Consider the following 51,073-nt stretch of genomic DNA (forward strand, 5'->3'; position numbering starts at 1 on the left):
GTCCTGTGCAATAAGTGTCACGCAACATATAGTCAAAGTCCCCACGACGGAGCTGCTGTCAGCTCCTGAACTTTTCACGGCGGAATACAAAGTGAGGCAGTTGCTCAAAATAAATGTTTTGAAACGGTAAAAACAATTCGAGGCTGCCTTGTCACCTGATCGCCGCTTTTAAGGCTGTTCTGCAGCCCTCACCGTAGACAACAGCAGGCAACACCAGTGACATTTTTAATATTTTAACTTTTAGTATTTCTCCTGTTGTTGTTGTCGCAACATTATTTCCACACCTCCAGGGTTTAGCTGTTTTGTTGTTGTTGTTTTTTTACCCTGAGGTTATAAGTGAGCTCACCGTGAAGTGGCGCAACTAATCACGCCCCAATCTTGAGCACTTTACAGGAGTTATCTCCAGTTCCTCTTTTGTTTTCAACCTGCTCACTGTAAATCCACACGGAGACGGGCTCTAACTCTGAGAAGAACCGTTCGGCTGAAACGGCAGAAGCCCTCCGAGGCCTTGAACTGATGAACTGAGAGCCACGTGAAATTTATTAAGCAGTCAGGTTGATAATTGTCTGTAACTCCTGCTTTGCAGACGATGGATTTTGCTGACTTCTGCGTTTCAAGAGGGGAGAAATACTCCTGAGTGGGCATGCCTTTCTGGGTGACAAGTCATCTTATGCTCACCATGTTTGCAGTGCAACTTGGTTAATAAGTCAACAGGTTATAGACATACAGTAAAATCAGTGACTTTAAAACTGTGGTGCATAAAACTATATGGCAACATGAAGACACATTTGAAAAATATACTACGAGTCGTAGCTGCTTACTGATCAGGGTTTAATGGTTATACAAGGCTGCTCATGTGTCAAGTACCAATATATAAAGACTCAGTATAAAAGACTGTCTCACAATCTCACATGCCTCGTGTATACTTTCAGTGGCACAGCAGTGTGCTGATTTGTGCTGTTTCCCCGCTGCAATAAAGTTTTAGCTTTAAGCCTTGGTGATTCATTTTTATATGAGGAGTTTTCATCTTGCAGTCCTAAAAGCACCTGTAGGTGCGAATGTGAGTGAGACTTAAAAGTGTTGGTCACCGTGAGTGACTAGAACATCTCACTTGTAGAGATGTGTGTATATGTGTATGTGTGTGTGTGTGTGGGGGGGGAGAAAAAACAATAAACATGCATGCAGTAGTACTGCTGAGTGCTGAATCATTTCAACTGAATTTAATCCCCAACAGCAACTTTGAAGTCAAATTTTAAAGTCATAAAATGCAGTTCCTCAAATGTCCACTTGAGGCTGATTTCAAACGTGAGTCAGTCCCGCAGACTTCTAGTCAAATGGCCCAAGTTTACTACAAAACTAAACACATGGTTAAAAACAACATATTTTCCCTACATAACAACTGCACAGAGGCTGAATTTTTAAATACATTTGATCAGTTTACATTGTTTTGAAGCTTAAAGTTAAGTGTGTGGTTGACTCGGCTGCTAGGTGTCAGCAAGGCTCCATGAACTCCTTTTGACCTTTTGTCCATGTTTGTAGTGTTTGGAGCCTTTGGAGCATTTTTTATACATTTGTCCAGTGATAGTGTGGATTATATTAATTGTACAGCCTTTTGTATGTTATTTTTGGACTAATTAACAAGTACCTGTGTCTATGTGATTAATCCCTTACAACCTGTGGCTGCACCCATAAACATGAATGTAGCTTCTGTCTGTGACAAATAAAGTCAGTGCAGAAAGTGCCTTAAATCTGCTTTCTATCGAAAGAAACCAGGTGGTGATAGCTGTAGTTGCAAAAAGACTTCCTGTCATACACACGTTTATCAGAAAACAGCTTTCTGCTCTGACCTCTGAGTTTATAGGCTAAGTCACCCGTTTCACTTCATATTGAATAATAAATTAAGTCTATTTTGTAAACCTTGTTCATGTTTTGCAGTGGGGGATTATGCTTCATAACAAAAGCCCACGAACCAAAGTGTGATGTCACAGTGTTTGGTGCCATCTTTTATATACAGTCTGTGATTTCCCCAGATACTTTGAGTGTGTTTTAACTGTGTCCATACTTTGTTTATGAATGTTCTCAAGAGGTCTAATAAAGGTCTGGACATTACCAAACAAAAAGACTTTTGAAAAAATATTCTTTATACACAATGTGAGGAAAATCAGTTTTTCAATTTAGATTCATTTGAAGGGAATAGTTCTACTTTTTCCAGGCTTTTTTCTTTAATAGTTTCATATAAAATATCACAACTTAAACATAGAGCAGATGTGTCAAACATAAAGCCCAGGGGCCAGAATAGATCCACCAAAGACTCCAATCTGGTTCATGTTCCTATGTTTTTTCACAGTAAAAACAAACAAACAAACAAACAAATAAAGAAATAAATACAAACATAACCACATTTCTTGCGCAGCTAACAGAACCTTTTGTGTAATTTTTATTTTTTCACATATTTCTTTTATTAAAACAAAAATGGGGTTAAATGTGTGGTTAAACTTCTATAGGCTGACAGGGAGAGGAGTTTTAGATCAAAGTTAGCTGTACGTGGCCCACAATGTAAAATGAGTTTGACACCTCTGACATTGAGTAAATATATAAGAAACACACACTACAAGAACATGCACGTGTAATAAAGGCCCAGAGCAGCTGATGAAAAACAAAACAAAGATTAAAACCACGACATATAAGAATATGTGCTGTGCTGACAGATATAACATTCATGTGGTCCAAAGGGTGATTGGTACTGATTTTCCACTGAAGCTCCTGCAGCACTTGATAAATCTTGATAAAGCCGAGCAGAGGGTGCATCCCACCCAACCAACCCCAAACCCCTCCCTCCCCTCCGCTCTCCGCCTCCCTCTCTTCCTCCCCTCCCCTGCCGCACGCAGGAGATGGGTAGAGAAGTTTGCTCGCGGCGCGGTCCGGTGAACATTACTGTATTTCATTTGGGGGACAGCAACAGCAAGAGGCTCTGGAAAAATAATACTAATTAAAAAAAGACGAAAAGTCAGGCTTTCCAGAGAATGCCGAGGAATATCCAACTCAACAGCAACATCAGCCGCAGCGAATTATTGTAATTATATATATGTACATATATATATAAAAATTAATGAGGTTTATCCGTCATCATTGATGTGGCCAAATTAGTGGGAAGTTCGGGTCAGTAGGGGGACAGCGGGCTCGCGCGCGGACTGTCGGAGGGGTGCTTTGAATTTGTGGGTCCTGGAGAAGAAGCGCAGCGCGAAGCAGATTCAGAGAGAGAGAAGAGGAGGAGGGGAAACAAGGAAAGAAAAGAAGAGCCGTCCGAGTGAAAGTGAGAAAGAGTCCCGCTCAGAATGAATAACAACAAACCCGAGAAAGAAAACGAGCCGAGTGAATTCACCAACCACGAGGAGGAGGTACGTATGCGAGCCCGAGGTGCTCGAGCGTCTGTCTGTGATACTGTGGGTGGCTCCTTGACCCGTAATGACATCCTTAATAAAAACCGAGTCATGCTAACAGCGACTGCTTCTTTTCCTCCACTCCTGTATTCATTAAGGTGTAGCTCTTATGCTGGTTTGTTTGTTTTCTGTGTCGTAATCTGGTTTTACCTCATAAAAGTTTCCAGTGTTGCTGTTTACATTATTAGACCGACTGTATGGTTCGCTCATAACAGCATCTATCACCGGTTTCCTGCAGGTAATGCGCTGTTATTGCACTGAATTCTTCACCTGTCTTCACTTTTACGTCTCTCCTCTACTTTTCTTTAAATTGTTTTGTAGCCTTGTTGAAGTTAGCCGTCATTTTTTTAATTTTAAAAACAGCAGCAAGAACAGGGAAGGGCACGAAGCACTGATGAATCACTAACTAGCAAGTCTCGAATAACTTTGAAGTCAGGATTGTGTTTCTCCTGGCTGTGCTACGGCATTGCTAGCTGTGTCTTACTGTACAATAAAGCCAGACTTCACACAGCACTGGAAAGCAGTAGTAAAGGGAATTCCGAGCCAGGGCGAATTAGTTTTCACTGAAGCTGAGGGAGCAATTGAAGTTGAAACAACTGCCGCTGCAACATGTAGGTAATAGCAGTTGTAACAGAGAGCCCACTGCATTACAGTGGAGCAAGAATAGCCTCTTCTAATTACATCTAAACACAAACAGAATGGCTTTGTTTACCCCCCCCCAAAAAAAAAACACAAAAAAAACAAACAAACCAACATTTGGTGGAAATCCGTTAAACGTGCTCTCAAAGTATGTTTCCTCTCTATCGTGCAGGATAATAGCCTCATTTCTTCCCTTTCTCCTCTGTAAACATTGCACAATCCGGCCCAACAATATCTCCTCTTTGGTAAATAAGCCTGTAGCGGCTCTCCTTGCATGAGGCGATTTTCTTTGGCTCAGATGAATCTCTCTTCAAATGACAGACTTGTTATTTCAGAGCTCTGCACATCCGCAGTCGAGTGATGTAAGGAAGGTGTATCAGATTATATCAGATATTTCTCTTGGAGCAATTTGATTAGGTCTCAGCGTAGCGTTAGACACTATTAACTGAATAGTGAGATGTAGCCAGCCTGATGTAATACCATATTTGGTCCACTGTCGAGGTTGCTATGGATGCGGGGGAACTGCTGTAGCACCACACAGATGAGGTAAAGACCAAAGAGCTGATTTCTTGAGGTTAGGGAGTTTGAGTTTAAAGCTTTTGTCACCTTCTCCTTTTACCAACAACGCGTCAGTCAAGTAGAGCTCTGTAACCAGTACACGGCCTTGAGGGTATTCTTGTTATTGAATCTAATAAAAAACTACTACTCTGTGTAAAATGAACATATTCAACAAAAGAAAGATGACTACTCAGCACCAAAAGATGTCTGTGTATGACCATCTAACTGTACAAACTGCAAATATGTCGAATTAAAAGTCTCATAAGTGGCAAATACTCACATTTCAGAAGCTGACGCCAGAGAAATACTTGAGTTTTTTGTCTAAAGCACCTTCTTAAGCACCTGCCTGTTTTGAATTAAGTTGAGCACAACACAGCTATAATTAAGCCAAAATAGGGCAAAACACAAGAAAAACACTTGATCTGTTACTATCGACACAAGCTTTTTGTAGCTGAAATGTTTAGTTGCTCATTCTCATGAGCGACTGATCATATTAAAGCACGAAAGCTTTCAAAATGTGAGGATGTGCTTCTTTTCTTTTTGCTTTCGTGACACTCGGTTACAGTCACGCCGCTTACGGATCATTTTGTAAGACTGAACATTTAAATGAGGGCGTCAGATTATTCAAAGATCTCAACTGCAGGATAGGTCTACGAGGAAATAAACTGTGTTAGCTGCAGCTGTAGTTCGCCAAAGACACAAGGCTCCAAACTTTTACCCAGCTATTAAAGATTCTGTGATGTCCATAAGCTCAGAGATGAGGTGCAGGTTGTGTAAAAGGCAGGCAGAGAAAGACGTAAAAAGGAGACTAATGGCCAGAGAGATCTAATGGTTTTGGAAATGTTTGGAAGCCATCCAGACCGGCAGGGACTTACATTTACTTGGGTGAATTAACGTTAAGGTCAGACAGCACCACTTTATCTTTTGTGGAACGGTGTGTGTTGCATGCAGAGGAGCAGGGAGTGTGTCACACGCGCAGATACATATTCAAGCTTTTTGCAGGCCCGTGCAGATGTACTCAGACTAATTCACGCTTTGACTTAGTTTGACTTGTCTTGGGGGGGTTTGCATGAAAGTCTGGTCTTCACCTGATGCAGAAAGCATAAAAATGCCAGCAACAGCACCACAGAGGTAACCATAAACTATAACCTCAAGAGAGCCAAAGTTTAACAGCCTTGCTGGTATGACTCTCACATGCTGAGCAGCAGCAGCTCTCCGCCCCTCCTCTTGGGCAGTGTAGTATGTGACTCAATGGATCACTGATTTGCACCGGTAAAGCACCGCAGCGAGCTCGGCTCCTCATGCCCGCTTCATTGCTCAACCCCGCGTGCCGTCGTCTGTGTACACGAAAGCTCGATGATGCTTAATGTTTATCTTCTGCGGACCGCCGCTCACCAAACATGGTCTTGTTGCAGGCAAGGTATGCAGGTTTCGGGGGCCTGGCAGCATCTAATCTCACGAGCCGCTCTGATAAGCGACATTATCAGGTGTTCTGGATGCTTTCGCGTACTGTGGCACTTCACTTCGCCGATGCTGCCGAGGTGACACGCCGTCGCCTTATTGGTGAATGTCAAAAGATAAGAGTTTGAACAAGGTCCGGTTTCCAGACCTTGTATGGACAAGACACCTGGAGCGGGTTTTCCTAAGCTTGACTCGGAGATGCTTTTAATAGATCGGCCTAGCGTGTTTTTCCTGTAGTCTTAACCGTGGCAGCGATGTGGAGTGTACTCAGAAAACCCAGAGTTCAAGTGATTAATTCCAGATGTGTTATCAAGAAGGAGACGGTCCATGACAAAGGGGCCACACTGAAGAAACAACCCAGTTCACCTCAAATTAATCCCATCAGTTTATAAACGATTCGCTGATTTATTGATCAGTCGGATACCTGATTGCTGGGAAAATAAATAGAAGTTGGAATCCAGTGACTGTGAAATTTTCCGGAAACATTACTAAATCTTTATTAATTGCTATTTTTGAGCATTTAGACAATGCAAAAAATGTTCTTTATACTGACAAATGGCATGTTATTTACTGAAGTAGTAAGTAGAGGCAGTTATTTGTGTGCAAACCTATGTGAAAACCACATGTAAGCACAATGAGCACATTTTAGTGATTTGCAACACTGATTATCTGTTAGTAATTAAGGTTATTAACTGAATAAAGTCTTCTGGTCTTCTGTTACTGAGAAAGGACCATGTTTGGACTTATAGACAGTTTATGAGACAAAATACTCTCTTTGTTACACGTAACCTTTGGCTCTGGGACATGATGGGGATCTTTCGCCTGGATTTTCTAGCACTTGGTAGGCAGCTCACTGCAGAGAGAAAAGGTGAATGTATGACTACATGGAATGCTTTGTAGCTGACCGATTCACCCAACGAAGATTGACCTTTCACCTCTTTGATGTCAGTTGCCCTCCAGCTAAAGTGTATTTACTTAAGTTGAATCTCCCCACACCAAACTTGGAGGTCCACTAGCCAACCTCTTGCCTTTTGACAAATGGCTGAGCACAGAACATCCCTCTTTTTATTTGTTCCTCCGCAAGGTGAAACAGTCTCTTACTCGAAATCGTAGTTCACATGAAAGCAGAGCTGTCTCTCCCCCGGATGTAACAATCTAAAGGCAGCAGAAGTATGAAACTTGTCAGACATCTGTTGATTCTAGTTCCCAGCTGATCATAAACATGTAAGTGGATCTTTACAAGTGCCCGAAGAGAAACCGAATATCACTCAAGCGGAGTTCAGCAAATGTGGCGTATCTCCCTGGGGTGTAATTGGATTGTGCTTGGCCAGCTTTGGGTATCTAGCAGGTCCTCTTCAAATAGCAGGTCATGTGGCCACCGTGACCTTTTCCATGAAGAGATGTAGGTGGGGAGCTACGCTGCTGGAGAAGCACGGTGAAGCGGATGAAGGCCGGTGCCAGTCTGTAAGCGTGGTGGCGTGGGCATGTGTGTGGTCTGTACATGTGCATGTATCTATGAAAAGGGCACAAAGATATATTAACTCTCTATGACAAGAAGCATGACCAGAGGGGAGTATAGAGGGTAAAGTGGCCATGATAGGGAAAAAAACATCCAAAGGATTGTCTGTGAAGTAGCCTATGTCAGACAGATATATAGACATATACACGATAAAAAATCCCTATACAGGCTCAGGCAAGCAGTAAAACCCTGCTCTATCTACCCGTCTGATAGTTTGGCGTTTATTTATAAAAGCGCCAAGGGAATTGTCATCTTATCTTAGCCGTTTGTCAGCTGCGCGACAAGAGGTATTTGAAAAGACAACAACAAGGCTCAGCGTCAGGAGCAGCCGGCTGGCAAAAGAGCCTGAAAAACAGATGTGAGGGGAAAAGACAAAAGTCAGAGATAATAACTGTATCCAGGTGGATAATTATACATACCTCTATATGTATATTACTCCTCTTTAAAAACCTTACCTGTCACTTGCTTTGAAATAAATCACATGCTTCACAGCGGAAGGAAGCGTGCGCTTTTTTCCTAGACAGCGCCAGCCATTTTGTTCTGCTTTGTAATACTGTGTTTATGCACTTCATCTGTCACCTCTGATTAATATTGCTTACTCATGGGCTATAATTATCTGCCTTATTGTATACAGTATCCCATCTTTGTCTCTTTGCACCTGCCTTCGCTCTCCTTTTATGCTCTCCACATTGTCTCAGCTCAGGTGTTCGATAAATTAAAGGGAAACAAAGGTAATTAGGGCCGTACGATGAGGCCGTCCAGTGCTTTTTATGCAGTAGGGTGCATTTTGCTGGAATGGTTTTGATCCAGTTTAAAAGGAAGGGTCGTTCCCAATCGATGCAAAGTTGTTCTGAGTGATCACCTGGGATGAAACCTTTCTATCCTGAAGGCAGTGGTCTGTTTCCTTCACAGGCCGCGAGGGGTTTGCCGATGATGAAAATCATGTCAAGAATGGCATTTGATACCCTCACTAGAGTTCCAGAGACTGGTACAACCAATGCCAAGGCTGGCAGCACATGGTGGCCCAGCGCATTACATTTTCTTTATTTTGTGCCCAGCCACCAGCCCCCCCTCCTCCTCTCCTGCTCCCTCTCTACAGTTTTATCTCCCTTCCCCTCTGTTTCCTTCCCTTCGTCCTTTTCTATGTCCCACCCTTTTTCTTCCCTTGCTACCTCCTTATCGTACTCTTTTCATTTCCTCCCGCATTCCCTCCCTCCACCCCAGTAACTGTTTATAATTTCTCTCTTCTTCTGCACTTTCATAGCTCTCCGTTCTTTTTTACCCCCCCCTCCCGTGAACCCAATTTAGTCCCACCAGACAAACTCCTTATCCCTTCTCAGGCCCATGGACTCTTGACGCAGAGATCTCTGAACATAGGGACCATTTATGGACATGGAAGAGCCTTAAAGACACAATCTAGCCAGGGAGAAACGTGCCAGTCTGACTATGCAGCTGCATGCCAGCCGCCCTTTGGCTGACCAGCAAGAATTAGCAATCCAAGGTCAGACCTGAAAAAACTAGAGAAAATGTTACCCATAGCAAAATGTACAAGAAAACTAGCTTTTTCTCTTGCCACCCAGTGTCACAGTAAAGCTGCTGACTGTAGGACTTCAGAATTTATTATAATATAATATAATATAATATAATATAATATAATATAATATAATATAATATAATACATAATGGCTTATCTAATAATTAATCATGGTATTTTTCTGGTTCTAGATTCTAAAATGTATTATTTGTTTTGTTGTGTATGCTAGCAAACTAATTATGTTTGGGATTTTGTGTGTTTTTCCTAGATATCCCCAAGATATCAGCTAAATATCTGCATTGGCCCTGTTGATTTGACCATCTTGGAAAATAAGATGTTGTTCATGTACAAGAGCCTGACTGATTATTGGCAGGCCAATATTATTGGCTGATAGTAGTTACTTGCCAGTAATATTGGCACTGACATTTATAATAGTGATGAAAAAAGAAAAAGTAGAAACACAGTTCAACCATGTTATGAGTGTTGATGTTGCATAGTTTGTCCTTTACAGGGCACTCTGCAACTGCCCTACTTGTGAGTAATTAGTAAATAACTACACATAATATGGAAATCTGTTTGTTTAATGTACCTGAAAGAAAAAAATCATCTATTATATTATAATTTTAAATCATTGGTATCAGTCTTAGAAAGCCTATTCTCTGTTCTCTGTTGGTTGGTTAAAACCATTTACCAGTGTTAGTGGCCAATATCTGACACGTCCAAACCCTCTGTGTTGTCCAAATGCTTAAAAAATTGTAAAGAGTAGCTGAAAGATTTAAGAAAAGCTACTGTGGTTTTTATTATAGGGTAATATTCTGCAAAGCATGCCTTCCTTTTTTGACCTTTGATTCTCAAAACAATGAATTGCACCAAAAATGCTGAAGCTGTATAGATGGACGGATGGATAAAAAGCAGTCATTATTTGCAGATGAAAATATGGGATCACTTAGTGCCATCAATGACAAACCAAAAGAAACAGCTGCAACGCATAAAGGAAACGACTTGTTAGCAGCAGGCTAGGATTTCTTCATGGTGACGCCGAGGATGACTGAGTATCCCCCTGTTGTTTTTTGTTCCTCCGCTTGCGCAAGACACTTTAACCCTCTGCCCACCCAACCAACCACAACACTAAACAGTCTAAGGTATCCCTGTCGGGTAGGCGACAACAAAGGAAGTCCGGGAAAGGCTGATGCGGAGATTAGTTCACGTTAATGAGCACTTAGGAATTTAAAGTCCATTCAGCGAGTGTCATCAGATAACAAAGGGAAAGAAGAGAATGGCGTTTGTATGAAAGACTTTTGATGAACTCTTTGAATGGGTCGTTTGTTGGGTTGATGAGAAAAAAAAGACATCTGTGCATGATCAAGAGAAGAGGTTATCCTTTTCTAAGTTAGATTAAAAGCTAGTGGAAGTGTTATGGTGGGAGGAAGAAAAGAGCAAAAGAAGGAAAAACTGAAGTGGGCGCCTGCTTGTTTTTCCTAGGCCGTTTGTTTTAAATGTCTTTTAAAGGTTAACCTGTTGGAACATTTACAGACCCTTACTGAGCAGGAACTGCTCGTCCAAAGCACTTGTGGGAGTAAGAGAGAGAGACAGAGGAAAAACAAAGCCGTTAGGAGTGTGCTCAGTCTCACAGTTGACCCCAGACGTGCACAGTAACCCCGGGCTAATCTGCGACCTCCGACCCCAAATGTGAAACTTGACCCGTTGAACCCTGGCGATTAAGAGGCAAAACCGAGTCATCCATTAATGGTTGTTTGACACCTCCCGGGCCTGCGGTCGCTCACTCCTCACATTCCCTGATAGAAGATGAGAAGAGGAAAAACTTGTGAGGATGATGGAGAGTGATGTCAAGCCGGAGCAGTGACAGTTCAGGGGGTGTGGGAGTCTGTCAGTCGGGCTGGGTTTTAATCATGCCGTGCTCATCTGATGCAAGAAAGCTCAACCTGCCCTGAGCTCACGTGGGCTTACGGGTTCACTTTGATTTTTTTTTAGCTCGGTCACAGAGAACAAGGACTCGGGTGGATTTGAAAGCAAGCCGCATGGTGGACAGGCAATGAAACATTTCCTCTGAGCTTTTTTTTTTTTCTCTTCTTCTCCTTCTTCTTCTTTTATTATTTCATGTGCAGGTACTCGCCTCACTGTTGCATGCACACTTGCTATGTTATGCTATTGTACCCTCTCCTCAAGGTTAGAGCCATGTCCTGCCACTTCTGGCTCGAAGGACCTCCGTTTATTAACTTGGCTGTCGAGCGCGCACGCGCACACGCGCAGGGAGGGAGAACGAAACACATAGTAATCTTCTCACATTGCACCAAGGTCGCGTCCCTCATTTCAGCCAGAACGAGCGGTCAAAAAAGCACTCAATTAAAGTCAGGGCAAATATGTGAGAGAGCCACATAGTGCAGCCGGATATAACTAGGCATTTCAGGCAATTGCTGTAACAAATTTAACAGTCTACAACGTAAGCTGAATAGAAATGACACATTAATACGTTACGGGGTCGTCCACTTAGACAAATCGGGCCTCTTCGTAACGGTCTTCACTGGAGAAAATTTGACGTTCATTTGTACACATTTCGACTGGTGTTTCCTTCAGTCACGGTTATGGCTGTGAAACAGCTGTGGTGTCAGATGTGGCTTTGGTGATTAAATCTGCATAAAATTGTGGCTGTTTGGTGGAAGTACGTCTGAGGCCTTTTGTTGGTTCAGTCATACGAAAACATTCTTCTTATTATTACTATTGATTCAAAAAACTTGTGTGCAAAGGTTTGATTATTTTTATGATTTTCTAATATTTGAATACTCATCAAAAAGAACCTAGTTCATGTCTTAAATTGGTTTCCAACAGCAGTTTAACTATTAACTACTTAGTAGAGTAAAACTGTGTGTGAGATTAGACTAACAGTAAAAAAAATGCAAACGCTCCTAGAGTGTGTTACAGAGTTCTGCGTGGATCGCCACCAGAAAATAAACAAAAATGAAGTCCAGTGCAAGATCTGCCAACGCAAGCTAGGATGCCACAAGTCTCCAATAAATTGTTATTTCAGAGTAATTTGGGGTCGGGTGAGCATCTTTTCTTGAGATGCCCATCTTTATTTTATGGAATATGAGCAAAGTGAAAATTCTTTGAGAGTAGCAAAATATAAAGTATTTATTTGGGGCTTAACCCAATGCATGGCACTGTTAACAGAAATAATAAATCTGAATAACCTGACTCGACCATCCAGTTCTCCCAGATCCTCGTTCACTGAGCAGCAGGGACTAAATGATGCTTAGATCAGCTATCTGTAGGCACCTTATTGTCTGTTGCAGGAGTCCTAATTCTTCTTGTCCCAGAGGGCGGTGTGCTTAGGGCCACTGTCCTGCTGCGGGGTTGCATGTACAAAGACACAGATACAGTATATCTTTGTTGTTTCAATAAGGGACATGCAGATGTTGTCGTATCATCTAGGAAATCATGATTTCATTGTGTTACTGTTTTCTGACATCTTACAGAGATCCAGCTAGCCTTGATACTTGTCATAGATTGATGTTGAAATACTAGTGCCAGCTGAAAGACTTTCAAATCATAGTGAAATAATGATTGAACCCACGACAACAACAAAACAGATTTCCTCTTCAACACAGCACTTGAGTCTTATTATGAGCACAGACTCCTCCCTCCATCCATAGGATGCAACAATGGCAATGATAGCATATCAATAGGGTGATGACCTCACCTGGTGCTTGTTGAGTCAAAGATCTCTGATTAGAGGTGCACAGATCCCCTAGGACTTGCTGCAGAAGTGGCCTTAATAGGATCTGATGTTTTTGGCCTGGGGCTCTGCACTCTGCTGTGCACCGCTAAGGCGTTGCCAGGGAACTGCACTGGCACGCCGGCTGCGAAGTACTCAGCTGGCTTGTGGTAGGTAGGGACTGCTGTTTTTGATCGAAACCTGCCTGCGTGATAGTGTTTGAGCACGCCATAAATGGTCAGCGATTCAAAGGCTTAAACCAGGCCACTCAGCACTATGGAAATATAGGTATGTGACTCACGGGGAACCAATAAAAACAGACCCAATAAAACAGCGGCCGAAGGTTCGTCTTTGCTTTTTTTTTTTACAAATCTGCACAATCTGCTCAACCTCCGGCTTGACCTTTGCTTTAGTTTACTGCATCATGAAAGTTTGATGTCTCACTTTACCTGGTGGGAGCATCTTTACAGCTCCCTCCCTTTATTTATTTATTTCTTTTAAGCCAACCTGATACAGGCATAAATATAGACTGATATTATAATCAGCAGCAGATGTCTGAAGAAGAGAGCAGCTGATAGATTTACCTGTGAATCATCCTGTATCCAGCGTGTGTGCAGCCAGCTCCACGCTGGACACACACACACCGGAAAAAATGATCATATATCATAACAGCTGACGTCAGGAAGTCTCAGGAATGAGGTTCAAGACAGCCAAGAATGTCCTTTTGTTCCAAGTGTGCACAGGAGTCATTGTGTTTGTCTTACTCGTGCATCACATCCAGCTCCTAAGTGGCTATTATCATGGCTGAAGACAGGACTTAAATCACAGATAAGATCTTAGGAAGCTTGGCAAGGAAGGGTTAGACGACTAAGATTTTCTTAACGTGTGCAATTCTGACGTTCACTCTTGGCTTTTTTCCACCTAGAGTAAAATTACAACTCCTAAAAAGAGTGGCGTATAAATCTGTCGTCTTAACCGCGTCGGTGCGAAAGCCCGACGTCGTTCACTTGGGATGAATTTGGCATCTATTTTTGCGGTCGTGTGCAGAGTAATGCTCACTGTAACGGCAAAGCTGACAGAGAAAACAAACACCGTCCCTGATAGAGATTTCAAATCTGAAAGCTTTGGTGTGTTTCTTTTGACTTAAATGTCTTCATCTCAAAGAGTTTTTCTTCTTTTTTTTTAGATTTTTAGAGCTTGAGCACCATTTCTATTTTTACAGCACTTTTTTTTACTACGGCATTATTAGTTTTATCAGCCTCAACAGCTGTCAGAGACTGACCTTGCTTGTGTCTGATTGATACCATCCTTTTCTGACTCTTTGTTCCCATGTAACTCCATATAAGGAGACCTTCAATTGAGTTTACTTAAACAGAGCTGCCAGAGACAGAGCGCAGTGACGGCCCTGCAGGGTTCAGCTCAGCTCAGATAAGATAAGAGCAAAGGTGAGAAAGTCGCTGAGGTGAGATTTTTCTCTTTTTTTTTTTCTTCTTCCGGATGGATGGGTGGTTTGGCACTCGCCAGCTCTCGCTCTCCTAGTTGCTAAGCTCCTTTGTTTGTGTGTTGCTCTGCCTTTGGCTTCACTGTTGCGTATCAGGTTACATGTGGGAATGAGGTGCCGTGTGAGTTCAGCAGTTCCTTTGTCCCCTGAGTTGTGAATCCACTATCTAATGAATCTGGGAGCTTTGAATATACTCTGTGTAATTGCATAGCTACGGTTTTATTCTAAACTGGGCCCTGTACAGAATCAGATTACACTATCACGCTGTGGGATGTTGTGACGTCAGCAGGGGTGTGTGTTTGCATTGTTTGATTGTATTGTCTTCTGTGCGCTGAAGCATTTGTCTTCCTGAACCAAGATCTTTGATTCGGTGAAAGTTCCAGGTATGAGTCAGGATTGATTTGTTTTCTTAGATTGCATGCTGGCACACCAACATATATGTATATGTATATATATATAGATAGATAGATAGATAGATAGATAGATAGATAGATATTAGAAAAATAACCTATACCAATAAATTCACAACAGGCCAGTATTGGCCGATGATGTCATTCAATCAATTAAACAGTTTTAAAAGTACCCATTATTCCCTGTATGAGCCAGTTAACTTTGTAACATTTTATTAGAATAGGGAGTTCTTTCTCTTGTTTCCTTGTTGTTTTGTAAAGCTTGATGGAGGTTAAAAGCAAAAATACAGCTGTTGCATTAATAGGAGACAGATGTGTAACATCTCCTGGACTGACCCTTCATTAAGGGCAGATGTGTCTACAATTACTTGCAACAAACTGAATTTTCACTGTTTTGCTGCTTCCAGAGTGTAACGGGATCTGCATCCACGGGCTGTGGTGGGGCATCCCAGCATCTGCATCCTATAGTGTTGCTCTGCGTTTCATAAGTGTTGCGGCTGGGGCTAATGTGTGTTACAGGGCTACTGCTGTATTCATCTGTTTTTTTAGATCTGGTAGCCAGGTTGCCGATTGCATAACTGAAGGATTGGTGCTTTTACACCCCGTCTGGGTCACTAGAAATCTTATTTTGAACAATAATGTGGAACAAATGCATCTGTCACCCAACCATTCGATCAATACTGTTTCCATGTCAGGGATAATTGATATGTATAGCGAGCCTGACTAATTAACTTAAGGTAACTCGTGTTATTGTTTTGCCAAACCAGGATGGTATTAATTATTTATGAATCTTGCAGTAGAGATGTTTCTGTTGGGACACTGTTTTTAATTACTGGACTGAGGTAAAACTGAACATACATGAAGGGTTTCTGTTGATTTTGCAGAGGTCTCTGTGTGTGCATATGATAACTGAAGGGACACATTGTTTCCTGTGTTCTCTGTGTTGTTTATTGACCAATGTTCAGTTTGTCCAAACAGCAGTTTGTCCTGTGAGACTCGATTTTCAGAATGTGTGCAGAGAAAACCTGTTACATATAACTTTTATATACAAAGATGTTTTTATGAAGGAGGGCCTACGAGGCCTCTGAGAGTGAAAGACAAAGAAAGAAAATCTGTAAGAAGTATTGTTTAGTTTAATGTTCTGTCAGCGAGCAAAGGCCTGTGTGACTGAGGCCTTGGTGAGGCGCTCACCTTATCATACTAAACATTTAACTTGTGAAAGGAATGCAAGAAAATCAATATTGGACTCGTTGGTATGTTTTAGCATGCTTACAAACTGAACAAGAGTCAAGCCATGCGAAACATTTAGAAGAAACGAGATTAATATAGCGGCTTCAGAAGTATTAATAACCTAATCTTCAGACAAACACATAGTAGGTTTGTGCTCTGCGTTTCTAGTCTTAATGCTAAGCTAAGCTAACTTGCTGCTTAGGTTTGCTTTACATATATATACAGATTTGACAGCAGTACCAAACTTCTTGTGTAACACTGTTTAAACAAACCAATAAAATGAATACCCAATACATTTTAAAGTGCAGTCCTTTAGTTTCCAAATCAATTTCCAGATTTATTGCTAGTCTCTGTGCAGGTGAGTTAACCCCCACTCGAGCATGTCCGGTATCTCTTTCTCTGACGTCACCTAACTATTTTTTCTCATCTAAGGTTTGACACTTAGGGGGTTTATGCACTTTGTATCCTCTAAAAAAAACTCAAAAACACTAGAGATTCCACACTTGAAATGAAAAGCTTTAAAAAGTTTTACCTTCAGCACACCTCCAGCGATCATGCTGCGTTCATTTCCTCCTCCTCATCGCATGTAATAACATAAGAACCCCGTCCTTCCCTGAAAGCACTTTTGTAGTTATTCTTATTTTGCACCTTCTCTGACTATGGGCTGTGGACCACAACAATTACATTTCCATTTAGTCTGTTGTAGCTAACATTTACATTATAATTCCCCAGCAATGCCAGCTCAAGTTTCAAGTTGAAAAGTTCAAATGTAAAACAGAGGCTAGAGCTGCGATGGAGGGTTGCCATAAAACACTGCAGGTTGTAGATTACACAGGAGAACACAATGCTCTTACTGTAGAACGCAGTGTGTGTCTTAGTGTGTTTGCAGAGCTGAAAGACACCCATATCTGGATTTAAAAAGTTTATCTTTCAGTGTAAAGCCAGCCTCGGTAACTGTTTAACTCATGCTCATTGTCCTTTTTCCTCCTAACCTCATCTGTTATTGTCAGAAAGGCAATGTAGCTATTTATAACTGGTGGAGGTTAATGAAAAATACATGATCTTTCTCTCTCTCGTGTCTTCCTCAGGTCCGAACACTATTTGTCAGTGGGCTACCACTGGATATTAAACCGCGGGAGCTCTATCTCCTCTTCAGACCATTTAAGGTATGTTTGTATGTTTTAAATGGATGGCCTGCTGCTATTCTTAGCAGCTTACTTTCCAGCAGTCAATGGGACCTCCATTAATGGTGATGAAATAAACGGCAATGGAAACTTTCCCGCGAGGTTTAAGTGTCTGTGTTCTTAAAGCCGACGTTCAATCACATCTTGATCCATGGGAAGCTTATGTCTCATGGAAAAATGGCTCAATGCCTGCGAAACAAAAACAAAGCTGTTTGCTTCATCTCAGAAGCACCAACTTTGTTGCAAGCACACAGACCCCCAGAGTTTAGTTCAGGTGAATACATGTAGATGTTGCAAGCTTTTTGAACTATCGACCAAGACTAACGCACCTTAATGGTGCAGCAGCAGCAGCGCTGTTTAAGTGATTAATGCATCTAATCGCTCACTTAAGCAATGTCCATGGTATGTGCTCTGAGTAAATGGTTTGCATCACGAGTGTTGAAAGCAGTAAATCTTGCTTAATCAGGTAAGACACAACAATCTAGTCCATATGGTCTTCATAAGAGCGCCGTGACCTGTGAAACTGCCAAGCTTAGTCCGCCGTGACCCCAACATGCCAACATTTTTGAGTAAGGTTTTGTAAGTGTAAGCAGTCTGCGTGTTTTGCAGCTTTTTAGCCACTAAAGTTGAATTTTTGCTTTGTTATGTGTATTTCTGACATTTTGTTTTCTGTTTTTTTCAGGGCTATGAAGGCTCCTTGATAAAGCTCACTTCTAAACAGGTATGCTAACAAGTCTTGGATCTGTGTTGTGTTCAAAGAAACTCTGTTACTGTCCACATTACTTCTTGCTCTTCGACACCTTTGCATCTTTTTCTTCTCTCTTTGTGTGTTTAGCTTGTTGAGAAAGAAGGATTAGCAGGAAGTGCCTTTAATAGAAAAGAAAATAACAAATAACAAAGAGGGAGGGAGAACGATGGGAGGGGAAAAGTGTTGCACCAACTTGTCTTTGGCAGTCGGATGTAGTGCTTGTAGTTACAGCGAGTCGACTGGTGGGCTGTGTGAGGACGAGGAAGAGAGACGGGGAAAGAGTTTCGAGGTGTCAAAGTGAGCGTTTTGACAAGAGCAGCACTGATGGTTGAGTTTTGCCTCCAGGGTTGCGGGACTGAAAATGAGCCCAGCTGGCAGGTGTCCACGTCCAGAGTGGAGCAATTTAGCTTCATGTCAGCTTACTTGTTGCCACTTTACACTGTTTCTCATAAAGACATGACATGCTCATTAGAAGGGTTTAAAGCGATTTAGGTTGAACTTGCTGAGTGTAATACCTTAAAACTATTCCTGAGACCAAGTACAAAGGAAAGCTTTAGGCTCTCTCTTTTTGTTTCACTGCTATTGCGTGCATTCAGAAAAACTCATTCTAATGTATGTATCTATAATTGAAGTCTAATTTAGCATTAACGGTTCTTCACTCTAGGCCTCATTGTTCTCACTTGTTTGGTGGTTTTGTTGCCAGTTATTTTCTTACAGTCAAGCACCTACAAGGTTTATACACGTGTGGCAGAGGGCCTGAAAATGGCCAAAATCAAAGATTAAAAGGTGTGGCTCGATACTTTTGTCCATATAGTGTTGTTCACAGCATGCTGTGTTGTTTGTCAGATAGTTCCACCTAAGTTAGCCAAGCTGCAGCTACCTGTTTTGGGACACCTGCCAGTCGAAGCAGCCTCTCCCCTGAGTTTCAGCCTTACCCTATCGATCAATCAATCAATTATTAAAAACATCATGTATGATATACTTGTTATGAAGGAAGAAACTATCAACCGAGACTTGAACAGCTTGCTGTAAGATGCTATTTAATGCTGTTTAGTAGGACATTTTAACATGAGAGTCTATGGGGATTGACTCGCTTTTGTTGGCAGCCTCAAGTGGTCACTAGAGAAACTGCACTAGCTTAATTTTCAGCCCCTGGAGAATATTTGGCTTTTAGACTATGATGGACTTTACCACCTGTTTTACATTTGTGATTAAACTGTGACTCGGAGCGATGTTTCCCTAAGTGGCATCTTCAGCGAGAGAACTGCTGTGAACTGATGCTTATGTTAAGACAAAGTGCTGCCCCCCATTTCCCCAGGGTTTGTTTGGAGCAGCTCTCCTCCCTGTTAATGTCAATGACAATGACCACGCAAATCAATCGATCTCTGTCTCTCTCTTCCAGTCCAAGAACTCCCAGCCATGTCCATATATAGCAAAAGCCTGATCTCAGAGCCTTTCTATTTATATTCCTGTTATGCTTCCTCCTCCTGACGTCTTCACTTAGTCTTTCTTTTCTTTTTGTGTTACTTTTCGGGGGGTTTCTTTTCCTCCACATCCTCCTCCTCCTCCTCCACTGCACTTCTTCAGAATTCCCATAACCCTAGACTGCTTTTCCAGATCACACACAGCAGTGTGACCCCATGGGAGTAACATGTTTAGAGTTTTCTGCAATCTCTCCCCCACCACCATCACCACCCCACCTTCTCCCAACGTCCCCATCCACATACAAGACAAAAATACGTATTTTCTGTTCATATCTGCAGTCAGAAATCCTGCAGCCGCACCTACACCCCTGTGAGTGTGTGGTTTTTTTTCCTGTTTTATTTCTCCTCACCTTTACTACTGGCTTTGAAGCGATGTCGCTGGAATATAAAACAAGTGTGGGTGAAACAGATGCGAATGAGAAAATGCTGCACTGACAGGCCTGTTTGAGGAGGTCTTTAAGAAAAAAAACAACAACTTTTTCTACCCGTCGCCTCACTTGCTTTCATTTTCACCTTTAACCCTTGAAATTCCCTTTCCTTCCCCCTCCCCCCTTCCTTTCTATCTTCTTCTCCTTTTTCAGCTTTTACTCCCTTCTCTGCCTGTCTCACACTAAACTCTTACATGCTTGTTCTCACTCCTGCATTGCCCGTATTTGGGCAAAGGGGAGCCGAATGATGAACTCTACAATGAAAGTGCGTCCAGCCTCCAACCGCCCTCCGCCTCCCCCTCCCCGTTCTGTCGCAATGGTTTTATAAACAGGAGAGAGGGAGAGGGAGGCAGAGAGGTAGGGGGTGGGGTATGCTAAGATGTAAAAATATATATATATATATATAAAAACATGTCTTTGTCACTCAGACAGAAATGCCGACTCAGTTTTCTGCCTTAAACCATGTTTCTTTCTTTTGTTCTGTCTCCTTGTCTCCCCAGCCGGTGGGGTTTGTCAGTTTTGACAGTCGATCAGAGGCGGAGGCTGCTAAGAATGCCTTGAACGTAAGTGTCATGCCCTCGTTGTGCTCCAGCTCAGCTCTAGTGTTTCTCGTGAAATCTCATCTTTTTTTTTTTTACTGCCTTTAGTGCAAATGTATTTGAAAGCGGGGGGGAAAGCGTTTTCTGTCGCACGAGGAAAAAGCTGAAAAGTGAAGCAGCGAAGGCAAATATATCACAGCTGCTCTAAAATAGCGTGTGTCTGAATGTTTCTGTTTGAGTAAATAAAGTCTTTTTTCTTTACTTTAAGCTCTGCGAGAGATCCTGCAAGGTCAGAAGAAAATTAGCTGTTCTTCCACATAAAAATAGAAGATATTGATCTAGGGTTTAATTTTAATCTCTCGTATTTCAGAATGTGGCTCAGTAGAAAGCCTTGATGAGGCAGACTCTAATACAAAACAGAGCTCATCTTCTCACGCGGTTTTTATTCGACTCGTTTGAAACAAAGTGTAGACAGACGGTAATGAACGCCGCCTGTCTCCTACACCTTTGTTTTCCCATTGTTGTTTTTGTCTTCACCATGCACCGCCCTCCTCCGATTGCCTCTTAAGTTTTTGTTGATGTCTTTATGAAGGCAGCAGATCACTTTAACGGCCCTCCTCTTAAGTGGGACCGTGACAGCGCGAGCGGTGTGTCAACTTTCTCAGATGTCGAGATATTGGTGCTCGTCAAACGTAGAGCAGAGAGTTGAACAAAGGATAAAAATTATCATCTTATTATGAGCCAACAACAGCGAGACTGTTTCCGTAGAAGGGCTCAGTGGGGCTGAGAATTCAACGCTGCTCTTGTTTTTCAGGGAAAGCTACGTCCCGGGGGGTCATATGGAGATAAGCCAGATTCTGCAAACATCCATCTGCATATTGAAATATGGGCAAGACGCAGAAAACTGGGAGAATTTGGGGATTTGTTTCCTATCATAGTAGCTCTCTTATATTCCCTCCAAGCTGTGAGCCTCGAAAACCAAAAACTGAATTACCTCCAACAGTCAGAATCAAAGCTCTACATGGAGAAGGTGCTATAAAAAGACATTTCGAGGTAGATATTCAACACATTTCAAGCAGAGGTGTGCTCGGGCCTCATTATTGCCATGTAGCTTATTACACCTCTGCAGCCTCTACTGGCAGAAGCCGCGAGTGCGCTGAGCCGAGGCAATCCCAGTTAATTCCCTCCCCTTCATGAGAAGAGTCATCCCTCGCTTGTTTCAGCCTTGCTTTGCCCGAGCCTGCAGGGATGAGTGCAAGTTCTCGTTTGCTGCCGAGAACTTGCACTCCTGGCTGCTTTTCTCCTCCGCTGAGCTGACCTTCGTGCTTTTCTATATCATTTACAGGCAATCAAATGAGGTTAATTTCAGGGCGTTTATAGTTCCTGGTAAAAATGTGTCCAAGCGGAGTAAATGAATAGCAACTTTGACGATGCCACATTCCTGTTGTTTTTCTAATCCCCATATGTGGAGATGTTTGATGAAGATCTGATGGCAGGGCAGCTTTTTCCTTTGGCCTGTCGTGAGCAGTGGCATCTCAAGAATTCGCCAAAATGTTTGGCTCACTCTAAGCGGTGATGCCTGGCGTATGTCAGGGTATTTGATGTCATGGTATTAAATTACACTGCAGTTCAGTGGGGAACAGAGTGAGGGCCTTGTGGCTTGTCTGCTTGTGTTGTAAATGACATCATGCGCCAGCCAGGTTTGTGTCATCAAGTTCTGATTTCCCATTGCATGTGTCGCTCAGAATAAGCAGCTTCAAAGGCTAAACAAATGAAAACGCTCTCGTCACGCCAAGATTTCAGCAGTAAATTGTACTGTGAAATTGAGATGATGAAAAGTGGACAAAGTGACAATTCCAGATCAAGCTAAACAACAGATAACAAGACAGGAAGTGCAGCAATGGAAACTGTACGCGTTATCTAATAAGTGCTGTGGGCTAAATTAGTCTGCTTCGTCACTACTTAAAGGAACAAGGCGGCACGTCTGTCAGTCGCTCCCTATTATTTATAACATCATCGCTTCACTAATGAGCAGACTTATTTATTTGGTCAGCCTCTTTATTGCCAAACCAAGGTATTAGCTGTTGCATTTTTAACATCATAAAGCGTCATCATGTGCTGATCATGCGCTAATTTCACTTCACTAAACCTTCCAGGAAAGCAAAAGACAGATAAGGACGTTATAAACAGCTTGTCTGCGCTTATATTTCGACTGGGAGCAGTAAGAGAAAAAAAACATTTTAAATATGGAAACGGTCGGCATTTAAGATAAGTTGAAACCAAATGCAAGAACTGAAATATCCAGGGTTCCAGTCTGTGCCACAACAACCTGTCTACTATTCAACAACATGCATGTAGAAGTTATATTACCTGTGAAAATGAACTTGATTTAATCATGACAATAAATCTGATTATATGCATTTGTGTTGAGGAAATATTATTCCTCAACACAACTGCATATAATAATTAAAATATAATTCAAGCACCCCTGAATATCAGATATGGCAGAACTCAGATTTTGATTAATGCAGCGGTCCCCAATCTTCTCTGCGCCACGGACCAGTTTAATGTCAGACAGTATTTTCACGGACCGGCCTTTAAGGTGTCGTGAATAAATACAACAGAATAAAATTATACTGCTAAGACAAAAACTTTGGTATTTTATAAATATAATAATAAATGCGAATTCACTGTGTAATTGTGTAACTTTATTAGCAGCGTCCTCCTGAAATACGCCAAAAACATTGAGAGTAATATCCTCCTCTCTGCCCCTTAATGCGCTCTGGTCACTATGGTAACGTCTAAATATTTCTTTCAAAATAAGACACACAACTACAACACCCAGGGAAACCGAGTTAACGATAAAAACCCTGAAAACACCGGAGACTCAACTTTTGCGACCCGGTACCAAACAACTGGACCGGTCCGTGGCCCGGGGGTTGGGGCCCGCTGGATTAATGACTCATGACACCTGCTTTCAGTGCTAAGACATGGATACAATCTCACAGCTAAAATGCTTCATATTTCCTTTTTAAAGACTTGTCCATATGCATTACCCCTGTCAGTGTGCTCCCTCAGTTCTGACTCACCTGTCCTAAAAGCTTTCCACTAAACAATATTTGCGCTAACATATCTGTCTTATTCATCTCAGGGGGTACGATTTGACCCAGAGATTCCCCAGACTCTGCGGCTGGAGTTCGCCAAGGCCAACACCAAGATGGCCAAAAACAAGCTGGTAGGCACTCCCAACCCCCCTCCTTCCCAGCAGAGCCCCGGGCCACAGTTCATAAGCAGAGACCCATGTGAGTACGCCGACTGTTTACCCGCCTGTCGCTGAGTTTGTCTTACTTTTACATATTGTCCGTCTGCATTGCTACTTCCTCTGGCTGTATTGGACTGGACAGCTGTTTCCTTTTAGGATATTTTTTTGTAATCGAGGTGCTTTTCTGTGCTGTTGTTGTAAATGTGCATGAAAAGGAGACTGTTGCGTCTGCTGCAGGTCTCTTTCATTGAATGCTGTTTTGTTTTCCCCTAAATTAAACATTTACGTATTTGTCCCTCTGTGAAACGTTAATTTTGTGCGGGCGTGTAATGCTGTTTGTCGTTGTGATGTGTTAACTGATGATGTTAGACTAGTGATTCATTAACAGAGCATGTTTCAGCTTTAACCGTTTACTCTAATAACTTGGACTCAAGGTCTTCAAGTACAATGTGTGTATAATAATTTGCTAATGCGACTTTGCACCTTTTTTTTTCTTTTTTCTTGTGGTTAAATATTTTTCCAAGAGTTAAGGATTTTGAAAGAATCAACTATTGATTGTTAAACATAGGCCAGCTGTGGTAGTACATTCTTCCTGTATGACCAAGCTGCTTTTATCTTAGATCGTTTTATAGCCAGGGAAAGGGTGTGTGCATGAGGCCCCGGAGGAAAATGGAAGGAAACGATTAATGAAACCGTGACGTAATCACTAGGAGAGAAATTGCTGTCATTTCCTGATAAGAGATGTTTAAACCAGCCATCTTTGTGATCATGCTTGGATAAATGGTTACCAGGAGACATGGAGAGCACAGGGAATGCTCCTCGAGATTATCTGCTAATTATCCAATGAGCTGCTGTGTTTTTTTCCTGCATTTTTAAATGTTCACCCGCTCTGTACCACTCAGCACCGTCTCCTAACTCATGCACCGATGCTCGTTTTTCACAGTCACTTTGCACTTGATTTAGCAAGTAAATCATGATGTCTGACATTGTTTCCTCTCAACCTCTCCTAAAGTATGAAATCTAATCATGTAGTGTCAATGACCGTTCTCAGATACTGTCAAGGTTTTTGCATAATACATGTGCATTTTGAATTAATAAAATTTCCCCTTGAAATTTTTAATTTGTGAAACTAAAGGTCTTGCATTTCAGAAGCGACTAGATAATAACATTAGTGGCTGATGGACATCAGTTTTCCTGGCTAAAGTGATGACAGGTCCAACTATCTATATATGAAGCTAATGAAGCTAATGTTAGTTCACTGCATTGGTTAAAAGAAACATCTTTAGACCATACTGGTTCTGTAAAAGGGATTTTAAATATTTGCATGATGATTTATATTAAAGACATTTTTCTAAATACTAAGGCTAATAATCTCTGGGTTAAAATTTCATAATCAAACAGTGTAACCCATATGGAAAAGATATATATAAATCTTATAAAGTTTGTATCTGTCTTGTGTGAAACTTGTATAAAAAGCATACAAGAGTGAAAACAGATATAAGATCCCCAGAAAAATTATATAAATGAAACTGTTTTGGATACTTACTAAAAAATATATGAAAGTGGCCACTTTCATTAGTAAATCATATAAGCCTTATATGATTCAAGTAGGTAGGCCACATCTGATGCAAGTTATAAGTTTTTTGTTTCTTTTCCATATGGGAAGCTAAGGCTACGTTCACAATAATATTGTAAGTTAAGCAAGGCTTTCATAGGTACTGTTGGCTAGGGATGATAGAGCAGAAACTTCATTAAGTTCAGCAACAAGCAAATAAATACTGTATTTATTATGAACAGCTAATATTAGCTGTAGCAATTAGCTTTAGCTAATAAATGCAGTATTTATTAGCTGTTAGCTTTTCTAGCTAATTCCTTGTTCACGATGCTTGAGTTGAGAATCATTTAGATCAGCGGTCCCCAACCCCCGGGCCTCGGACCGGTACCGGTCCGTGAGTCGCTTGGTACCGGGCCGCGAGAGTTGAGGCTCAGGTGTGAAATGTATAGTTTTCAGGGTTTTTATCGGTTTTCAGCGTTATTTTGTTATCGTTTTTATCGTTTACTCGGTTTTCCTGGGTCTTTTCACGTGTGTTATGAATACATTTTCTTTTTTTCGGTACCGGTACTAGTTTTATTTTGTTGTATTTATCCGCGACACCTTAAAGGCCGGTCCGTGAAAATATTGTCAGGCATAAACCGGTCCGTGGCGCAAAAAAGGTTGGGGACCGCTGATTTAGATCATAGTTCTGTCTAAAACATAACTATATTTCAGAGATGAGCAACCTCTTAACTCATGTAAATTATCCTTTTGCCTCAAGCGTCTTAACAATGTGTTTTGCAATCACTGGAACCAGACTATCTCGTTGCTATAATATGGAAACACTTGTATGTAGGAACATGTAAATGAAGTTTAGTGGTGGCTGATAGTATTGGGTTTTCTAGCTGCCTCTGATAGCCTTGAGCATTTTAAGCAATGCTGGGTTAGACATGTAGGTAGTAAAGCTAACAGCTAATTGCTGTTAGCTTTTAGCTTTCCTCAAAGCTAACGTTAGCTTTGACGAGAGAAACATTTTTTCTATTACGGAAAAATGAATGGATCATTCTTACTCCAGCCTGAGGCAAACCACAAAAACACTCAAAGTTATGTAGACAGTCTCTGTCTCGTGACAGTAGTTAAGCTGCAAGTTTAGAAAATAAATCTTTCTCGGCTGTATTGACATGAAATAAACACAGATGTTACTAATGTCAGTAATGAGGGCATTGTTCTGTTTATGTACGCAGCCTTAATTACAGTGAGTAGTAACACCTGTGTTTCTTCAGGAGGTATTAATCAAAAAGAGAAAATAAAATCATTTTGTGAAAAGCCTGACCACCTCATCATAAATAGATCACGAACAAAGAAGTAAACTATTATTCTCATGTATTTTGAGGTTATTCGATGCCTGAATGATGCTTAAACATTAAAGCTTTATGTAGCCTTTAACAGCAGCCTTTAACATACAATATTGTAGATATATGTAATGTGATTGCAGTTACGATTATTGTAACAGTATTTACCAACCATATTACATCAAAGTACCCACTGTGAAGAAGGTCTGTTGTGTAGAACGGCATTTGGGCTAGTTTTATTTGGGTAGTTATTTTAAAACTTATCTAAATGAACTCAAATTTCAGAAGTTTTACTCCTACCTCTAAAAAAAAACCTTTTTTTGAGTGTCTCTGTCTGTCTCCCAGTCTCTGGTTTAAACAAGAGGAAGCGACTTCAGACAACTGACATTCCCCCAGCGCGCACCTTCACAATCACCACCATCACTGCCACCTCCACCCTGTCTCTCTAGCCACCCCACCCATCCACTTGCCACTCTCCTCACTCCACTCCTCCTCTTCTTCTTTCCACAGATGAGCTCACAGTGCCTGCTCTCTATCCCAGCAGCCCAGACGTGTGGGCCTCATACCCGCTGTACCCGGCGGAGCTGTCGCCGGCCCTTCCACCCGCTTTCACCTACCCCTCCTCGCTCCACGCTCAGGTAAACCCACCTCCCCTCCCCCACCGCCACTGCCGCCTCAGTCACCTAGCCTACCTCAGTCACCTAGCCTGCGGCCGTCAGCCCTGTTATCACTCTCTGCTTCATCCCACAGATGCACCTCAGAGTACACACCACCCATTGTCACTGTTAAACACAGTCACGTTTAAATCAAATGTCTAATGATTCCAGGTCAATGTATTTTTGGGGCTGGGGAGTTATTTTCCTTACAGACAAGGAAATGTATACCCAGCATCACTCAGTTTCATCAGTGTAAACAAGCTGCTTCTCTATAAAAGCATCTAAATACACATTTTCTTTGGCTGCAGGTTTTCATGTTGACTTTTATTGAAACACTTTCAAGTGCAAACATATTAAAAGCTGCTTTTATGTTTAAACTATTGCCGCTGATACTGATCAGTCATGTTCATCTGCTGCACCAGTAGCACAGTGAAGGCAGAATTTTGGTAAAATTTAATTGTTACATTGGTGCTGAAATTAGTGAGTTTATAAATAATTGAATTGTCAGTCCATTTTCACCAACCCTTCTCAGCGGAGCTGTTACCCGATCCCAGCACCTTCCAGAAATCGAAGTAAACTCAGCTCTTCACCTCATTCTCAAACTGCATGTCACATAATGGAGCTTGTGGGTTGGGCTGAGTTTTAGGAGGTCCAAGCAGGAAAAATAACTCTTCCAAATGATACTTTTTTAAATCAGTAAAAAATAAATTCCTCAAACTGAAAAACTGATTTGTCCTGTTTTGCTTTTTATTTTAGACTAAAATCCTGAATGTATCCATGCATTCATACAGGATGCATTCACATCCACATATAATTTAGAATCACCAGTTAACCCACTGTGTAAATCTTTGGACTGTGTGACAACCCCCACACAGAAAGTACATGCAAACTCCACACTGAGAGGTCACAGCTGGCTTCAAATCAGACACCTTCTTGCAATGAGATGACAGTGATACCATTGCACTACCAGGTAGAATACAATAAAGAATTCAACACCAAGATAATGTTAAAAATGGCATCGCAGGACACAGTTTTTAGATCTTGTAGCTGCTTAATCTGCACAGCTAAAATCTGCAGCTGTACAAAGGGTTTGGATCATTTTACCGTCATCTACCTCATTAATTATAGCAAATCCTTCTTTTCCAACCAGCCATGATCCAGTTTATTGAGGTCTTCTAATCTGCGCAGCTCTGCTGTGAGTTCATGTTAAAGTTCATTATCGATCTCTTGAAATTCTTCTCATGAAGACCGTTTGATGCAGGCAGGCCCTCATGCAGTCTTAATGCCACGCATACAGTATGTACGGTTTTGAATGCAAGCTCTCACTGCTCACTTTGCAGTGTTTCAAACTCAATGTGTTATACAGTCATGTGGTGTTGCTTTTCTCTGCTCGAGGGAAAATTGAGCACTTCCACTTATAATATAGATACTAAGGTTATTTAAGTATAAAGGCCTCGGGGCAAAAACACTAGCTGAAGCTCAGATGATGTCAGCATTTGAAATGAATGCAAGAATCTGCCTAGCTGGCATTTTTCCACATGCATCGAGTATATTCACACCAGTGGCAGCTGATAACTGAAAAAACGAGGACAGACGAGAAAATCAATTCATGTTATGTTATAATAGTTAGTATATTTCCATTTTCTCGTGGTGAAGCAGTAAAACAGTGCCTGTGCTCTGGATGGGAATGATGCATGTATTATTTGAAGCCTGCCAGCGTAGCTCATTTTGAAGAAACTGGCCCTTTAAATGGACCAGAGGGACAGACAGCAGTGTGTATTTCTGTGAAGCCCAGAATAATAATACACCAAAATAATTAGTTAACTAATTACCAGCCTACATAATGCCATGTTTTCATAGTTACTCAGATTTAGAGCGGTCAAACTTGTGCACATTAGTGATACCGTAATCACTACCGCAGATACCGACCTTGAGCTAAATGGGAAAACTGGAAAAATAATAAGTACGACAAGAAAGATGTTTTTGATTTTAGTGAGTCAGTTTATTCCAAACCATTTAAGCAATGAGGGCTAAAGCTGTGCCATCACTGCAGAGCTCTCTATCCTTTGCCCAACTGGATCCAGTCACTCCAGTCCAAATCTATTCCCTATGCTAGTCCTTCATGGTTGCCTTAATGTTACCAGTGGCTAGTGCAAGTAGCTAGCTAGCTGCTTGATTTTTAAAAAGAGAAATGAAATGGGGAAAATTCTATATGTCCTGCACTTTTTTCAAAAGACCCAAATCAAATGTCACGAAATTAATCACGTTTGTACAATATAGTGGAAGAGATCTGACGAGTGGAAGAACACAGTGTCAGTGTTTTACTGTGGATGTTCTTGCTGAGCTTGTCCTCCTTTAGAGCATCATGCTACGTGTTCTGCTCACTAACAGAGTAGTAGGAACGAAGCCAAAGTGTATTAAATTAATGGAAGAGGTCCCGCCCTGAGGACGTCAGACTCAGTGGCGAACTGAGGCAATAATTCAGGCTGGGACATCATCTCTCAGACTACTCTGTACATGCAAACCATCAGACTGCTAATTCTGCTGCCTTACCCTGCCTGCTGTTTAAGGAAAAACAATATGTGGCTATCAGAAATCACATCTAGCCAAAAGAATTCTCTTTAATCTTATTATTGTGATGTTTAATGAGATTTTGAAAATAAATAAATAAAACTACTTATGTCAATTAATTAAATGTTTTAATTGCAAGTAAATTACAGCTGAAATATGAGTGTAATGAGTGGGGATAATCAATAACCACAACAGTAAAGACGCTAGATGAAAATAACAATGATTAGGATATTATGAGTAAGAACGAGCCATTGTAATATTTTTTAAACACTGAGGGAGATACTCTATAAACAATTTTAAAACTGAGGCATCAAACAAAAGTACAAAAAAAACTTCACACACATTCACTGAGACTGATCTTGAGCTACAGCAGTGTAGCTTCTGCTCCTAGCTGGCAGCATTAGCCACTTTTAGATGCATCGCCTTTTTTTATTCAATTCAATTCAGTATTATTTATATAGTGACAAATCACAACAACAGTCACTCCAAGGCACTTTATATTGTAAACACAATAAAACAGAGAAAACCACAACAATCGGCTGACTCCCTTTGAGCAAGCACTTGGCAACAGTGGGAAGGAAAAACTCCCTTTTAACAGGAAGAAACCTTCGGCAGAACCAGGCTCAAAGAGGGGAAGACATCTGCTGTGACAGTACAATAGATTATTAATAACTAATAATTACATGATTTTTTAATTTTTTTTTAACTGTTTTACATTATTTTTAACATTATTAGTTATTTGCCTTGCAGAGAGCGACAGAGACTGCGAATACTCATTTAAATGCATCTTTTTTGTGTGCATCTGCGTACCTGAGATGGCGCACATCGAGTTGTATATTCATGTCAGGCCAGTTGACTGACCCCAACGACCCCACACCGACTGCCTCTTCCCTGCAGATCTCACTTTTGAGACGATCTGTATTTGTATAATTTTAAATACTATCATCTCCCTCTTGTCTCTCAAAAGAAACAGAGGGCGAGCAGTCTCCTCTGCGGCCACGACTGAGCTGCCCTTCACGCACACATTCTGACACGTGCAAAGTGATCGTTGCCGTGTGATGTTGCAAGATGGTCACTCTACTTTCTGTTAACATGAGCTCACCTTTTAGGCTCCACAGTTTTATGTTAATATGTGATTATGTGTGTTTAGATTCGTTGGCTCCCGCCTGCAGATGGAACTCCTCAGGGATGGAAGTCCAGGCAGTTCTGCTGAAGTATGTGTGAGTAACAGCACACACATGCACACACACAAACACACACTCACACACTCGTACGTACACATAGCTCTCTGCCCTGCTGCGTCAAAGAAGTGTACATACTCTGGTGTGAAACCTCTTTTGTAAATGTTATGACACTTTGCATAAACAGGAGTAGAGTTATCTTAAACACATGTCAGGAATATCACGGGGTGTTACTTCACGCGTGTTTACCTCTTTTGGCCCTCAAACCTCACAAAACCTCCATCCGGCTAACTGCCAAACTAACCAGCTAATTAGTCACGTTTCCTCTAGTTGACGTCAAAAACATACATACTAATCGCTAACAAAAGTAAAGCCTGTGGTTCGATGAAACCACACACACTCCTCACACACGATCATAGGAGATGAAAGGTGCGATCTAAAGGGGAACTCCATTATTTTCTCCACTCTGGTCACAAGGTACAGAGGGTCGACTTTTCCCATTGATGTTATGGTTGATCTCAGGCATCAAAAGCAGCAAGTCAAACAGAATATACAATGAGTGCCAATGCCAACGTTTAATGAATCAGACCGAGAAGAGCTTTGCAAATATGACTAAAAGGCTAATGCTAGCTGCTTTGAAAGGCAACACAGTTGCAGGGAAAGTCACTCAGTTCTTTCACTACTCGCACTACAGTTTTGAGCCATTTAACCTGGCTCTTTCTGTTCTGTGCTGCTTTTTACATCAGCTCTACTCCAGCCAAAGTTCAGAAGAAAATTTACAAGATTTAAACCGTTAATTTGAAAAGTAAAGTCAAGTGCTCAAATTGTCTCGACCAAAGCTGCTAAGCTATTTTTTCTAAGCTATTTCAAAGTTGTCCATTCACAGAGGGAATAAAGCTCTGAAAACCTTAAAATGCATTGACAGATGAATCCTTTAAAACTTTAAAGTAAAGCCCCTACAATAATATAAAGGAAATCCCAACAATCAGACAACCCCTATGAAGAAGCGCTTTGGTGACAGTGGAGATGAAAAACTCTCTTTTAGCAGGAAGAAATATTGAGCAGAACCAGGCTCAGGGAGGGGCGGCCATCTGCAGCGACCAGTTTGGGGTGAGGGGAGGGAAACAGGACAAGCTATCCTAGAGTATTTAGAGTACAATGGGAGACAGAGCCAACAGCTGTCAGGCTCCTGTGGAACCAGCTCCCAGCATGGATTCTGGAGGCAGACATCTCTACTTTTAAAATTAAAAAGTATTAACGGTCATTTAAGCCCTTTTAAAGCATTTTAAATTGAAAATAATTTGGGGTAAATAGTCTCTTTTATCATTAGGGCTAGAACTGAATCCCTAGTTATGATGCAACAAGCTGCTGGGGGTTTCCCATGATGCACTGAGTGTTTCATCGCTCACTTTTTTTCACTCTATGTGTTTATACAGCACTCGGCATTTAATCAATAGTTATTATTAATTGTTGGCTCTCTTCCACAGCATGTCTTTGTCCTGTTTTCCTCCCCTCATCCCCGACTGGTCACTGCAGATGGCTGCACCTCCCTGAGCCAGGTTCTGCTGGGGGCTTCTTCCTGTTAAAAAGGAGTTTATCCTTCCCACTGTTGCCAAAACGCTTGTTCATAGGTGGTCATATGATTGTTGGAGTTTTCTGTTTTCTCTGCATCAGTAGCATCTTTACCTTAAAATATAAAGCACCCTGAGGCAACTGTTGTGATTTGGCACTATATAAATAACACTGAATTGAGTTGAATAGAACTGGTCTCTGTCTTTGAAGCAGCCACACAGTTGGAATGAATTTTGTTTGTGTTTCATCCTTAGTTAATGTTAAGTTCAGGACAAGCATCAGGTTTCTGCAGTGAAATAGTTCTAAGATATGATTACATGTCCTCAGTCGTTTTTCTATGGAGGATCAGAGGAAATTAGACCTGCCTAGCGGAAAGACGGCTGATATTTATTATACTTGTGTGTGAGGGAAAGTTTATTATTATGCACCCGCTCTTGCATTGCTATAATAAACACAGAATATTGTTGTGTAATGTTGTTAGTTATATAGCACAGATATTAGGTGCTGTTTGTCATTTTGTCAAACCCTGGCAGGATGAAATACATTTTTTAATTTAAAACCCTGTTTTTGGCATTTCTGCATTCTGACAAAGTGCACAGTGGAGAAGCATAAAAAAGATGGGGCCGAGGGAGACGGAGGACGTGATCCAAAAGGTCGTAAATGGGAAATATTCACCCAGAACCACTGAGGTACCTGGGTACTGCTGGAAGGGCCGTTTTTATGAATCTTTATTAGAAACTGTTTAGCGTGGGATCTTTATTTCAAATAAATTACAGATGACTTAATTTTAGTGGAGCGGCAGACGGTACACAGGGCCGTTGGCTTCTAATAAGTGCTTTGATAAGTATATGAGTCAGCTATAACCACGCATGAGCAATGCAGCACGTGCGCTTTGCTCGGGGGTTCAGACAAACTGAACGCTGTTGTGCTTGCAGAAAAACAAAACCACAAAGCAAAACAAATCCCCTGCTAGTCTGTGTATCTCTGTTGGCTCTGACTCTGTGTGTGTGTGTGTGCGTGTGTGTGTGGCGCCAGTCACACTGTCACCAGTACCCTCCCTTCAGTCTCAGGACAGGAAGAAACATGTTGCCCCAACCCCACAGGGAGTCAGCAGGGAGTGGGTGGGTGGTGGTGGAGGTGCTAGTGTGGAGCCTAACATTCATCAAGCTGTTGATTGGTGCTACTCCTCCATCACCTCCTTCGAAGCCTACATCAGAGCTTACATGTCCGTTTCTTGACATGTAAACATGCTGTGTGAGGAAAACGAGCCATTTGAGTAATTTGGATGTTTCTATGACTCCTTCTCTGCCTGCGGTGGGTGGGGGGTGGGTGGGTTGTACAAAAGAGGAAGGAGGGAGGGGCTTGGAGGAAATAATTACTTCTCTATCAAACCAGAAGGAAGTCGTTTGGCTGGTCAGGCTGCCCCAGTGGATATTAGGCCCTGAGTGAAACAACAACGACCCCACATCCGGTTCACGGTGGAGGGCAAAGTGCAGCCGAGACATCCAGTCAGAATATTGTTATAATTACAGGTGACTGGTGCAGGAGCACACAAATTATGCAGTGTGCAGCATTACTACATGTTCAAACATAAAGCTTCAGACAGACAAGCACACACGACGGTATGCAAACAAAAGAAAAGCTTCGGTTCATCAACTTTACAGAAGACAGCTCACGTTTACTCGCATCTATTCACGCCGATACTTTTTTGAATTACTTGCCTCGGCTTTAAGGGGATTTGTTGTTGTTTCTTTCACTCCAATTATATTGCTTACAATATTGCCTGAATGCTTCTAAATAAACACTTTAACATCCTCCTAGAATCACTAAACACAAATTTTTACGTGGGACCTCTAAAGGTTTCTTTCCCTCGATCCTCAATCTGGTTTCTAGAAAGACAAGCTGTCCTAAACACAATCCTAAACCATGTGATAGGTGGGGAAGCAAGAATATATATTATATACAGGTGTATTGCAGCATAATGCAAGCTACAGTATTAATTAAAATGATAGAAGAGATGATTTTACAGTGGACAAAAGCAGTCTCATAAATAAATCTATTAGGAGTAGCTTATGTTACACATGGGCTACTTGTGTTCAAAGTAGAGCTGCAGGGATATTACTGATGCTCTAAAACACATCTCCCCAGTAACCATGTTGCCATAGTAAAACTGAATGACACTTATGTTGCTCCATCTGCCTTGTTGAGTTAACCTTACTACTGAAGGCTGCCCCTGACATTTTGCATCTTAGCAAACAAATTAATCCATACAAGTCCTTGTGTCTTTAGGCCTTCGTCGCATTTCAAATAAATGCAGTCGACTTGTACTCGATGTCTCAAAGCTGGCTGTGATGAGGGTATAACTGATTTGTGCAATGTAATCTGCTGGGCAGAATACTTGTGAAATATTTTTAGCTGCATGACTACAAGAACAAACTTGAACAGAGGTTAGGGAAAGAAGGCGCCTGTGTTGCACCACTGTTGTGCAATCTGTCTGATATTGTCTTTAAAAAAAAACAGCAGAAAGGACATGATTTGTGAATTTGTTGCTAAAGCTAACTGGGTAAACTTGAGCGATGCACGCTCACAAAAGCCCGCAGCTCTGCGGTTCAGAGAGGCCTGTGGTCGGTCGCTACTTGTCGACAAACGGAGACCACTCACTGTCTGAGTATGCGACTTAGGAAGCGTAACTGCAGGCCTGAATGTGGATGTCTGAACAGCTGGAAGTGAGGTAGCATTCAGCCGTGACTGGTAATGAGTTGTCCCAATCACCTGGCTTCCTGCCTCTCTTGGAAAGTGCTGTTTAAAAAAACAACAACTTTATTCACAGCACCTCATGCAAGTTTAAGCAGCTACTGCTTTTTATTAGACGCTTTAAGTTTTTGTTCTTGTGATTCCCCCAGGAGGCTTTGTCTGGTCAGTCGTCTGGCTGTTTGTGAACCTGAACTATATTTGACATTCGTGCTCTGGTCTTAGGTTCCAAAGACAACCTAATAGTGGACATTAATGCCCAGTGAACTGGAGGGAAAGGTAATCCGGATTTTCCATCTGACAAGACATGGTGAGGGAGTGTAGGGGGGTGTAAAACCCCTATCATGCATGCCTGTGTGTGACCCTGAAAGAGACAAATGTGCGTGTGTATGCAGCCTGGCTGCCTGCCTTCAGGAGCTTTTTTGGCCAATAGCCTGACAAAACCGATGGTTCCTGCACAATGTTGCACTAACTCCCACTGGAGGAGAGCTGAGGGCCAGCTGGGGCCCTTTCTAATAAGGAAGTGGGACTTTATTCTTCCACCCCCTGCTGACAGATGCACACACGCACACACACAAACACACACAGTGTATAGTACAGTGTAGCTGCACTGTGGCACCAGCTTGTAGGAGCTGGATACATGTCAGCAGCTGCATTCATCACCACCCAGCTCCAGCAGTTATTGCTGGTATGTGAGAAACACAGCCAGGGCCTAAAGGCTTTTCCCCGGATTAAAGGGGTTTCAGACGGCGATCTTTTTCATGGCCACGCTGCGCAGGTAGAGATCTTAAAGGACCACATGGGTGTGTTTGAAGTTTTAGCTCCATATTAGATATATTTTACAGTTTTTTGTTGTTGCTGTTGCTTTTTCATCATTTTTTCACAAAAACTGACATCAAGCCTGAGTTCATTTTGTAAACTGTAGATTTATTTTCCGCTTTTTGACCCCTTTAAAGGCAGATAAGAAACCCCAGGGACATTTTTGGGAGGTTTTTTTCATCTGAAACCCAAAGGTTACAAAGACATGTTGAAAGAAGAAATTTTACAGACATAAAAAGGAAAGAACAAAAAGTCCTCTCTTCTTCATTTGCAGCACCGTGTCAGTGATCAGTGATAACACCGGGAGGAACATTTGCTACACGAAACCTGGTTGAAAATTTTGGGAAAAACAAGGAAACAACCCACACATTCACGAGAAACCAAGTCACCTCCCACACTCAGAACTGCTTGTTTACTTATCTCACATCATTCGCCCGGGCCGAGTTATTGGATGTAACACATTAAGCCGACAAATCACTAAACCTTTCCCTAATCCGCACAGACATGTTCAATGATCAACCCAATCTTTAACCTTGGTGTCTCAGCCAGAACAAATAGGGTGCTCTGGAAGTATGCGTCGCATCAGTTTAGCCAAGCGGCTGTATAACGCATCGATTGCCTCATCCCTGATTGAACACGCAATGGGGCATTAGCTAGGCCAGCCATCCCCCTTCAAAAACGCACTGTTCTCTGAACAGGGAACACTTCCTGAGCCACCTCTCTTCTTTCCCTGCAACAGTCTATCCAGCTCCTTCTTTCTCTTAAGGTCATATTTGGATTAGTAATTGTTTATTGTTCCACCGAGTCCCCCCAAACTCAAATTCCTATTTTTGGTGATCCATCTGGTGTGGGAGCTTGCATCGTTGACCTTTCTCTTTGAAGTGTGGAGGTTGGGGGTTTGTGGAAGATCTGGCTGTCAGGCAGACATCCTGTGACAATGCTAAACTTTGAGCTTGAAAGACTTCTGAATGGACTGATATTACTGTGTGTGGCTCGAGTCTTGACTTAAGATGTCTTCTGCTGCTTGGTTTCGTCTCTTTTGAGCTACTGATTTTAAAGAAACAAGATACGCTACTTTTTTTCAGCTGCTATTGATTTCTCCTCTGTAACAAAGAAATTAGTTACACTGCTGCTTATATCACTGTTGTGTTACTCCACAACATTGCCTAGGATACATTTCCACATAAGTGCCAGGTTATGACACAGCATTAAACCTTTCATGTGCACACATACCGGCATAATTCCCTGTCTTAATGTGTAGAGCAGACATATGATAGTGGGGTTTTTTTTTTGGTGTTGTTATTTTAGCGTCAACACAGGAAAACCAGCCAGAAAGGATGTTACACAGAAGTCACTATAGAAGTATAACATAGGCAAGATTTCCTTTACTATGTCTGAACCAGCGCATATCTCTGTATTTGTTTAAAATCAGTCTTTCAGATTGATATACATATATAAGTCTTGAGTCACCCCTCACTTCTTTATATTTGGCCAGGATAATTGAAAACAGGCACAGAAATTTGCGCAAATACGTGCAAAAATACATGGAAATAGAGTATGTAAGGAAAAAACAGTGACAAGCTTGAAATTCAATAATTGGTATGACCACCTTTATTCTTCAACACAGTCTGAACTATCTTAGAAAAGCTTTTTCAAATTTTCTTTAAGTAGTCTTCAGGAATAGTTCTCCAGGCTTCTTGAAGAACATTCAAAGCTCTTCTTTAGACGTCGGCTACCTTTTGTTCTGTTTCCTATCACGATGATCCCACACTGCTTTGATAATGTTGAGATCCGGGCTCTGAGGAGGCCAGTCCTTGACTGATAGTGCGTCATTGTGTGTTTTTCCATCTAGGTATGTTTCTGTAAAAGTGTGTTTGAGATGCTGAAAAATGAAGAAATAACTATTTTATACCCTTCAAAATTATTATCTTTGACATTTTTGTAGATTTATTTAAATAAACGAGAACAAGTTATGTAGACAAAACTCTAGTTCATCCCTTGATTTTTGTGCCTTTTCTATGTTTGATAGGTCAGTGTTACATGGATATGCAAATAAACGAAATGGTCAAGAACTGGACTAAATGAGTGAAACCAGCAGCCAGTGTTCAAATAAAAACTTTGAAATACTTTCAGAAAGCTCGGAGAACTATTGCACAAGACCACTTTAAAAATGACTAGAAAGTCTGGTTCCTCAGACGTAAAATATAGAGAAATTATGGGAGGCTCAAGACTTTTGCACCACACTGTACAATCAGCTTAATTATCGCTCTGGATCCAGGGGTCTTTTGATATCTGCTCTGTAATATTGTGTTGCCTTTACAGGCAATGGGAAAGAATGGATCTTGTTCCTGGGCATGGGTCCCTTTACTGTCAGAAATGATTTCCCCTTTGTGCAACAAATTCTAAGTAATGTCCACCATGTAATCACCACCATTTGAAAGTTGTTGACCTCTCTGCCATTTTTGTCTTCGCTCCATGAGGTTAGACAGTTGTGTTTATCTTTTTTCTCTCTTTTGCAAATAAATATTTTCTTCATCTTCTCTTTCTCTCTCCGTTCCTTCCGCTCGTCTGATTACAATGGGGGGGCAGGGCTTTTAGTTGCTCTGCCCCTCGACTTTGGAATTCCTTACCCCCTGACCTCAGAAACATTACTTCATTCCCTCTTTTTAAGTCCACCCTCAAAACTCATCTGTTTAAAATTGCTTATGTTTAAACCACTGTATACTCTTAACTTTTATCTATTTTTATTATTGTGTATATTTTCAGTTTTTGTGTTTTTATCTGTTGTACAGTGTCCTTGGGTGCTTTGAAAGGCGCTATTTTTAAATAAAATGTATTATTATTATTATTGTATTATTAAATAGAGAATTTGTGTAGTGAAAGTAACAAAATCATGCGATTAACAACTTTAATCATTAAATTCAGGAACACCAGTGCGACAGTCACATATAATGTAACACCAGTAACGCGTAACTTTGTAAAACTGACACTAATAAGCTGCTGCGTTGCCCTTCAAACATATACTTAGCCAGTGTGTTCAATGCAGCTGAACTTTGTCATACCAGTAGTCAAAGAGCTTGAGAACATTTAAAAATCATACATTTTTGTTGAAATAAAACCAAAATTCACTCCTCTGAAACATCATCAGAAGGATTTATTCCAACTGTCTCCTTTTGTGTGCTCAGGTTCCTGATGTGTGATGGTGGCCGTGGCCGGCTGTGACGGGCGTTGCCGATTGCCTCTCGTGTCCTATTAGAAACCAGGAGGACCGACCTAACTCCAGCTGCTGGAGCAGCGCACCGTCGGTGAGTTCTACGTCTCGGAACGTCACAGCCGTTGATCCCAACAGGCGAGGACAAAAGGTGTAGATCGCACCTCGTCGCCCGTGTAGCGGGCCCCTGCAGGGGAGAGGGGGGATTTTGAAAGTGTAGATTTGCAGGAAAAGGTGTGAAAGTCCTTTTTAAAAAATAAAAAATACAAATTTGAGAGACAGCATCAGTCAAAAACATCCACTTGAATGAAGGAAGCAGCGCCAAACTGTACTGACACCGTGTCGACTTTCATCTGTGCATGTTTGAGATTTGCGAAATGTTTTGAACAAATACACCAGAATTTAAGCTCGAGATAGAGCGTGCGTGCATTGAATGTGGGTGTGGTCTTGGCATTGGATCGGGTGGGGATTTAAAAAAAATCGGTCTGACTTTTACGGCTGTTAGTGTTTCCACGTAATCCCCGGTGTTCCCATTAGCATTGCGAACTTCAGCCTCACCCCGCTGTCGTTCTGTCTTTCTCTTTCAGGCAGCAGCAGCCTCATGGGCCTCAGGACATACTAGACCCCAGCCTCCATCACACATCGAGTCCCCCCCCCTCCCCGAAAGTCCCTCCAAATCTTTTTTATACTGTTACGTAAATTTACAGGCAGCGCTTGGCTACACCTCCTCTGACACCTCCGTGAAAGGTACCAGGCATGCACAACAAAGGCGTCCGCGCTCTTTGTTTACCGACTGACTGCATCGCCCGCCTAGCTGGTCTCTGCATCCTCTCCGTGCGGGTTTAAAGCCGGCCACCTTAAAGGAGTGCAAACGTTGTTTTATGCAGCCACTTTGCAGACGCCCGGAAGTGTGGCTAAAGTGCTACTGAGTAATGTTATTATATGACTATAATTATTACTATTCTGTATATCATTCATATTAATGTTATTATGATTATGAAATTACATGTTGACGCATGACTTTGCAAAAAAAACAAAAAAAAATAGAGCGTGAGAGAGAAAACAACGAAAAAACAATGCTGTACATTTTTAGATATTTTAAAGAAATACAAAAAGGTATTTTTGTAATCAAGACAATGTTTGAAATGGTTTTGTTTGGGTTGATTTATGTTGTGCTAAATCTCGTGAGGACGTTTTATACCTTTTCTGTTTTTTGTTCCCTTTCTGTTCGGTGCCATTTTAAAACAAGTCGACCTGCTATACCAAAGCAGTCCTGCCACTTTGCTCTTGTCTCTGCTCCAAAAGGAATTTTGATTCGCTCATATGTGTCGTTTTTTTTTTTTTGTCCCTCTGTGGCATCTTTACCCGACGAAACGAAACACAGAAGTCTTTTGTCTGAAGCGATTTTAACGTTGAGTGACAAAACGCACCTGATCCGGCTCGTAGTTTGGCTGTTTGAGGTAATCAGATGTGTGAAAAGAGGCACTGACAGGAAAAAGCCATCGCCGGTGGAAGGTAGCGTGACCCCAATGTCACGTATAGCGTGATGGCAATACGCGGCAAACTGAGCTCTGCTATAATTAGGAAATCGCTCCTTCGCTGTGTAGCAGGAGGACAACAGCACAGTATAGAGAAACAAGACCAAAGCTTTTTTTTCTTTTTGCTTTTTTTACACTGGAGAGCTATCTAGGCTAGTGGTTATTCCATTTTTGACTACTTTTGTAGTCCTCAGTCTGATTTCTTATGAAGTATGACATTATTTTTGCAGCATGTCCCTTTTGGTGTCACTCCAAAGAGCCACTCTGCATCTGAAAGGATATTCACTTTAAGCGATTTGTGTCTTTTGTCTATTTTTAGGGAGCCGCTGTGATTCAACCTGCTTTTGTAAAGTTTGAATTTACATAATAATGATTGGAGTGAGATGTATAAAAAAAAGGAAAAGATAAAACAATCTTTTGTAATCTTGCAATAACGTCTTTGCTGTATGACATATCATCGAGTGATCATATTTCTGTGACACCGTGACGCCAAAATTCATTCGCTAATACGAAACCAGTCTCCGAAGGCCAAGTCGCATTTCACGCTGATGTGACATCAAACGCCGTAAGGAGACAAGTGTCCCCTGTGATGTTTAGCCCCTCTGTGTACACTTATATCGGACTGGTTGAATCATACAGTAGCCAAGTGTTTGTAATTAATGATAATATGCATCATATCTATTAAATCAGCTGAAGGGTTTTTTTTGTTTTTGTTTTTATTTTTGCTTTTACAGACATTTTTAAGCCGAGTGTGGCACTCAGATTTATTAGAACAAGTATTTATACAACGTGCGTGAATGTTATGTGTGTTTTTTAATGGGTGTTGTCTTTTTAAGGTTCATAGAAAATGCCCATCATATAATTCATTGTAAGTATTATTGTAAGTTTAATTGTATTTTCATTTGGTAAGAATTACTAGAGCTTTTTTCTTCGTTTGTATCGGTCTGATTGGAGCATACTGTATGTAACATGTGAATACTGTTTTACCTGCATAATTCACTGTGAAATCCAGAGAAGAAGAAGATGTACTCCTCGAACGAATGGGTCTTTTGTGTTTCGCCAGCGGTACGGTACAAAAGTTCCTGAAAAAACGAATAAGACGACTCCTCCCCCTCCTTTTGTCAGTGACAAATCATTTCTCTACTTGTTTTAGTATACCGCGTGTGTAGCTGTGTGTTCAGTGCATGTTCACGGCATGTGTGTGTGCGTGTTCTTTTTCCTTTTTCCTAATGCATACAGTACTGTTGATATTTATGTACTTTAGCCGCTGTAAGGAGAAACTGTATTTCAGTGAATTGCAGAGGTTTGTTTGTTTGAAACAAAAAAAAGGAGATGATCAAAATGAGACGTTTTTATGAAAATGTTAAATGAAGACATTTCAGGCCATCTGCCATTAAAGATTGACATTATCTGTGCTGTCATGATTACCTTATTTGTTCAGAGTGTGCAAGTTTTCTGAAATGCGAAGACACTGATAAAACTTTCATATATATACTTAGAAATGACCTAGAATCACAAGGCACTTCATTAGGTACACTTTGCTAGTACTGGGTTGGACAGATGGGGGTGGCACAGATCGATCAGTGTGCTGGAAACATTCATCAGAGATTTTTGTCCTTATTCATCCAAGGGGATGAAAGCATCGCACAGTTGCTGCACATCCATGATGAGAATCTCTTGTTCCTCCACATCACAAAGGTGCTCTGTTGGATTGAGATCTGGTGACTGTGGAGGACATTTGAGTGTCATGTTCAAGAAACCAGTTTGCGATGATTCGAGTTTTGTGACATAGTGCGTCATCCTGCTGGATGACCCATCAGACCCATCCTGCTGGATAACCACAGCAAACCCATCTTCTGATGGGTTTGCTGTGGTAAAGGGGCAGACCTGGTCAACAACAATACTCAGGCTGGCTGTAGTGTTTCAATGATGCTCCGATGTTACTAAGGGGAAATGCCCCTCAAACCATTTCACCGCTAGCCTGATAAAAGACCGAATAGATCCATGCTTTCATGTTTACACCAAATTTGGACCCTACTCTCTGAATGTTGTTCTGAATGTTCATCATTGAGGTATTTTCACCCAGAAAACTGCCAAGTGAGCAGATGGTAGTGTCCGAAAATCCCAGCAGATCTGCTGTTCCTGGATTCAAATTCAGACTAGCATGTCTAGCATCAACAAATCACCTCTCTTCCTCATTCTACTTGGTTTGAACTTCAGGAGGTTGTTTCAACCATGTCTACATCAGTCACTGATTAGCTGATTAGACAGTAGCATTAATGAGCAGTAGAACATTATACCTAATGAAGTGGCACAAGAGTATATTTGATGAGAAAACATGAAATCAACATTTTTTTGTTTGTTTGCTTTTTGGTCACAGGATAATTATAGCAAACCTAATAACCATTAAGCTAACTGGTTCCTCTTATGTGCTAACAATCTGAGCAGGCTCACTGAAGCGCAGTATCCTGTAAACTTGCCAATGTTTAGTCTTTTAATAACTGTGTAAATAACTGGTACTACCTGGGCCTTTATATTACAGGCCATGGTTTACATCATAGGATATTTTTAGATTTCAAGACTGCATTTGGTAATTTTGGCTCCTCTTAGAAGTGGCCTTGTACCCACAGAGAAATCCACTTTCGTATAGTTCCATTTCCTCTTCCATTCTTACACTTTTCATTGGATAATACCTCCCTCGTAATCCCAGTAGACCATCAAAACATGATGTGGGATTCTATAAAGTGGTTTGTGTATCAGGAGAGCTGGAGACCTCTCACTGCCCTCTATAAGAATAGCCCGCCTAACCCAGGGGCTGGCTACTCCTGAGACAGAGGCCACAGCCAATTTAGTTTCTCTCTTCACTGTCTCCACTCTCCTGTCAGCTCAGTCACACCAGGTGGCACACAACAGCTTCTCACATGACACAGACTCGTCCGTGCCCGGTGGCGTTCACGCAGGGTGTCGGTGCAGAGCAAAGTGACGGACGAAAATGCTTGTGCAAAGGTACGTAATCATCTGGGTGCATGCATGCATACACCCAACCGGCAACACTTTGTAATGGTGTTACTCCATTTGACAAGCCCATTAAAGAGGTGTTTCTGTCTCATGCTGTTCTGGCTGCAGGATGTCAGACAAATGGACTTGCTGACAAGCGTTTTTATTTTATTTCACTGAAGTGAACAGTCAAAATTCTGGTAAATTAAAAATCTTCTCCTTGGTTTAATACATTACCTGAATATCAGTGTAGGTTTTTGTATACTTGAATTAGTTTTTGGGATCGTGCCTGTAAAATACAGACCAAACATTAGCATGGCTTAACAAACAAACATTCAGCTAAAAACTGATGTTTAACACTTTTAATACTTTCCTATCTGGTTTCTAATGGGTTTTATTTGTGCCCTTTTTATTAGTTGTAGACACACAAAGAGAATAAGCCAATCAGCTACCACAGAAAACAGCGAAAAAGCTTCCACTGCCGTGTTAGCAGACATGCTAGCAACTGAGCTTACAGCTAATAACTACATGCTAACACGCTCATGCTGATAATACTAGGATGTTGACTTTATTGTTACTAATTATTTTTTATATATATGTTTTTTTTAATCATATTGACAATAATTGTGTGTGTTATGCTAATGACTATGGCTACTGAAAATGAGTGGAAAAATAAATAGAAATGTAAAAACAAAATAAAAATAAATAAAATGAAAATAAAAATTTACATAAGGCAGCGCTAACTAGCAAGTTCGAATAATTATTTCAAAATTTCAACTGACTTCTGAGTAACTCAAGATTTTGAGATACTGATACTACTAATAATACTACTAATAATGATACTAATAATACTAATAGAAATTCTGATTTATGGATGAAAAATTATAAAGGCTTGATGATATATTTCCTATTAATGTCTCATCTCATAAAGGCCAGCCAATGGCCAGCTGTCTCAGCTCCATCATCATCATCATCATCATACACATATCATCACACAATAATGCTTTCAAATGAACATGTTTGGCACAAGTCTCCCCAACAATCATCCATATGATTGTTGAAGTTTTCTCTGTTTTTATTATTATAGGGTCTACCTTACAATCTAAAGCACCTTGAGGTGCTTGAGGTGATTTTGTGATTTGGCGCGGTATAAATAAACCTGAATTGAAGTCACATCTGAGCATGTACGCTGGCATGAATTGTTTATAGTAAGACTGGAATCTGAGGAGTCTGAGATAAAGTATTCTGTGCTGACTGTCTACTGACTCATCATCCAGCAGTCTGCATGCGTCTCTACAAAGGCCTGCAGAGTCGCTGTCCAAACAGTGATTGGCTAAAGCTGGGCCGTGTCTTCTTGGAAGCATTGGCCAACTAATAGCCCCAACGCTCACCAGCACGCCGTCAGTGTCTTTGTGATCATTATTCTTTCACATGAGCTGACGACTTCAGAGTGAGTCAGTGAATTTGATTTCACTGCGGTAGAGGGGCTGAGCTAGGCGAGGAGTGGCTTCTCCCTGTGTTGTCCTTTCTTTCTCCTCTTCTTCACACACACACACACACACACTTCTTCTTGTCCTCCTATTATTTTTCCTTCCCCACCTCCTCCTCCCTTCTCATCCACAGCTTCCACCTCCCTCGGGTGGGCCCCTTGCGCCCACAGTCTCACAGCAATCAAAACACTAAAGGCTAACTCTCCCACGACTTTCCTGTTTCCCACTGATTTCACTCTAACTCTACTAGATTCCAGATAAGTACCAGTGATATTATTCCAATAATTTGAGTTGAGATCCAATAATTATGTAGTGGGGCTTTGTGTGTGTGTGCGTGCGTGTGTGTGTGCGTGCGTCTGTGTAAACAGGGTGTGTTTCATATGGTAACTTGGCTGAGGATGACATCATAGAGCAGCTGAGGACCTTCTTCTCAGACAATAAAGAGCTCCACAGTGCTACCTAGTGGTACAGATATTACAAAGCATTTATGATTCACACATAACCAGTGGCAGATAAAGAGTACACATCTTTGTTATGGTAAAAATAATCCTCTCTCTCTCTATGTATATACATAGCAATAGGACAAAATGAAAGCCTTCATTTGCTAATACAGGTCAAAAAATATTTTAACTTGTAATACTGCCACAGCTGTGAAATCTGAACTTTACACTTTATAAGGTGATCCTATCCATTGCATGGAAGTCTTGTATCAGGCTAATTGCATCAGTGATGGAGATGCATCCCATAATGTTGCTGATTTAAACGTCAAAAACATAAAACGAGTGTGAACTGCACGTCTTGGCGGAGAAAAGAAGCCCTGCCGGCCCACTTTTTCCCTGCACTGAAATCTGTTCAGCCCTCCAGCATCTGACAGGTCTCCGGGGACTTTCCTCCCTAAGGAGGGTTCAGCGGAAAACTGGTGTTCAAAGCAGCCCAGCCCCTGCCAGATTAGCCTTGTTCGTGGAGGGCTTTTACCTCCGTGAAAAAGGGTGCCACTCAGGACTCATTGGGAAGTTGCAATCGATCGATGTTAGACTCTTTCTTTCTCAGTCTTTCATTGTAGAGCCAATAAGATTTTAACACTTTATTGGTTTTACTTTATTTTGACTTATGGTTTATATCTAAAGACATCACCTACCATGTCCTCAAACCAAAGTACTATACAGTATAGAGTCCTGAGACCATGTGTCTATAACTGTTGGTATTATGTTTTGGCTTTTCATATACTTCATTCAGCCCAATAAAACATTTATTTGCTTTGCTTTGCAATACAAATAATACTGAGCCCCGCAGGGGACATGGGAGAAAGAAAATTAAGACGGACTTTTGCGAGATCTCGCAAAACTAACTCGGGATCTCGCAAAAGTTTTGCAAGATCTCGCAAACGTTTCATACATCTCCGAAAACGTCGGAGCACTTTTGCAAATATGTGATGTCTTGTAAACCGAGCAGATATCTGACGTTTACACAACTACATTCACGCCTCAAAATATAAGTTTATTTTGTGACCCAGAAAGAGTAATATTACTCTTTACTCTAACTAAGCAGCTGCCGCCATTGTTGGAATTCAACTTTTGCGAGATCTCGCAAAAGTTTTGCGAGATCCCGAGTTTGTTTTGCGAGATCTCGCAAAAGTTTTGAGAGATCCCGAGTTTTTGCGAGATCCCGAGTTCGTTTTGCGAGATCTCGCAAAAGTTTTGAAAGATCTCGCAAAAGTCCGTCTTAATTTTTTTTCTCCCATGTCCCCTGCGGGGCTCCGTAAAATAAAGCTATTGTAACTCATAGGAGTTCTTCTTTTTAAGCATGTAACATCTGATGACTTCCTGTTCAAAAGCTTTAGTTTCTATACTTATCGGGTCTCAAAACAAGAGTTTGGGTTTCAGGAGGATAATTATTAGCCAAGATGCCCATGTAAGGAAATCTGTGTCATGTTGATGCCTGCTCTGCCAAAGACTGGAAAACTCAAGCACTTTGAGCAGTGTGAAGCTCTAAATACTGGAAACCTGTTGCTTAATTTTGCTTAAATTGCACATGATGAACATCACAAAAGTTAAACTACGCAGGTGTGAAGACTTACCGAACTACTCCCTATCCATCAGGCACTGTTTGCAGAGTGCAAAAGTCCTGAGCCACCATTTGTTATATTTTACTATGAAAATGGGAATGGGTGCTGAGATTTATAGAAACAAAAACAGAGTTTGTACTTTGTCAAGCTTTCATGTAATTTCTTTAAGTTATCTTGAGGAATACTTCTTCAGGCATCTTAAAGGACATTCAAAGCACTTCTTTGGATGTTGGCTGCCTTGTGCTGCACACTCTGTAAAATGATCCCACACTGCTTCAATAATGTTCAGGTCCAGGCTCTGGGGAGGCCAATGCATGACTGAAAGTGTGTCATTGTGTGTTTTTCTTTCTAGGTTTGCGTTTACTGCTTTAGGAGTGTGTTTAGGATCATTGTCATACTGAAAAATGGAGCAGTTACCAATGAGCTTTCCAAACTGTATAGCGGTTCAAAATCTGATGATACTTTTCATCTTCTGTAAACAGTTTTTTTTAGGCTTGCCACTTTTTTTTGCTTTTTTTTATACCCCTCTTGTTCAATACTGCGCACATGCCGAGAATGATCAAATAATTATCTTTGCCATTTCTCGTGTTTTTGTACAAATAATTTAAAAACCCATAAAAAATATTTTTATCTAACATTTTCTGAAGCTGGCAGGTCCTAGAATTCGTATTGTGCTTCTGTATCTACAGTGGAGCAGTAAAATTAAAGGAGGCACGGGTTTCCCTCTTGTGGTCAGACAGCCTCATTACATACATGCTCTTACTCTTTACACCCTTCGTGACTAAAAACAGCCATGAGCTTTTTGTCCCTGAATGAAAATCATTGTTCACTTTCTAGAAAACCACCATGTGATGAACCATTAGTTCTCCACATAGCACATAAGGGCCGCCACATGACAGCAGAAGGTCACACTCCAATCATGCGCTATAAGAGTGACTGGAAAGCAGTCTGAAATGGTAACGTGGTATTTCACTTAAATCCCTGATGAAGAACTTTTGATGCTCGTAAAAAATGAGCTATCGTAGAGGCATGAGCTTTGTGCTTGTGTCATGGAAGCAATATGACTAAGATTATAGACTTTTATCACATCTGTTAAGACAATCTAGACTGATTATATTTATCGGACTTTATTCACATGCAATTCAGTCATTTAATAACACCAACACTAAACTCAAGTGACATAATAAACATGCTTTATTGTAGAGGACAATCTGATACATGAGAACCATTAGTGCAATATGATTTTTTTTTCCCTGTTTGAACACACACAATAGCATTTCATGTATTTCATGTTGCTGTGGAGCTTTACCTGAAAACAGCCATTACTGTGGATAACCTACACCATACCAATGAATGAGTCCTGTGAAATTTGTTGAAACTATGATGTGCGGATAATCCTGAACCCGTCCAAGACAAATAAAACTAAACCCATTTGAGTGTTTAGCTACTGCTACAGATAGACATCCACTGCCAGGATGCTGTTTAGTGTTTGTTTTCTCCTTTCATAGGAAAAGGGATGCAAATTTAACTGAGCTTTGTGACCATTTCAGTGTTTCATGAACATGGTGACCATAATTCTTCTTGTAAAATAAGCTAAATGCCAACAATAACTTCAGATACAGTTCACTGGGCTGTGTGATTTATATAAAAATAAAATTTGAACTTCAATATCCAGGTTACTGCTTCTTGAAAATCCTCTTGGCATCCACCCCTTCATAGTTGTAGCTCTGCAAAGACAAAAAGTGTTGATGGTTTGTGGAGACGTTTATTTATTGGGACTGAATTCGGGATTGACACCTCTGGACCTACTGACCTGCACGAGCTCTCCGCCCACCAGAGTTCTAGTAGTGGTCAGGAGCTTGTTGTTGTCTTTCCTGGTGAATTTGCCTTTCATCATGTCCCCCTCCATCTCCCATGCACCCTGGTTAAAAATATACAGTCAAAGCACTCTTTAACACTCTCCTTTACTGTTTCACATTTGCATAAAAGCGACTTTTAATTCACTGCAGAGTGAATTATTCACTGGAAACTGTTCCTTTGCTTTCAACTGCAGCTTTTAGCTGGCTTGGTTTCCACTATTTCCATTAGCAGCAAATCCATCATTCTTAAAAACAAGCCAGATTTGCCTAAAACAAACCATTTCTGGTTGCCTTTGTGCAATTATGGAACAGCACCTTGACCAAGTGCCTGTGCTTCAGTAATGTTTCTCTTTAGCGCACTCACTGAGACTTCAGTGCCATCAGCCAGGGTGTAGTCGAACGGAACGCCCAGAGTGAAGTCAACCTCTTTGGTGCGTAAAGTGCTGGACTCTTTGACGTGAAACTTGTCCCCGTTCTGCTCGATGGTGATCTTCAGGTTGTCGTGCTCTGCCACTTTGCGTTTCACAAGATTAACACCTTGTAAAACACAAAAAGCATAGAAATATGAAACTGGATTGTTGAATGAATAGTTATTGGTCATTAACCCCTTGAGGTGATTTTATAGCCACATGATAGTGATTAGTGTTGTAATCAGTCCTAAGATGAATGCTGTTACAACAACTACATTAAAACTTAACATCTCACTGCTCTGTGCAACACCTGCACAACCATACTGAACTCTATGGAAACACAGTTACACACATTATCCTCATACATTCATACGGCCAGGCTCAGAAGAAACAGAGTTTAAGTGCATGGCTTGACAGTGAACTAAACACTGTCAAGTGCTCTCACACACACTCACCCATTTGCTCCATGAACTTGACATAGTTCTCACTGCGGTCGATCTTCCAGGTTCCATTAAAGGACATGGCTGCAGGCTCGGCGGGTTGAAGGCAGCTGATGATTAAGCGCTACAGCAGATTGTGAGATTGTGATTCCCCAAAGGCCTCAATTTATATGCATCCACCCCTCCTTGAGCTGGCATGGAAGATGGTGTTCTTTATCTCACTGATTATCTGTCTGCTGATGTGGCCATTTAAAGACGGTGTCAAATGTAGGCCGATAGCTGCACGACCTCAAGGATACGCTGATAAATGACAGGAGGGCAACTCCCCTCTGCGAATCTGGCACAGTTAAACACTGTTGCACTGTTCTGCAGGGGGAAAAGAAAGGAGGGAGTTGTTTGAATGGGTGCCCCTTTCTGCTGCTCAATCTTTTCATTGTCACACAGTTTGTGCCTAGCATGAAAATGATGGTCTATTTAACAATGCATTCTTAGTGTGGCCTCATATAGAGGACCCCAAACTTTCTATTTAGGCCAGTTCGAGGACAATGTTAGTGTCAGCAAGGTTTCAGAACTGTAAAACTTTATTAACTTTATTTATATTTTCAGACAACATTAGGTTTATGAGTATTAAAAAAAACCAAAACTTGCATAGGCTGCATGCAATCCACCAGAATGATTTTTTGTCACTGTTAACTATTGTTGACTAAAAATATAATCCGTCTGTTTTAGGTATCCATCAACTGACTTGTGGGATAACATTAAAAATAAACTGGATGTATGTTTTTATGAGCTTTAGAGATGAAAATAATGTTACCTTTATCAAAAGTGTTTCCAAAACTATCACCATCTGTAGCACCACAACCCTGTCAGATGGACCCAAGCCCAAAAACCACCTCACAAGACTTCTCGAGGTAAAATGTGTTCATTTAAACATATTTTAAGCTTTATTTAGACTTT

The 51,073-nt window shown here is 41.2% G+C and overlaps 2 protein-coding genes across 5 annotated transcripts; one reads left to right on the forward strand and one right to left on the reverse strand.

Annotated features, from left to right (window-relative positions):
• The first annotated feature begins 2,902 nt into the window (after positions 1–2,902).
• LOC102793837 (RNA-binding protein with multiple splicing-like) lies at positions 2,903–42,264 on the forward strand. 4 transcript variants are annotated; one of them, XR_015718435.1, is made up of 8 exons: positions 2,903–3,398; positions 17,114–17,191; positions 17,892–17,930; positions 20,370–20,432; positions 23,560–23,710; positions 30,934–31,003; positions 39,292–39,411; positions 39,905–42,264. XR_015718435.1 is itself a non-coding variant. In XM_087837300.1 (8 exons), exons 1-7 carry the CDS (start codon positions 3,336–3,338, stop codon positions 30,994–30,996), a joined length of 585 nt encoding a protein of 194 aa, XP_087693426.1. In that variant the 5' UTR covers positions 2,903–3,335; the 3' UTR covers positions 30,997–31,003; positions 39,292–39,412. The 4 variants fall into 4 exon arrangements, 2 of the variants coding, with proteins under 2 accessions (XP_087693426.1, XP_087693436.1); XR_015718436.1 differs by having other exon boundaries at positions 30,934–30,997; XM_087837300.1 differs by lacking the exon at positions 39,905–42,264 and adding an exon at positions 27,067–27,194 and having other exon boundaries at positions 39,292–39,412.
• Positions 42,265–48,583: 6,319 nt separating this feature from the next.
• On the reverse strand, positions 48,584–50,432 carry LOC102786234 (fatty acid-binding protein, intestinal-like). Its single transcript, XM_006806268.3, has 4 exons — positions 50,132–50,432; positions 49,631–49,803; positions 49,221–49,328; positions 48,584–49,134 (listed from the first exon to the last, which is right to left on the reverse strand). The coding sequence occupies exons 1-4, from the start codon at positions 50,196–50,198 to the stop codon at positions 49,084–49,086; spliced, it is 399 nt and encodes a 132-aa protein (XP_006806331.1). The 5' UTR covers positions 50,199–50,432; the 3' UTR covers positions 48,584–49,083.
• Positions 50,433–51,073: the final 641 nt, after the last annotated feature.

This window comes from Neolamprologus brichardi, chromosome 3 (genome assembly GCF_056152115.1).
Source record: "Neolamprologus brichardi isolate AB-2024 chromosome 3, ASM5615211v1, whole genome shotgun sequence".
Lineage (NCBI taxonomy): Eukaryota > Metazoa > Chordata > Actinopteri > Cichliformes > Cichlidae > Neolamprologus > Neolamprologus brichardi.

Excerpts from the sequence above, each read along its gene's own strand:
- LOC102786234 (XM_006806268.3), bottom strand. The coding sequence starts at position 50,198 with ATGTCCTTTAATGGAACCTGGAAGATCGACCGCAGTGAGAACTATGTC. Across the intron at positions 49,329-49,630 it reads CTGATGGCACTGAAGTCTCA|GGTGCATGGGAGATGGAGGG; the intron begins GTGAGTGCGCTA and ends ATTTTTAACCAG. Across the intron at positions 49,135-49,220 it reads TGGGCGGAGAGCTCGTGCAG|AGCTACAACTATGAAGGGGT; the intron begins GTCAGTAGGTCC and ends TTGTCTTTGCAG.
- LOC102793837 (XM_087837300.1), top strand. The coding sequence starts at position 3,336 with ATGAATAACAACAAACCCGAGAAAGAAAACGAGCCGAGTGAATTCACC. Across the intron at positions 17,192-17,891 it reads TCCTCTTCAGACCATTTAAG|GGCTATGAAGGCTCCTTGAT; the intron begins GTATGTTTGTAT and ends TGTTTTTTTCAG. Across the intron at positions 20,433-23,559 it reads CTGCTAAGAATGCCTTGAAC|GGGGTACGATTTGACCCAGA; the intron begins GTAAGTGTCATG and ends TATTCATCTCAG.